The following is a 54,701-nucleotide window of genomic DNA, read 5'->3' as shown; positions in this document are numbered from 1 at the left end:
CACTGGACCACCAGGGAATTCCCTGTAGTTTTCATTGTAGAAGTCTTTCACCTCCTTGGTTAATTCCTAAGTATTTCTTTTTGATGCTATTCTAAGTGGAATTATTTTCTTAATTTCCTTTTCAAATTGTTTAATGTATAGAAATACAACGGATTTTTGTGTGTTGCTTTTGTGTCTTGTTGCGTTGCTAAATTCATTTATTAGTTCTAATACTTTTTTGGTGTGAAATCTTTAGGGTTTTCTACATACAGGATGTCATCTACAAACATGATTTTACTTCTTTCAAATTGGGATAAGCTTATTTATTTATTTAATTGCTTTGGCTATAACTTCCAACACTATGTTGAATAGAAGTGCAAAAAGTGGGCATTGAGACTTTCACCATTAACTATGCATGATGTTAACTGTGGGTTTTTCATATATGGTCTCTGTTATGTAGTTTACTTCTATTCCGTGTTATGTTGAGTGTTTTATTCCGATTTGAGTGTTTTTTTTAATCATGAAAGGGTTTTCAATTTTGTGAAATGCTTTTTCTACATCAATTAAGTTGATCATCTGAGATTTTAATGTGGCATATTACATTGATTTTTGTATTTTGGACCATCCTCACATTCTGGGAATGAATCGCACTTGGTCATGGTGTATAATCCTTTTAACATGCTGCTGATTTCAGTTTGCTAGTATTTTGTTGAGGGTATTTGCATCAATATTCAAAGAGATATTGGTCTGTAGTTTTGTTTTCTTGTAGCATCTTTGTCTGGCTTGGGTGTCAGGGTAATGTTGGCCTTACAGAATGAGTTAAGAAGTGCTCCCTCCTCTTCAGTTTTTTGGAATAATGTGAGAAGAATTGGTGTTAGTTCTTCTTTGAATGTTTGGTAGAATTCATCACTGAAGCCATCAGGTCTCAGGCTTTTCTTTTTGTTGGGAGGGTTTTGATTACTCCGTCAGTCTCCTTACTAGTTATAGGTCTATTCAGATTTTCTATTTCTTTGTGACTCAGTCTTTTTTTCTTTCTTTCTTTTTTTTTTTTTTGCGGTACGCCGGCCTCTCACTGCTGTGGCCTCTCCCGTTGCGGAGCACAGGCTCCGGACGCACAGGCTCAGCGGCCATGGCTCACGGGCCCAGCCACTCCACGGCATGTGGGATCTTCCCAGACCAGGGCACGAACCCGTGTCCCCTGCATCGGCAGGCGGACTCTCAACCACTGCGCCACCAGGGAAGCCCGTGACTCAGTCTTTTTTAAATAAATTTATTTTATTTACTTATTTTTGCCTGCCTTGGGTCTTCGTTGCTGTGCGTGGGCTTTCTCTAGTTGCGGTGTGCGGGGGTGCATGGGCTTCTCATTGCAGTGGATTCTCTTGTTGTGGAGCACGGGCTCTAGGCGTGTGGGCTTCAGTAGTTGTGGCACGCAGTCTCAGTAGTTGTGGCACACGAGCTTAGTTGCTCCGTGGCATGTGGGATCTTCCCTGATCAGGGCTCGAACCCACTTCCCCCGCATTGTCAGGCGGATTCTTAACAACTGCGCCACCAGGGAAGCCCCTGTGACTCAGACTTGATAGGTTTTGTATTTCTAGGTATTTGTCCATTTCATCTAGGGTATCCAATTTGTTGGCATACAATTATGTTGGTTCGCAACCTCAGGAGTTCCCCGGGTAAAATTTAAAACTGTCCCCTGCTCTCGGAGGGCAAGAAGAGACCAAAGAAAGAAGCAGCCACTCCAGATTGGCAGGTGGCAGTTTTAATAAAAGGACTTACATAGGAAGCTTGTCTTGGGCGGCTGCAAGATGAGTAGATCTCTGCCACCTGCCTGTCAGAATCTTAAGAGTTTACACAGACGCCTTAATGGGGTTCAGTCACTAATACAGTCCAGATGGGCTCAATAACACACCACTCTCTCAAGGCTGCATCACCGATGTCGTTCCTAATGTAGGAACAGTGGGCAGAATGGACATTCCAAGGACACGGAAGAGGGTAAGAGCCTCCAATTGCCCAGGTCCAGCTCATAGCTCATCAGTGCCTTTAAATCCAATCGAATTAGAGAATTCCAGGAATCCTAGAACCAACACAGAAGACTCATCCTTGAGATTCTGTTCCTCTAGAAACAGTTCCAATACCAGAACCTGTATCAGTCAGGGTCCACCAAGGAAAGAGAAACAAGAGAATTCCCTGGTGGTCCAGTGGTTAGGACTCTGAGCTTCCACTGCCGAGGGCGCGGGTTCAGTCCCTGGTTAGGGAACTAAGATCCTGCAAGCCTTGAGGCATGGCCAAAAGAAAAAAGAAAAAAAGAAGCAGAAATGGTAGGATACATATTAAGGAATTCATTGCAAGGAATTGATTTCAGTGACTGTGGGGTCTGGATGGACAAGCCTGAAACCTGGAGAGCAGGCTGTCAGGAAGGGCAGACTGGAATGCTCGGGCCTGGGATGAGGCTGCTCTACACACGCGAATCCCTTCCTCATCCGGGAACCTCAGCCCTGCTCTCAGGGCCTTTTGACAGATTAAATCAGGCCTACCCAGATTATCTAGGATAATCTCACTTGCTTGGTTAACTGGCTATGGGCTTTAATCACATTGACTAAATACCTTCACAGCAACACCCAGATTAGCGTCTGATTGAATAAGTGGAGACTATAGCCAAGATGACTCTTCCAATGACTTTCTCCCTGCTGGCAGCCACCAGGCGCCTCAGTGACTCTGGTCAGCCTCACCTCCCTCTAGCGCATACACTCCCACGCTGACCCTCGAATTGCTGTCAGTCTAAACAGAGAAGCGGAGAAACTCAGGACTGGGGCCTCCCACCTGTGTAACTTCAAACCAACCCACACAATGGGTGCCTGAGAATGTCTTGATTTATTTTTTTAAATATTTATTTATTTATTTATTTAGGCTGTGCCGGGTCTTCGTTGTGGCACGTGGGATCTTTTTAGTTGCAGCATGCGGGCCTCTTAGTTGTAGCATGCATGTGGGATCTAGTTCCCTGAGCAGGGAGCGAACCCAGGCCCCCTGCATTGGGAGTCTTAGCCACAGGACCACCAGGGAAGTCCCTGGGGTTGTTTTTTTTTTTTTTTTTTTGCGGTACGCGGGCCTCTCATTGTTGTGGCCTCTCCCGTTGCGGAGCACAGGCTCTGGACGCACAGGCTCAGCGGCCATGGCTCACGGGCCTAGCCGCTCTGCGGCATGTGGGATCTTCCCGGACTGGGGCACGAACCTGTGTCCCCTGCATCGGCAGGCGGACTCTCAACCACTGCGCCACCAGGGAGGCCCCCTGGGATTGTTTTTAATTGAATTTCTAAAATTCACTTAACAAAGTTTAATCATTTCAAAGTGAACAATTCAGTGGATTTGGTACATTCACAATGTTGTGTAGCCATCACCTCTATCCAGTCCCAAAACATTTTCATCACCACAGAAGGAAACCTGGTACTCATTCGACCCTCCCCACCCAGGCACTTTAAAACCAATCTGGGCAGCAGATGCCAATCAGGGCATCAAGGAGAATTTGGACACTAGAGCCCGGAGCCCTGGCTGATCTGCTGTGGGCAGAGGTGCCCTCCTTGGTGGGCAGCAGCTGAAGCCTGCTACTCTTTCACAATCTTGGGGCTGTAGTTGGGTTGGATAGCTTCGGCAAGCTCCCGTGCATACATCTCGTATCTGCCTGTCATCTGAAAGCGAAACACAGACTTTAGAGGTTCCCGTTTCATAACCGCCCTCATTTGCTCACCACCACCTACTGCCACTGGAGGGCAGCCATGGGACAGATATGCGTTAGGAAGACTGGTTGACAGGACAGTCTCAGAGTATAATATAGAGGCACAACCCCCGTGTAACCTTTTGGCAACGATTCCGGAGCTGTGGCGAAGATCACGGATGCCGGTGATGACTCACACTCCCTAGCCCCTCCTGCTGAAAGACCTCTGTGATCTTCCGCCAGGTGTGGTGGCTCCAAGGCAGGAGGGAGGAGGGCTTGACCTGTCACGAGCCAGGAGTGGAGTTGCTGGGATTCGCACCCTGGTCCCCTGGCTCTGGAGGCCCATCCATTCCACATGGCATCTCATCATGGACACAGACAGAGGCTGGGAGAGGCTGGGGGTGGGGCCGGAAAGCCCACCCAGGGTGCTCACACCCCAGCATTCCCTCCCTCCCTCCTTTCTAAAGCCTTGACGGGAACTCATGCCCAGCATAGCTTGGGAAGGCTTCCGCTTTCAAAAAGTTACTGATGAGGGCTTCCCTGGTGGCGCAGTGGTTGAGAGTCAGCCTGCCGATGCAGGGGACACGGGTTCGTGTCCCGGTCCGGGAAGATCCCACATGCCTCGGAGCGGCTGGGCCTGTGAGCCATGGCCGCTGAGCCTGCGCATCCGGAGCCTGTGCTCCGCAACAGGAGAGGCCACAACAGTGAGAGGCCCACGTACAGGAAAAAAAAAAAAAAAAAAAAAAAGTTACTAATGAGAAACCATTCTGTTTATTGGTTCCCACTTCTAATTTGTGTGGAATCCTGCATTTATCTAAGCTTCCGGAGGAGGAGAGATAGGCCAGGAGACTTTCATGTGGGCAGTGCCTTCTCTGTCCAATGAGAACCTGGGACTCAGGAAACATGCCCAAGGACCCACCCTCACGTAACAGGGGAGTCAGGCCTAAAGCCCACATCTGGCTGGATCCGAAGTCCTGGTCCCTTCCAGACATGCTGGGCAAAGTCATTCCGTCCTGACAATGCGATGTTCATTTGTGTGTATGATTTTCTTTCTTTCTTTTTTTAAATTTTTTTTATACAGTATGTTCTTACTAGTTATCTATTTTATACATATTAGTGTATATATGTCAATCCCAATCTCCCAGTTCATCCCACCCCCGCCCACCCCCCGCCACTTTCCCACCTTGGTGTGCATACGTTTGTTCTCTACATCTGATGATTTTCTTATAAGTGGGTGCAGAGTTGGTGGAAATACTGCTAGACACTAACACAGCAAACTCCATCTGTGTCCTTGATGAGATGCCACATTTTGGGGGGGTCCCAGGCTGCAAGCACCCTATCCTAGGAGGTGGGCACTTACACTCCTGTGGTGTCACAGGGTATTGGTCTCCAAGGCCACCTGGGGCCTTCGAGTTCAGCCTCTTGTTTTACAAATGGGAGTACTAAGGCCGGGAGCAGAAGGGGCTTGCAAGGCAGTGGCAGAGCCAGGCCTGGATCCCATTTCTCTGCTTGACCCACTTCCCTCCATTGTCAAGGCCTAGACTTGGGGCCTGGCCACAGGCAGAGCCAGACATGCATATTTACCTTGTGACAAGTGCAAATGCCTGGAAAGGAAAAAAGGATTAGCGAGGCCAATCCACTCTATTCTCTGGACAAATGAAATTGCGATTAATTTGCTTGAAGGTGCCCAGAATCTAAATCAGATGAGCAGAGAATTTATTGAGGCCGGCTGCCTGGGTATCGTTTGACCCAGTGGCTCCTCCCCTGAGCACCGGCCCTGGCCTTCAAGGAGGCAGACACCGGACCTTCTGCTCAACTCGTAGCCTCACGCGGCTGTCCCTGAGGCCCCCAGCAGCCGCAGTTCCCAGGACTGGGGGCAGGAAGGGCCCACGCAGAGGAGCAGGGGACTCAGGACCCACCTTGAAGCCCCAGATGTCATTCACCTGCCGGCAGAGGTTGAGGTCGAGCTCGGTGACCAGCAGCCCATCCCGGTTGCGGGAGAGCCCGGGGGTGCGGCTGCCATCAGGGGCCGCCACGTAGCTTGAGCCATAAAAGTAGCCGAAGTCCCGGTGAGCTGTGAAGGAGCAAAGGCAAGGCCCCCGTGAGCTCAGGCAGACATGGGTGGACTCTGCAGGGGGACGGGTGCACCAAGAGACTCCCAGGACAAAGGGTCCCCACCTCCCTTCCCAGTGGTGGCCAAGGTCCCAAGGACCTGCCTCCCTCCTTGGGCCTGGAGGCCCAGCAAGTGGCTGCATGTCAACCTCAGCACCCTCACCTCTGCCCCGGGAACCTTTTACAGGTCACCCTAGTAGAGGTATTGGCCTCCGGCTCCAGCATCAGCCACTATAGCCCAAGGGATTTGCATGGCTCTGCAGGGCTTCCTGTGGTGGCCCCGCAAGGTGAGCTCTGCCCTCGCCAGCCGTGCCAGCTGTGTCACCCGCCCCTCCCTCCAGGCCTCGGTCCCCTCACCAGTAAAGCAGGGTAACAGCCACCCTGAAGGTGTGTAGGGAGCATGTGGGCACAGTGCAGGGCCCAGCTGGCTTCACTTTCCTGCAGGGAGCTAAGTGGCACTCAGGAGGTCTCCAAGGCCTCACGTTGTGGGGGATGTGGAGCCCTTTCAGGAAATGCTTTTCTGGGAGACAGACCCCCTCAGCGCCCCCTGCTTCCCAGGGCGGGAACCATGAGCGAGTTCAGACACCTCCTTGGTGAGGGGGCAGCCCCCCTCCCACATTCCAGGCTAGAGAGGTGAGGCGGGGAGTGGGGGGCAGATTCCTAGCAGAGGTGAGGTGAGACCTGCCCTCAGATCAAAGCAAGCTGTGGATTCTAGGAACCCAAGGCAGCCATGCCGGGCTCTGGGGCATTTGTACAGCTGGGGACTGAGGGGTGTGGACGAGGACAAAGGAAGCGGGGAGTGAGGTCTGCGGGGTGGATGATGCACCCCTATTTCAGGGCGCTCACAAAGGGCTCCCCCACACCTCAGTCCATCTTCACCCTAGTCCCGGGGGATGGATGGAGTCTGATCTCTACTCCATCCTCATCTGGGGAATGAGGTGGTCACAGGGCCAGGAATGCCGATCCACATGGGAACACAGCTGTGCAGACACAGTCTGTGGGGTAGACCCTGCCTGGAAGCGGCAGACGGGGAAGGAACAGTGAGGCCCACCCCTCATATGCGGTCCCACGGAAAGTCACGGGACATACCTTTCTTGCCATCCCCAGAGGTGAACTCGTTCGGAAAGAACTCCTGGGAAATAAAACCAAGGTAAGACACACCTATAGGGGGCGCTGCTGGGTTGTTCATCAACGTCAGGCTGGGGTGAGGGAGTTAGGAGTTAAAGTGATGTGGACCAGCCTGAACTTAACCGTCCCTGCTGAGTCCTAGCCCCAGGCCAGCAGGCAGCCAGCGGGGCATCTGACCAGCCAGGGGAAGACCCGGATTTTGCCATCTGCTGGGAGAAGAGAAAGTCATTGCAGAGAGTGGTTCCCAGGGCCGTGGAGGGCGTCTGAGGCTCGTCTGCTGGAGTCATAAAGCCCAGCCTGGGGTCTGCGAAGGCAGCAGCGGGGGTGTCTGCTCGTGGCTCTCAATATCTTCCAGAAGCCTAATGGAAACTGTGCATCCAGCAGGGACAGGGATAGGCGGGCTAATTAAAACACCGAGTTTCTTTACGTTGTCAGAAATTAGACCGACTTAGTGTTCTCTCAGACTGATCAGATAATCTGATTAGAGTTTGACATCTGATTAGTAAGAATGAGGAAGAGGATTTGTTTTGCAATAAATACATGGTGTTTGTAGTCAGAATCCTTTGGTGCATGAGGTCAAGGGTGGGTGGGGAGAAACTGGGTACTGAGGTGAGAGCCTTTCAAAATGGTTTCAGCTAAAGACAAAACAGACAAAAACAGGGGAGGGACAGTGCTTTCTTTCAAAGTGACAGAAGCCGGTCTGCCCCCTGCTGGGACCCTACCATGTGGGGCGTGCCTGCATGCAGAGAGGAGGTGTAACACCAGGTGTCCCCAGCAGGGCCACAGCAACAGCAGTTCTTTCCCTTGTGGCTTTTGCTGCTCTGAAGAGCCTGGGCCCCGCTGGCAGGCAGGTTTCGCAGCAGCTGCAGGAGGGCTTCCTGGAGGCCAGGCCTCGGGCACTTACCTCGCCTACCCGGTTGATGGCGCAGGTGAAGCAGTGATTGGCGATGGCTGCGTTTCTGGCCTCGATTGGCCACAGGGACTCACTGTGAGAGCGGAAGGAGAGGAACCAGGTTGCCGACTTCCCAGCCAAGCTCAGAGGATGCTCGGCCCCGAGCTGCAGCCCGGGTGCCAGCCTTCCAGGCCGGCGGTGGGGATGGCCAGGGAGACTCACTGCGTCCGTGGGTGACCCCAAACCCACAAACAGGCCAGCTCGTCCCCGGCTCAAGCCAAAGCGGCCTTTTGGAGAGGGCCCAACGCAGCAGAAGCAGCCCTGGATCAAAGCCTCACCCTGACTCAGTTTCCTTTTCTGAAACTTCCTCAGAGACCATGCAGATGAAGCTTCTGGGGGCGGGGTGGGGGTGGGAGGCTGTTGCAGGAACCCCTTAACTGCTGCTTCTCACTCGTTCCCTCCTCCCAGGTGGGGGTCAGGAACCCACCTCCCAGGCTGGTAAATGTCAGAAGGGAGCTGGGGCCCTGGTGGCTTGTGTGTAACGTGTCCCCCAATCCCTACCCTGCTGTGCTGCCTTGCAAAGCAGTCTCTACAGGGGGAGATTTCAGGCCTAGCAAACAGAGTACACCTGAAAGGAATTTAGGTTGTACGTGGGCATCGCCTTCCCTGTGCTGGCCCCCATTTCCCAGTGCCCCCCACATCTCCCTTTTCTGAACCCTGAGTCTCGCAGCCGAGGCCCCCTGGTTCTTCTATGGGCCCGGAAAGGAGTCATCCCACAGGCACAGCTGAGCTGCAGGCCTCCCTCAGTCCAGCACCTGCGAAGGGGGGACAGGGTGGGAAACTTTGCCCCAACCAGACAGGTCCTTCCCCAGCCCACCAAAGAAAATGTGCCGTGGGATTCAGTGGGCCTCCTTGTCACTAATTATCTGTCTGAGGAGCAAGGTGATTAGGATTCTGAACTGACAGATGTAATGCCCACTTAGAAACGCTGAGTGACTGGGAGCGGGATGCCCTGGAATCTTCCTTCCTGTCAGCATGCACCTGGTTTAAACCAGAGAGTAGGTGGAAGGGGTGGGTGGGTGCTTGTCACAAGCCTAATTCTCAGGAGGATTCACGAGTCTGGAAGAAAAAAAATCACAGGCTTGATTGAGGGGACTCATTTTGCCGCTTTTCTCCCCACTCCAGCTGCTAAGCCGAGCTGACAAAACTTTTAAGAAAGGATTTTTACAGAAACACACCCGTCAATGACATTTTCGGGAATTAAACAGACAGTTGCAGAGCGAATGCCATAAAACATCGTTCTTGCAGTTCTCCAGGGAGGGTGCGGAGTGCAGGACTCAAAACCACAGCTGGCAATAAAACGGAGGCTCGCAAAGCAAGCAAGGGAAAGGAAGCCGGAGGTTCGTGAGAGCCGGGGCACGCGGGAATCGTGGAGAGCCCGGCGGGGGTATGGGGACATCTGCCACTTTCCCAGCACGGTGTACACAAGCCCCTAAAAATAATCACAGTGGGAAGGGGAAAGGCATCGAGGGGTGGGGATGGCGGCTTTCCTATTAACACACATACGTGGTAGAAATCCTTGACCACACGGGCTGCACGGTTTGTCAGGATGACTCAGTTCATCAAAAAGCACTTTGCCTCCATTGGGTGCTTGGAACTGTGGGACCCACAAATGAGGATACCCTTCCAATCTGTGCATGTGCGTGTGTGTGTGTGTGTGTGTGTGTGTGTGTGTGTGTCTGGGGGGGCTCTGATACAGGAGGTGGCAGATGACGGAGAAGGGGATGGATGCTTCCAGAAGCTGTAAGCCGATGCTTGTGCACAGCTGGTGGGGATCTGCCTGGCATCGTGCTTGCCATCAATTCTACAAATAATCATTCAGTATTTTAAGAAACTCAGAGTTGCACCATCCTAGTGAACCACCTGTTGTAATTTTCTCACACTCTACGACCATCTTCAGTCTTTGCAGAGTTCTGATCCCAGCCTGGAAACATCTTTTTGCTCACAGGCTTTCATCATGATGCTGCAGTACCTCCATGAAGATCTGTTTTAGTGGCTGTACGATAACCCATGGAAAAGGTGGGCTGGCGTTGACCTGACTCTGACCTCTCTCTCCCTTCCAGCTTTTCTTGTAATCAATCATGCTGCCATAAGCATCTTCAGGCAGGCAGCCTTCCCCTCCTCTCTCAGATGCGTCCTCAGGCTAAGGTTCTCAGACTATAATTATCTGGTCAAGGTGTGGACGCTGTGGGAACTTGTGAGACATACTGCTTCTGAAAGACCTGTCAGAGTTATAACAGCCAGCAGAACCACGTCCTTGGAGGGCACCAGTTGGACCACTGTTGGCCAAGGAAGGAAGATCGATAACTTTTAATAAGCCAAGGACACCTGTGTATTACGTTAAGGTGCTTCTGTTCGCTTAACTGGGGCTGATAAAAGCCTGGGGGCACTTGGTTGGAGACGTGACCATCTGATTCCAGGCCACAGCTGTGCCCAGCCTGGCCTGACAGCAGCTGTACCCGGTGGGGCACTGGCTTCAGGATCCTCCAGGGACCCTTTTGGGGAGATGGAGCTTGCTGGATGTCTTACACATGGCCGGCAGGAGGCGCTGCTCTAGGGCCCAGAGGTTCTGCCCAGGCTTGGTGGCCCGACGACCAGGAATCACCCTTTGTCGCAACTGCCGACGGACCGTTGTCATAGTGGCCACGCTGCCAGGAGGCCCCCAGAGATTCTCTGAGGGGAGATCCAAGACTCGAGTGTCCCCTTCTGCCCGACAGTGCCCCCCTAGACTCAGACAAGATGGGGTGCATGGATGGGGCGGCAGGTCTGGGGTAGCAGAGAGGGGTCTGCGTTCTTTGAGGGACCTGCTGTGCAGATCAGAACACTGAGAGAAGTCATGCTGTGGAGGGGGCATCACGCTCAAGAAAAAGGTAAAGTGAATGTCACATCCAGACTTTTAGAAGAAATTAGACTGAAATTTCATGGAGAGCGAGGACAAGAATGAGAGGGGTGGGCTGACAGGGAACTCAAGGCTGCCCCCCAGAACTCCCCCAGCTGACCCCACGTGGGGACTGGGACTCCCCCTCCCGGCCCTGCCCCATGACAGAGAGTGAAAGCCAGCACCTCCCGACCCAGGAATGCTGCTTTGGAGGAAGTGAGCTGGGGAGAGAGGTATTTGCACACAAATTCCTAGAGCTTTGGTACTTGTTGATGATGCAAAGCTGGAAATCACCCAGAAGCTCAGCCGTTGGGGAGGGAGAAGCAGCGGAAGTGCAGTCGTGCTGGGTCATCTCAGCCGCCTGCTCTTATTCAGTGAGGGGCCCCGGGCTTGCCCAGGAGCTCAGGGCTGCCAGGCCCACCCTCTACCCTGGTCACAACAGCTTTATCTACTCAGAGGTGAGGTTAACACCCAAACACGGGTTCTGTGTTATCAGAAGGAAACACTTGGTTCGCTAAAAACAGGTTTCAGAGCCACCTGACTGATGTCTTAAGGACCCTCTCAGCTCCGACCCATCATCTGCTCCTTCTCTCGTCGGGGTGTCTGCCCTCCCTGCTCCGGACTCTGCAGACAGGAGACTGAGGACTCCTCATTCGTCACCCCACCTCCCAACCCCCCAGGAGCACAGCAGTGACAGGAGGGGGAGCTGAAGCTGGCCAGATACCTCCGATGCTCCAGACCCCTTAGAAGGGGAGCTTTTCTGAGTCCTGTCAGCGATGGGGGAGATTATAATTACCTGAGACACCATCGTAGCCAAGGATGGTATTTTACAGTACAGCACAGCTCTTTAGGAGGGATCGTAATTGACACTTGGAGGATTTTTTTCACGGAAAAGTTGGCACCATCCCAGGGTTCAGATGACCTGGTGGTCGCACCTGCCTGCTGTTTCCCAAACCTGCCTCCGTGCCCTGCAGCCTGCCCCCAGAGCCCTCCCAAGTCCCTTGTGCCAAGTGACCTGAGCTCTCCGGTGGTGGCCGAGGGGTTGAAGATGACCTCAGCACCGTTGATGCTATACATGAGCCAGTTGAGGGGGTGGTGCCGCCCGTAGCAAATGTTCACGGCGATCCTCCCGAACTGAGTCTGGAACACGGGGTGGCCCAGGTTTCCCTCCATGTAGTATGTGGACTGGAAGACAAAGGGTCATGTATGGATGCCTCTGAGCTGTCAAGTTTCCCTTTCCTTAAACTTGACAGAAAAATGAAATGTCACCCATACTCCAAAAGGGATGCTCCTGGTATGACTCTACTTTAAGTTCCAAAATTTCAATCCACTTAAAAAAAATCCCCAAATCTGAAAACCTAGACACAATAACAGCAAGCTGACCCAAGGGGGAATCACCGTGGCTTGAGCACTTACCCACAGTTTCTTTTGTGGCATGTTAAAAAGTCCCCAAAGCAACTTCCCACAGTATTTCAAAGATAAACTTGGTGAGGTTTCAATCATGGTACAACTAGAGGCTGAGGTGTGTGGTCAGTGTTAACACAAGTTGGTCAATGTCCTCACCAACCACCCGTTCCCATCAGAAGGTTAGAACTGAAGGGATGGGGGCTCGTCCAGAGCAGCTCTTACCCTGCTTGGGGGCACACCGTAGCCCAATGGACACAGGACCTGCCCAGCTAACGAAGGCCAACATGAGACTAGGATCCCACTCTGAAAGTCCTCTTCTCCACAAAGCTCCCTGGGCACCCTGCCTGGGGTCAAGGATGTCCCTGCGTGGCAGGCAGGTGGGACACAGTCCTGCCAACCCTGCCTCTCCGCCTGCCCCCTTGGGGTGCTGGTCAGGGTCTCACACAGATCTGCTTCCTGCCTTTTGCCTCCTCCCATTAATTTCAAAATTCGTCAGAGTCGGGCAGCAGCCAGGATGCTCACACAGGGTGGACGCCAGAGCAGATCCTGGCGTGTTGAGAAAAGCCCGTCACTATCTGTGGGGAGCTAAAGATTAATCCCAGGGTAAACAGGTGAGGGGCACGTCTTCCCGCCCTCGCCTCCTGCTGTCACTGGGGAATGCTGGCTTCTTCTTTCTCCCCAGAGGGCCTTGGCTATCTCTGCACATCCTTTCTCGTCTGCCTGACCAGTCTGAGAGTGGCTGGGATCCCCACAATCAGGGAGGGTGGCAAAGGATGGGGATATCACATCCCGAACAACTGTACTTACTGCAGATCAAGTTCAGACTTCATATCTTAGGCATTAGGTGGAGTTCATTTCCCTCCTTCAAACATCCACCTCCTTCCACCTACACACCCATGATGGGCATTAACTGACCAGAACAGCTTCCCTGACTTACAGCCTGATTATGGGCACCAAGCCCCAGCTAACACACCTGTGCACAGACACACATTCCTCGCTGTCACCTGACACGTGGACATGGCTGGCTCAGACCCCACGGGAGCCATGGACAAGGACCTCTCCCCACCAAACAAGAACTAGACTGTGACGGATGAGGAGCTCAGGGCCTGAACGGGGCCACGGGAATCATTTCACGCTTGTGCACTATTGATTTTGGTTTTAATTTGTATACGACTTACTTCAAAGAAAAATTCCAGGAAGCCAAATCAGGTTATATTTTTTAAAAAATAGCCCTCTGCACTAAAGGCGTTTGGGACTCACCGGGAATCCCACTGCATCCCATCCACCTGTGTTATGCAGTGCAGTGCAGGGAGGCCCCCAGTGCTGTTGCCACACCGTGCTGCAGCTGCGCTGGTCATCCGAGGGGCAGCTCACCTCATTGAAGTCGCCCACTCTGGGGATGTGGTTTTTCCTCGTCTTGCCCAGGACGGCTCCAGAGTTGGAGATCACCACGGCTGTGTTCCACAAGATGTCCCCATGCTCCGTGTCTCGCTCCAGGATGGGGGACACCACCACCATGTCATGCTTCCTCGCCAGCTGGAAAAATGAGCACGGCACAGTCCTATTTTCAAATCAAGTGTCATACATTTTTATGGAAGGATCTAATGGTCCTCCTAGAGAGCTAGACGGGGTTCTGAGCTCTCCCTGCATCTACTCCTTGAAGACTAAATGCCAGCGTTGTCCTGACGCCCAAGCTTAGCTAGATAGGAACCAGCATCGTCCTTGTGCACTGTTGGTGGGAGTGTAAAAACCGTACAGCTGCTGTGGAAAACAGTAAGGCGATTCCTCAAAAATTAAAAACAGAACTACTGTATGACTCCATAATGCCAGTTCTGGGTATATACCCAAAATAACTGAAATTAGTCTTTTTTCTCTTTCTGATACAAGTGAGAATAATAATTATTTATTCATTCACTTTACCGTTTACTATATGCCACGTTTGTGCTAACAGGTGAAATGCATTCTCTATTCTTAAGCAGTCTAAACTTAAATAATTCTAGTCAGAATTAAATCACTTGAAATTTCAATTAGCCTAGCAACCCTAATGAGAGGGTGTATGGGTTATATCAGGATTTCTGAAATATTGAAAATAGCCCTGGGGACCTTTTTAGTGTGGGTAAGGCTGATTTCCTAATTCTAAAGGGTGCACAGAGAGCTAAGTCTTTTGTTTTCCAATGCTGTGAGCCCTGTACAAAGATCACAGACCCTACAGTACAAATAAAATAAAAGCAAGACTTAATGCCACTTCCCATAGACCTTCAGATCCAGAGGCAATAACAAGACAAAACAAAAAAGAAGGTAACAAGCGTTGACAAGGATGTGGGGAAACAGGAACCTTCATAAACCACCAGCGGGAATGTAAATGATGCCGCATTCCTGGCGGAGTTAAACACAGTTACCATAGGACCAGCAACCGTGCAGAAAAGTAGACTTTCACACCGATGTTCTGAGCAGCACTATTCACGACAGCCAAAAGGTGGAAGCAACACAAGCATCTAAATAAATCGTGGTGTATACATGCAATGGAGTATTATTCAGCCTTAAAAAGGAAGGAAATCCTGGCCTATGGATGACATGGCTGTCATCCCTGACATGGATGAACCTGACAACGTTATGCCAAGTGAAATCAGCCAGGCGCAAAAGGACAAACACTGCAGGAGTGCACTCATGTGAGGCATCTAAGCTAGGCAAATTCATAGAAACAAAGTGGAACGTCAGGCACCAGCAGCTGGGGATGGAGGGGGTCATTCCATGGGTGGAGGGTTTCAGATTTACAAGATGACAAAGTTCTAGAGGTTTGCTTCACAACACTGTGAAGATACTTAACATGACTGACCTGTACACTTAAAAATGGTTAAGATGATTAATTTTATGTTATGTGTTTTTTACCATAATAACAAAGAAAAAAGGGATTTCCCTGGTGGTCCAGTGGTTAAGACTGCGCTTCCATGGCAGGGGGTGTGGGTTTGATCCCTGGTTGGGGAACTAGGATCCCACATGCCACGTGGCACAGCCAAAATAAATAAAATAAAATAAAATAAAATAAATCATATGTCTCATCTATACAAAAAACCCCCAGAACCAAACCAAACATAACTCTTGACACCAAATTCCTTTTGTCTCAAATAAGAAGTTCAGGATCTGGTGACCAGGATGAGCAGCCCCAGCTGGTCATTTGTCATCAGCTCTTACCAGCCCGTTGCTACTTCTGACCTTAATGACAGAACAGAGGGATGGCATAGCGGGCAGAAGGGGATGCTACGAGCCACGTGGGGGCAGCTGTGGTCCCGGGGCCCTCGATGCAGACAGGGGTCCCCTGGAACCAGCTCATCCCCATCCTCCCTTTGCTCTTCCTTCCTCCCACCCTGGTTCAGGCACGCCATCTGCAGTCACTTCCTGCCTCGTAGCACAGAATCAACAGTCTGGTGGCTGAGAACAGGGATGTTTGGAATCACAACTCAGTATTGATAGAATCACTATGATTACAGTTCTGCTCCAAAAGCCCCTAAGTATATGTAGAAAGTCTGAAATGGGACATTGGAGAAATGAAAGGAGTTATTTTTTTCAAGGTGAGAATAAGCATAAGTCATCATTCGTAACCTCTTGGAATGTCATTGGGGTTTTCTGGATGACCGCTTTATTAAGATACAATTCACGGAGCATAAAGTCCATTCTTTCAAAGTGTGCCATTCAGTGGTTTTCAGTACATTCAGAGTTGTGCAACCAACACCACAAACTAATTTTAGAACATTTTCAACACCCCGAGTGGAAACCCTGTCCCCATGAGCAGTCACTCCCCATCCCCTCTCCCCGCCCAGCCCCTGGCAACCACTAATCTGCCTTCTGCCTCCAAGCATTTGCCTATCCAGGACATTTCATATAAATGGGATCATAGAACATGTATTATGAGGTTTTAATAAAGAAAAAGGAAGCCCAGTTTCTACACTGATGAGACGGGCCATGCAGAGATGCTTCCATAACTCAGGCGAACAGCAAGTGGCGTAGCAGAGCTCTGGACACAGACTCGACTTTGACCTCAGTCCCCGAGTGCCAGCGCCGCACTTGCCAGCTGCAGACCCTACTACGGGAGTCATCTCCAGGACACCCTCCGTGGGCTGCAGCCCCCTCACTTAAAAAGCCATTAAGGGCCCTTCTGGCTCTGAAACTCTGATTTTAAGTGAAAGTACACTAGGTACTTCCCTGGTGGTGCAGTGGTTAAGAGTCCACTTGCCAGTGCAGGGGACATGGGTTCAAGCCCTGGTCTGGGAAGGTCCCACATGCCGCAGAGCAACTAAGCCCGTGCGCCACAACTACTGAGTCTGCGCTCTAGAGCCCACGAGCCACAGCTACTGAAGCCCAGGTTCCTAGAGCCCGTTCTCCGCAACAAGAGAAGCCACCGCAACGAGAAGCCTGTGCACCTCAACAAAGAGTAGCCCCCGCTCGCCACAACTAGAAAAATTCTACGCGCAGCAACAAAGACCCAACACTACCAAAAATAAATACATAAATAAATAAATTTATTTAAAAAAAAAAGAAAGTACACTAAAAAAGGGGGGGGAGGGGCAGTAAATAGTCTTATCTATTCTCACCCAGGAAAGCAAGAGCCAAATGGGTGTGTTTTCCATGGAGAAGGGCCACCCCTGGCAGCTGCGGCCTCTCTTTGTGACCTGTCCGTGTTTGGTCGCTGCCAGAGGTTAGTTAACAGTTAAAGGTAGGTTAACATCCTACCTCTTGACAGAACTTGGTGGTGGGCCCGTCCTCTGCTGACTCGGCAAATTCCGTCCATGGAAGCTTCTCTCTCGTACAGAAAGCAAAGGGCATAGCTGTGGAGAGGAGAAAGGTCAGAATCACATCCAAGCTCATGGTCTCTGAGGGGGGGTCCTTGGCCTGGTGGGGGAGGGTTTCCACAGGAGACCCCAGCCCCAAGAGCCTTGGTCTGCCTTCTGAGGCCCATCCCTGGCTGTGGGGACGCCTCCCCTTTAGGCTTCATGGCAGAATAAGAGGCGAGGCCAAATGTCCTTCCTATGGTCTTAAAAACACTTGCAGCAGAAATCTGAACAGATACATGCACACCCACGTTCACAGCAGCATGATTCACAACAGCCAAAAGATGGAAATGACCCAAGTGTCCACCAGTGGACAAATGGATTAACAAAATGTGGTCCATCCATTAGATGGAATATTATTCAGCCTTAAAAAGGAAGGAAAGTTTGACACTTGCTACAACATGGGTGAACCTTGAAGACATTACGCGCATTGAAATAAGCCAGACACAGAAGGACGAGTGCTATATGGTTCCACTTACATGGGGGACCTAGTATAGGCACGTTCACAGAGACAGAAATTAGATGGTGGGTGCCAGGGGCTGGGGGAGGGGAGAATGGGGAGATGTTGTTTAAGGGGGACAGAGTGTCAGTTTGGGAAGATGCAAAGGTTCTGGAGATGGATAGTGGTGATGGTTACACAATAATGTGAATGTACTTAATGCTACAGAACTGTGCACTTGAAAACGGTTAAAACGGTAAATTTTACATTATGTCTATTTTACCACAATTTTAACAATACATATATATGTTAAAAATTTTTTGCAAAAGGTATAGCCAGAAACTGTTCCCAACCAGCAGATCCCGAGCTGCTGGCCAATCTGCTGGTTGGTTAAGAGAACAACAAAGGCTCCTTGGGGACAGTGTCAGAGGGCCACCGAGGATGGCGCTGGGATCCTCACACATCACCACAGGAATGTTCATCCTCCCAGGGACTGAGCCTTGCTCAGGAACAAGAAAAGCCATTCATTTAATGACACCATCAGAAGTTTGGGAACCACTGGGTAGGCTGAGCACTCCCCAAGGATAAAAGCATTATTTCTGTGACCTCTGGCTAGATGCCACCATCTAGGGGGCTAATTCGATAGGAAATGTCATTAACTCACTGATTTTTGTTTGCTTAAAAAAAAAAAGCAGGTACATATACATGCAGTAACAATTCAAAGAACGCCATGCACACCAGATTCTCAACGGCAGTTTCCTTTGTGGGGTGGAGGGGGCTGCGATGGGGGTAGGCACCAGGTACCTCTGGCTGAGTGTGTCCCACTGCTCGACAGCCTCGGCCACGTGCATCCACACCCGCCAGTCTGATGCTGTGAGCTGGGATCTCATTGGGATTAGACATGCGTTTCCCGTGTCACCAGTGAGGTGGAGTACCTGGCCACATGGTTGCTGGCCTTTCTGGATTCATCCTCCAGATGATCTTGTCCGTACCCTTTGTCCACTTCCTGCTGAGCTGTTTGTCTTTTCTTTTTGATTTAGAGTACTGAATTCCTTGTTTGGACCAATTCCGCATACAGTTGGCCCTCTGCATCTGCAGGTTCTCCCAACAGCAGGCGGAAAATATTTGAAAAAAAGATTCCACAGAGTTCCGAAAAGCAGAACTTGAATTTGCCACACACGGGCAACTATTTAATTGGCATTTACACTGTATTATGTATTACAAGTAACCTCCAGATGATTTAAAGATTTAAAGTATACGGGAGGATGTGCGTTAAGTAACATGCAAATACTACACTATTTTATATAAAGGACTTGAGCATCCCTGGATTTTGATCTCTGCAGGGTTGGGGGTCCTGGAACCAATCTCTGTAGATACCGAGGGATGACTGTACTCTTTAGATCTTCCTCCTCCCAATAACCCAAGTCCATTTCTTTTAGGAGGATTAGCCTAACGGATGTTTCCAGATGCTTGCTACTGTTCTGGTCACTCTGAAACTCAGAGTGCAGGGAAGGTTTGTAGGAAGCTGTGTGATGTGGCTGGCGAGGACTACCTGGTTGCTGCATGGGTTGTGTGGCCTGTTTGGGGGTAATAATTGCAACCAACCTTTTCCAAACACGGGCCATGTGCCCAGCATGGTGCCAGGCCTGGTAATAGGCAGCATGTCCCCAATACCCCTGCGAAGTTGGTGTGACTCCTCATTTCACAGAGAAGAGAAGCATCAGCCTCCAGATTCCTTCCAGTCCCTGGAAGCCTGGGGCTATGATGGCACCACCACCATCTCAGCTGCCAGGGCGGTAGCCCATGGAGGCAGCTAAGTGGGCAGCAGCCTCTGCCAGCACCAGCCCAGGGGGCCTTGGCACCAAGATCAAGACTCCCCAGGCACCATCGGTGAAGATGGATGAGCTATTTTAAGGACGCCAACAAGAAAGCTGTTGATAACAAAGAACAATCCTTAATGACCGTTGTTCACTCTCAGCTTTCAGAGCATTAGGAGAGACTCAAATGCCCCAAGAGAATAAAACCTCCCTTTCCGATTTCATTTCAGCTTGCTAAGCGCTCCAAATTTCTCCATTTCCATTTTAATGGCTTCTTTTCCTGTTTTCACAACTGCTGTAATGTAAACAAACTTTCAAAAGAAGCATGTGGAAGGGAGGTTGGGGGAGGTCGGCTGTGAAGTTCCAACTACAGTTTCCAAATTAGAGGGGAAGGGGGTTCCACATTCACTGAACCAATACTCCATGAGGCAGGCTCAGGCTTGGACCAGGCCCTGCCCTCAGGAGCTGCCAGCCAAGATGGGAGCTGAAAGGGAACCTGTGTAGGGGAGTCCCCAGGGCCCCCCCAAAGGAGGGGGTATCCGTGCTAGGCCTTGATGGATGTGCAGGAGTTTTCCTGATCCAAGAAAGAGAAGAAGTTGGTTAAACCATCCAATAAATATTTTTCAGTGTTTGTCATGTACCAAGGATTATTCAAGCCACTAAAGATAAAATCTGGGTAGGGGAAAGAATAAGCAGAATGTGGTCCATCCAAACAATGGAATATTATTCAGCCATAAAAAGGAAGGACACTCTGACACATGCAACAACACAGACGGACCTTGAAACCATGATGCTCAGTGAAATACGCCAGACACAAAAGGCCAAATACTGTAGGATTCCACTTACATGAGGCCCCTAGAGTAGTCAAATTCATAGAGACAGAAAGTAGAATAGAGGTTATCAGGGGTGGAAGAGGAAGGGGAGTACAGAGTTTTGGCTGGAGATGATGAAAAGGTCTGGGTATAGATTGTGATGACAGTTACATAATTTTGCAAATGTATTTAATGTCGCTGAATTGTACACTTATCAATAGTAATAGTATGCATATTTTACAATTAAATTTTTTTAATGTTAAAAAAATAGAGGTGGGGATTGGGGTGGGAAAAATAAATACCACCGAGGCACTGATCACATGGAGATTATAGTCTAATGGAAGAGGCAGACAAATCAAAAGCATCACACAAGAGTATACGTATAATGAGAAATGTGAAGAACGTGATGAACTTCTGGGTACAGGTGGCAGATGGGACGCACTCCTTTGCTCTTTCCTGAAACCCCATTAAATGAGAGTAAAGGGTTTTTTGTGTACAGGTATAAACCCACAGGGATGGGGCATGAGCCAGGAACAAAAACAACAAAACATGGGAGGCTGGAGAGCTGAGGGAGGCGGGAGATATCTTAGTGAATCTGAGAATACTGAGTCCCCTCCGCAGTGGAGGAGGCCAGGAAGCACCCCACTCTCCATCACAGACCCCTTGAAAGCTCAGGAGCCAGAGGCACCATGCAGCTCTGAAGGTGGGGACGCAGGGAGGGGGCGACAAATAAGTAGGATTGGTCAAAAGTCTACTTAAGAAGCAGTTAGATCCCTTCTCCACTCCAAGAGGCTGGGTTGAGCCTCTCCCACCCCAGCTAGAGGCTCACTCTCCAGAGACAGTTAAACAGAGGATCTCTGGCCTTGGGGAATCCAGGACAAAGGTGAGTGGAGTGATAAAAACAAAGGGATTAACTAAACATAAGCATACTGGACTCCTGTCCTTTCCTCTTGGCAGGAGATTAGATGAATTTTCTCTGGGGAATCTGACCAGCCTGAAAAGAATGACCCAAAGATACTACCATAGGCGATTTCCTAACAAACAGCTAAACCCAGTCATCCTATAATGAAACTCAGTGGAGGAGCCCCTCCCACAAACTCAGAGCTTGCAATCAGCTTTTTAATCCCCAATTCTTAAAATATAAGTAATGGGGCAGCAGTGGGGAGACCAACTTGGAGTAACTAGGAACCATGCAGGGAGAAAAAAAAATATTACTTAATATCCTTAGAGATAAGAGAAGATATTGTAACTATAAAACGAGAACAGGATGTGATAAAATAGAAAATTTCAGACCAAAAGAACTCTCATAAATTCAAAATATGACAGCAAAAACAAAAGACTAACTAGAAGTCTGAATGACAAATTAGATAAAATCTACCAGAAAATTGAACAAAAAGACAAAGAGATGAAAAATAGGCACAAATACAAAAGAAAATGAGGGATCCAGTCCAGAGTTCCAACATTCTAACAGCAAGGAGTATCAAAAAAAAGAGGAGAGAAAAAAGGGGAGAAAATCACGAATGAAACAATCTAAGAACATCTCCTAGATCTGAAAGACTCAAGTTTCTAGACTGTTAGAACTCACTGAAGTGTCTAGAAGGATGGATTAAAATAGATACACTCCATGGCACATCATTATGAAATTTCAAAGTACTGGAGAAGAAGAGATCCTACAACCTTCTAGGGGAAAACAGGCCATATACAATGGGGCATAAATCAAAATAGTCTTAGACTAGTCAACAACACCCAAAGCCAGAAGACATGGAGCAAAGTGTTCAAATTTCTGAAGGAAAATTGTTTCTAACCCAGAATTCTATACCCAACCAAACTATCCAGCAATATTTTCAGATGTGCAAGGTCTCAAACAGTCTACTCAACCAAAATGAGGGGGAAAAGCAAGAAAGAGGAAGCTGTGAGATAGGAGAAACACAAAAGCAAGGCAGAGGGACCCCCCCTGGATGATGGTGAAGGGAGTCCTGGGATGGCAGAGAGGGGGAAACCAATTCAGAGAAGAGCAGCCAGAAGGCTCTGTGACAGATTCCTGTGAGGAGATGAAACCAATAGACTACTTCATGTGTCTAAACCTCTTAGAGGGATTTAGGAAACCAGCAGAAAGTTTGGGGTAGACTTTGTGGTAAGCATGTAGTAAACAAAGCAAACTGCAGGGAAAACAGAAAGCTATTCAGGGAAAGAAATCAAAGCGATTTCCTTTGAATCTTGGTAGCAAATGGACTGGGGACAGACCAGGAAGGGTACATGTGCGTAGAGGGGGCAGGAGAGGGCAAAGGACTACACTGTCTCCTTCCATCATGGGAAGTCAATAAATGATGCAAAACTGAAAAATTAGGAAGCAGCAACCCAAGCAAAGGTAAATTCCAAAAGAACCAGCTCAGAGAAGAAGTAGCTGCCTGTGGGGAAAAGGATAGCTATTTTTTGGTAACAGACCTTGTAGACCCATTTAAATCTAAACCATGAACGTGTATAACTATGACAAAAAATAAAAATAAAATAAAGAGGTACAAGGTAGCAGGAGTATTTAATAGGGATGCAGCTTTACACAGGGAGGCAGGCTCTGAGCTGAGATCCGAAGGTCGAGCAGGGTTACAGGCCAGGGGAGAGGAATGCTCCAGCTCCAGCTCTGGCTCTGGGTGGAGGGAACAGCAGGCGCAGTGGCCTTGGGGGAGGGGAGTAAAGTATCAGAAGGTCAGGGCAGAGCCCGGCAGAGATGGGGAGGAACAGATGATGCAGTGCAGAGTTTTCATACAGATCTTTCCTAGAAGGTGTGGGCAGCCAGTTAGAAGGGGCCAGAGTGGAGGAGACCAGCTGGAGGCGATTACAGAAGCTGAGGAGATGCTGACATGCCTTGGATCAGGGCAGAGGTAAGGAGGTGAGAGGAAGGAGTAAACGGATTCAAGTTTGGGAGGAAGGCCGAGGCTCAGATGAGATACTGAGGCACGCAAGAAGGAGGAAGTCTGGGGTTCTGGGGTTGCTGGTGTTGTTGACAAAGAACCTTTCTATGGATGAGAAAAGAAAGGAGATTTTAAGAAATCAAGCAGCAGACACTCTCGGCAACATGGAGATAAGACAGCACTGAAGGCAGCAGAGAAAGCACCCCGAGAGAGACTTACTCCATGCTTCCTGGAAACAGATAATGTTGACTCCACACATGGCAGCCACCTCTACGATGGCCTCGATGCGTCTGTGCAGGGCAGTGACCTGGCAATTTAAACAGTGAGGATTAGTTGGTTGAGACCATCTTTAGAACTCAACCCCCACGTGGCCGGCTACAAGAAGACGAGGAGGGTGGGAGGTTCTGGTATGTTGGACTGTCCTTGGGTCCAAGTCTGCAGTCAAAGGTGGCGGTGCGGAGGCTCTGGGGTCCCACACACACTCAATGCTGCCTCACTCAGCCTCGGTTTCCTTGACTGGAGAATGGGGAGAACGCTGCCCACCTCGTGGGGTTGCTAAGAGGAGGATGTGAGGATGTGAGTGCTTACTGTGAGAGGGGCCACACTCAGTGGGCCCACCACACACCACAAGCATCCCCTGGGTTAACTGCTCCCTCACCCCCTACCCCCCAGGACCCAGTCCACTTATGATGTCTTGCATCCACAGCTTCGGGGACGCCTTGTCCTGCCACTTCTGTTCTCCCATGTGTATGGTGTCTTCCAATGGCTCGCCTTTCCCAGCTGTGCCCTCTGCCAGAATGTGCTCCCTTTCCCCACCCAAAATTCCCTGGATGTGTTATCCACATCACGTGTTGCCCAGAGGGGTAGCTCTTCCAGCAAGGGGCCGAGAATCGGGGTACCTGCATTCTCCCCGGCCTGCGTGTGTCCCTATGGTGGCGCTGTTCCCATTGTGCTGTCACATTCCTCCACTGTCACTCCCATGACCCCATGAGCTCCTTGGGAGCAGTGTCCTCAAGTTCTCTGTGCTCAGCATGACGTCTGGCTCCCAGGAGACATTCAGAAGTGTTTGTTCAAAGACAAACCAGAGGAACCAGGCTGAAAACCCAGAGACCACAAATGCTTCCTGATGGACGCTCGGTCTCCCTCGAGGAACTGCGTGCACGGGGCCCCGCGGATGACTGCTGGGTGCCAAGCGTGCTTCTAGGCTCTGGGGGGTGGTGATGACAGCATCCCTGCCCCCCGATGACCTGACAACCTGGGCTGAGGAGACATATTCACAATCTGACCGATGTCTGGGGATCTTAGGATCCAGGCAGAGGGACACACGGTGGACAGATGGGTCCTGACTGGCGTGTGCTGGCAGGAGCCCGAGAGGCAGTTCCACGGAGAGCGCGTGAGCCACAAGGGCACCCTCCCAACTGGTAAATGGAACTTCAGCTCGATCACAGGAGAGGAAGTGGAAAGGAAGGTGGACAGAATAGTGAGGAGTGACAGGAAGGCAGAGAAAGGGTAGGAGCCAGAAGAGAAAGAAAAGCAAGAGACACGGCTGGAAGGAAGGGGGGGCCAGGGCAGAGCCGCTAGGCAACCATCCGGGGACAAGATCGAGTTCAAAACACAGAGCGGCCAGCTGCCCGTTTATGTATTTACAGTCAAAAGAGACCAAACCTGTTTCACCACAGGGGTGTCCGCAGGGAGGGGGGTTCTGTTCTGAACAAGCCCCATGCGCACGGTCCGGGGCCTCCTCTGCTGCTCCGCCACAGCCTGAAAGGCATAGCCCTGCAGCTCAAAGTCCCCTTTGGAGGCGGCTTCAAAAGCCCTGCTGGGCAGGTCGAGCTTCCTAAACAGGCAGGAAAGAGGGGACATGATCTGCCTGAGGTCTGCTGCATTTAATGATACTCCAGAGTCACTCCTCAGGCAGAGAAGAGGTGGGAGCGTCTCGGCAAGAAGGCCCAGAAGCCGGCCAGGGTCAGGGCCATGGCAACACGTGGGAAGCTGGGGCGGGGCTGGAGAATTGGGCCCAGTGGGTGGAGAACGGGCTTCCCTGGGGAGACTGGAGCTGGGAACGGCATGGTCTGGCTGGGCGGAGGAGGGCAGTGGGGAGGGGGCAGCAGGGAAACTAGTCACAAGGTTGATGCTGGAGCTGCTGAAATCGGGGGGGTGGGGGGGTGGGGGGGTGGCGGGAATTGAAGTCTCAGCAGGCAGCACAGGAAAGAGGGAACAGATTCCCAAAAATGTCTGTGGACTAGAGTCAGAGGACCATGCTGAGCCTGGGGGCTGCGGCAGGTCGTGATGAGACAAAGGAGCTGTTGAGAAGGAGTCTGGGAGCCGGCTAGGAAGACAGGCCAGGATGACAGCAGGACGGAGGGTCCCGTGGCCATTTGCCACTAAGGATTACAAGTCTTTGGTGACCACCCCCCACCCCATCCTGTCCTGCTTCCCGCCAGGGGAGAGGGCAGCTCCTTGCCCGATGCTGGGTGAGCGTGGCGGGGCCCAGATGTCCAGACCAAAGGCTGAAGGGCTCATCCCTGTTTGTGATTTATTAACAGAGGCAAGTGGATTATTTCTAAAACCTCCCACCAAAGTGACCATGGACCACATGGCCCATTTTGTGCCTGGCCCAGGGGTGAAACCCACACGGGCATGGGACAGGGCCCCCAGCCAGGAAGGCCTTACCACCTAGGGGCACAGTGGTTATGAAATACGCAGAGAATGCATCAAAAAATAACCTGACAACCATTATCTAATAATATTTCTCTCCTACTTTAAACCACTTTCTTAAAGACATTCCTTTCAAAATCACAGCCCTGTCAGCCTGAGCCCCCTGCCACCGCCCCCTGCCAGGCAGTTTCCCTGTGATGGCCCTGACAGCTCGGAGTTGGGTTCCGCCCCTGACAATCAGCCTGCTTTTCAACTAGTCAGGGTTCCGTGTGCTTCAGCAGGTTAGAAATAGCAGCAGTGCCCACACTGTGCCTCCTGTTGCCATGACTGCCTGAGACAGTCCCCCACCTGCAGGCGGACGCCCCCACTCCCCCGGACAAGTCACCATGGTGGCCAGGACAAGAAGGAGGGCCTGGGGGCCGGCTGCCCTTGGGAGTGGTCCTGGTAGGCTGTCCTCAGCCTGCACAGTCAACCAGGAAGACATCAGGTGGAAAAGCTCGCCTCAGGTTTGCAAGCCGAGCTGTAACCATCACCTGGAAGGGGTCCTTCTTCCTCTGGCTAACTCTCCCCACCCACTGACTGCAGCTGTCAGCTCTCCCCACATTTCTACCTTCAACACTCAGCCCCATCATTCCACGATGCTCGACCTCCCTGCCTCCATTCCCATCCCTGCCCACAGCTCCCTGCACACACCGGTCCCCTAGGCCATGAAGGCCAGGCCTCCACTGCCTTCTGGGCTCTTCTACGTCTCCCCAGCACCCCCCACTGTCTGGCCACTACCTGAAGGTTTCCCCGCCCTCCAGTTACCCTGGCATTCCTTCACCCAATCTTGCCTGCTTCATCCTGGAGAACCCAACTGGCCCTTGAGCCCCATTCTCTAACCATGTGCTGTGTCCACCAAAGGCTTGGCTCAAGGATGTGGTGTGGCACCGACCAGCCGTGGTGGAGACCAGCAAATGGGCCACAGCCTCACAAAGGGGGCTCCGTGCTGCCCCCAACCCTCCCTTGGTCCCCACAGTTGGCTCTTGCCCCTCTGCCCCTCATCCTGATACTAAGACCCCCACCCTGGGGGCCTCACCTACAACTTCAAGGAGGAAAGCCCATCACTTCCTGTCCTGGCTCCACACATCCCCTGGCCTTTTCCCCGGGCACCCCCCTTTCCAGCGAGGTCAAGGCAGACCTTGCCCAGGGGAGCCCAGCCCCAGCTTCTTTGGCAAGCTCTTGCTTCTAGAACTTCTCTTTCCCCTCTAATGGCTCTTTACCATCAGCATTTTAAATAATTAAACCAGAGCTTTGTTACAAAAGAAACACATGCTCATGGGGGGGAAAAATCAAACAGTGGAAAATGTAAAATGAGTTCCCCTCCATCTCAGAACCTAGAGACAATCTCCTTAACAATGTCTTATGTATCTTTCCAATATTTTTTGATATGCGTGTGTGTTACACATACAAAGGTGTCCTTCTGTATGTTCTACTCTTCCATTTACATGCCTTTATTTTTTTTTTGGCCGCGCTAAGCGGCATGTGGGATCTTAGGTCCCTGACCAGGGATCGAATCTGTGCCCCACTGCATTGAAAGCACGGAGTCTTAACCACTGGACCACCAGGGAAGTCCCTTCATGTCTTTTTCACTTAATGATATACCCACTTTGGACATCTCTCCCTGTCTCCTGCAGACCTGCCACATTCACCATGACAGCTGTTTGAGTCTCTCCCATTAAAAAACCAGGAAAAAAAAGAAAGAAGGGAAGCGTGCTCTACACAGGCCTCTCTTGTTCTGGAACCACCAGCCTACTGGTTGCTAAAGCCAGTGGACTCCCTGCTGTCCCCATCCTTACAGACCTCCTTGAGCCACCTGACACTCTGTCCCTGTCCCGATCAGCATCCTTGATACTGACCCTAGGGTCCCCCCCGCATCCTTACCTCTGGAGTCTACCACAAAATCTCCACCTCCTCTGCCCCTTTAACACTGGGACCCCCAGATTCCTACGCTGCACCCACTCCTCCACCTGGAATGACCATCTCTAGGACAATCCCAAACCCAGCCTCCCCCCACCCTGACACCCACCTCTGCAGAATCTCTGTAGTGGGCTGACCTGTGGCCCCTCCAAAAGATATGTCCACCGTCCTAATGCTCAGAACCTGTGAATGGGACCTTATTTGGAAAAAGAGTCTTTGTGGATGTAGTTAAGGGTCTCAAGATAAGATCATCCTGTATTACCCAGGTGAGCCCTAAATCCAGTGATGGGTTAAGAAACGCCCAGAGGAGAGACCCAGGGAGAAAAGAAGACCAAGTGAAGACAGAAGCAGAGATTGGAGTGATGCTGCCACAAGCCAAGGAACGCCAGAAGCCACAGAAACTAGAAAAGGCATGGCAGGATTCTCCCCCAGAACCTTTGGAAGACTGTATTCCTGCCAACATCTTGATTTTGTACTTCTGGTCTTCAGAACCATGATGTAGGACAACCACCAAAAGACAGAAAGTCCCTCGAGAGTAGGAACCGTGGCTAACTCATCCTTGTACCTCTAGTGCCCAAGTCAAAAATAAACAATAAATGTTTGTTGAATGAATAAATGTTTCTTGGTTCTGGCTGTCTTAAAACTGAGAGTTGATGTTCTCTGGGGATTTCATCTGTCTGGCACAGGCAAAGGCCCATTTAGCTCATTCACTTAGCAAACATTTACTAAGCGTCATCTTTGTGTTGGGTGCAGCAATTATTGGGGTGGGAAGCTGGTCTTGTGTGGAGCAAAGGGGGAGTCCAGGGGAGGGGCTGAGGATTCAGGTCCATCAGGCATTCATAGAGGCAGCCATGCCTGAGTCAGGCCATGAGAAGTGAACAGAAGAATTTTTAAATGACTAATTTTCTTTTCTTTTCTTTTTAATAAATTTATTTATTTATTTGTGGCTGCGTTGGGTCTGCTGCTGCGTGCGGGCCTTCTCTAGTTGCTGTGAGTGGTGGCTTCTCTTGTTGCGGAGCACTGGCTCTAGGCATGTGGGCTCAGTAGCTGTGGCTCGTGGGCTCTAGAGCGCAGGCTCAGTAGTTGTGGCACACGGGCTTGGTTGCTCTGAGGCATGTGGGATCTTCCCGGACCAGGGCTCGAACCTGTGTCCCCTGCATTGGCAGATGGATTCTTAACCACTGCGCCACCAGGGAAGTCCCTAAATGACTAATTTTCTATCTTCACTTTGCAGTCTGTTCATAGCCAAATTCCACTCAATCACAAGTACAAAGGTTTATACCCTAGAGGTGAAGCTTGGAAGGGCTCAGTTCTGGGTGGAACAGAACCAAGAAAAGGGAAAAGGAGAAAGAATGGAAAAGGGGAACCACTTACTCAGTTATTGTGAGCCAAGCCCCAGGAAGAGGCCTGGTGATCACTGATTAATGGAATTTGGCTTCCATTTTACCTCCCATTCCAATCCCTTCCCACCCTGGAGCGATCCAAATGTGCAAAGTCCCTTTTACAAGGCAGTCCTTACTCTGAGCTCTAGAATGGGTCCCAGCCAGTCCCCTACGTGGGAAACTTATTTCTATTTTCCTAAGACTCTCCCTGACACCCACGAGCTCTGTCTTTTCCCAGGGGAACATGCCCACCTCACCCTTAAACACCCTGAGACACACCCTGCTTCAGGACACCTTCTTTAGGAGCCTCAATTCTAAGAGGCTTCCCCCGTGACGAGCCTTTACACGTGCGGTGGGAAGCAGTAATCCATCATGAGCACACTGGAGGGGCCTTGAAGGTCATCCAGTCCCGGGCACCCCTCTTTGGGTACAAAGAGCCCTTTTGGACAAATTTCTGTACCATGTCCACCCCGAAAGGCAGCTGTTCTACCTTTACCATCCACTAGCTGTGAAAACACCTGAGACTCTGAGGTCTGGCCTCCCTGCAGGAACTCCACATCAGCTGGTGGCTGGGAATCTCTGATCCAATCAACACCCTCCAGTTTCAGATGAGCAGATCAGGTTCCTGCCTCAAGGTCACTGCCACAAGGGCAGGGAGTGCGCAGTCTGGTTGGATTGGGGGAGCCCACAAATGGGCAAGAAAGTGGTGGGACGTTTAGTCAGGAGTTGCATGGGGTCAGAGTTTGCATTACATTCTAAGGGCTGTGGGAATCCCTGATACAGTTTTAAGCAGGATAGCAGGATATGATTTACATCTTCTGGTTGCTTTGAGAGAAGTGGACTGAAGAGAAACAAGAGTGGAAGGGGAAGTGTCTTCCAGCTCTGTATGCCCAGTGTCCAGCAGTGCACTGCCCTCAGAAAGTCCTAGTGATGCACACAGCTGGCTGGGAGTGGAAAAAATTTGCTCTGAGCATGGGAACTAACTCCTGTGGCTTGCCAGTGGGAAAAGTTCCTTCGCCAACCAGATTCAGAGGCCTCTCCCTCCAAGGGTCCGCCAGAGGCTGGGTCACTGCAGGAAGGAGGAGCTGGGGGCTCTGACAGGAGGTAATGACGTAGACAGACACCTAGAGGACAGGCCTGGCTCTGGGGAAGAAGCTGGTCACTGGAAGCTGGGAAAGAGAGTTGGGTGGTCACAGAGAAAGCACAAAGAGTAAAAACCGTCCTTTCCCTCTGGGCTTGTAAAGTTCACTCTCAGTTGTGCAACTCTGAGCTCCCAGAGCTGTCACATCTAGACCTCCTAGGGTCTCAGCTCGCCAATTCAGTACTTCACCACCGCCCTTGTAGAGCCCTTCAGATTCTGAAGCACTCTGCCTGGTCCCCCAGACCCACACCCGCTGGCCCCAAGGTCCCCCACCTTCCCAGTCGAGGCCCCACACCTGGTCTCTTTGCCATAGAGAATGCGTTTGACCTCCTGCAGGTCTGCGAGTGGCAGATGCTTCTCCAAGCACCGCTCCAGCGACTCAAATCCAGCCCCGGCCATGGTTGAAGTCCGCACGTTTCTTTAGACGCAAACTGCCTGACGGACTTTGCCCCCAGGAAGAGGAACAGGAGGACGAGGCGGGAGCAGACAGCCAGGACTGCGCACGCGCTCTCCCCTCTACTCCAGCGACCTCGGCCCGGAGCGCTCACGTGGGGACACGCCCCCTCCTCACACATCAGCAGCGCGCCGCCAATCAGCGCCTCAGGACCTCGCGGGTGGCACCGCCCCTCGCCCTTCCCGCCTCCTTCGGCACGCGCCGGCCACGCCCCCTCCACAAGGGACGCGGCGCCTCAGCGCTGTGGCTCCCACTGGCCCGGCTTCCTGACTGGCCGTCCGTCAGTATGCCAGCCGCCCTCGGAGGCCCTCGCTCAGGTGCCCGGGCCGCGTGCTTGTCTCTCGCCCTCCTCACCTCAGGTTTCCGCCCCGAGAAACGGGGCCCGGGACGGAGGATGCGGAGAAGCGGCGAGAGTGGCCAGGATGCGGCCTGCAGGACTGCGGCGGGCCTGAGGTGAACGGACTGTTGCGGAGCCTTCCCGTCAAGCCCTCAGGCTTCGGCGCAGCGCCCGGGACGCGGATGGAGGTACAGGACGAGCTGAGCCCCGGGCCGGAGGCCTCGCTGCTGCCTTCCGGGGCCTGGTTTCTGGAGTTGGGGGGCCGGGCCGCGCGCCCCCACCCAGGGACCCTCACGCCGTCGTGGGGCCAATACCACCGAGAGCGGTGCGGTCCGCGCGGGGCGGGCGGGCGGGTGGCTAGGTGTCCGCATGGGCTCCTGGGGGGGAGGGTTGGGTCCGCTGCCCAGAGGCCAGGGTGGGCCCCCCCGGCCCCCCCGCAAGAACCCGAGGAGCCCCCGAGCCTGGCCCACCCGGCCTGACGGGGCAGGCGCCGGCAGGTTCAACCTGGTCAGACACCTGCAGGCCCTGACACCTCAGACGCGGGGCTTCTGTTGCTTCTCTGTGGACCGGAATCCCGCTGCCGAGCGGGGTTGTTTAAACATCAGATAAGATGAACACACAGGGAGCCCAGAGTAGGTGCTGTGGGGCCCAAGGCTTTAGAGACGTTACAGAAGCCTCTCACGCACAGGTTTGGGTCATTGATTTAATGCATGTTCACGGGCAGTTTCCAGTATCTGATGGGGCCGCATTTAAAGAATGCAGACTTTGAAGGCTTGCTGTGTCTAAGGCTCCGAGATAAGGGCATTGCACAGACCAGCAAGACCTAGTACCTTTCCTCTGTGATTTAAGGTAGGGACAAACTTTGTAATTACTGCAGATTTAAATAATTCGGTGTGGAAACGCTATATTAGGTGCCGTGGAGCTCAGAGGATGGGGTGATTTCTGGCTTAGAAGGGGAAATCGTTTAAGGCCTCAAAGGAGAGGATTCATTGCCGACTCAAAATGCCTCAGAGGGAATTTGAACCCCCCTTCTTCCGCCGTGCTCTTGTCTTCTGTATGGTATTTCCTAGTTTAGTTAATGGCCTTGTTGCCCACTCATTTGCTAAGCCTTTGGGAATCATCCCCAACTCCTCCATGTTCTTTTTTTCCCCCTGCAATCAAGTTCTGCTAAATTTATCTTCTGACTTTTGCTAAAATCCTTCCTTCTCCCACCTCATGCCTGCAATATGTCATCTTTTGCTTGAATTGCTGCCAGTCTTCTAACTTTACTCCCTACCTCTGATGTCTATCCTTAGTTGTCCCTCTAAAACTAACATTTTTTTTTTTTTTTTTTTTGCGGTTGCGGTATGTGGGCCTCTCACTGTTGTGGCCTCTCCCGTTGCGGAGCATAGGCTCCGGACGCGCAGGCTCAGCGGCCATGGCTCACGGGCCTAGCCGCTCCGCGGCATGTGGGACCTTCCCGGACCAGGGCTCGAATCCATGTCCCCTGCATTGGCAGGCGGATTCTTAACCATTGCGCCACCAGGGAAGTCCAAGGTGTTACTTTTAAATTCACAGTGTACGTTAATTTTAATCTTTAGGGAAGGTACTTAAGTTGCTGTGGACTCCGCTCATCAACATTTGGAAGATTTGAACGATTTTATGATAGTTGTTTGTGAGCTGTCCTTGCAAGGGCCATGACATGGAGACCCCATCTTCCTCTTTTCTCCTATGAACCAGAGGGGCTGCTTATGACCTCATTTAGCTTTACAGCACACAAAAGCTTTTGCCTCTTTTTGTCCCATTTGATTCTCGCAGTAATACTGTGAACTATGGGGCAGAAGTTCTTGGTATTTGTCAGATTTCCAAGTTAAACATTATATTTACTGGAAATGAAAATACAGGCGCCAATATTTCACTTATAGTCAAGGGTGAAAAGATCTTAAGTGACCCGATTTCTAGGAAACTTTCTAAAGGTCCAATGTCTGGGTTAACTTGTCCCTATATGGTGTTCCTTAGCTCAGAAGTCATAGTTCTTCTTTCTTTGCTAGGGTGTATTTTATTGTTTATATTATTATCCTTGTGTAGACTTTAAGTGGCTCACGTGAAAGAGTTTCAGAATAATGCACTCAAGCTGCCTGAAAATGGATTTTGTAGCAGGGCAGGGCCAGCCCAGCCAAAATGGTGACATGGAATTTCATTGTCTCCTTTTGAGCAGTCTGAACTTTTGTCCCTTGTTTTTGCTTTGAGTCCCTTGCTTCTCCCCTAATGACTAATCCTGCCCATCCCTGCAAGGCCTTCTTTACTCCCAGTAAACTTTCATAGCCCATCTCTTTTTGTTTTTTTTTTTGGCCGTGTGGCAATGTGGGATCTTAGTTCCCCGACCAGGGATTGAACTCGTGCGCCCCTGCATTGGAAGCGTGGAGTCTTAACCACTGGACCGCCAGGGAAGTCCCTCATAATCCATCTTTTTTTTTTTTTTTTTGCGTTACGCGGGCCTCTCACTGTTGTGGCCTCTCCTGTTGCGGAGCACAGACTCCGGACGAGCAGGCTCGGCGGCCATGGCTCACGGGCCCAGCCGCTCCGCGGCATGTGGGATCTTCCCAGACTGGGGCACGAACCCGTGTCCCCTGCATCAGCAGGCAGACTCTCAACCACTGCGCCACCAGGGAAGCCCCCTCATAATCCATCTTAATGTTAGCTGAGCAACAATAAAATGCAGTGATCACCTCCATTTTAGTGGGGGGGATCCTACAGAAGGAACCTCTGATGATGAAAGTGTCAAGCATGAGAAAAAGCCCTGAGAGAAATATTTAAGTCAGGAGACCCCACCCCTCAGAAAACATTCAATGGCCTCATTTTTTCTGGAATAAGACCTATCTGATATATCGTATACATTCCTATTGCTACTTATACATCCGTGTACAGGCTCTCACCATTTAAATTACTTCAACCAACTCATGATCAGTCTTCCTGCCTCCCAACTTCAGATTCCTCCTCAGCCTTGGCTCCCAGGGTGATCTGTTCTTCAGTGGCACTTCATTAGTTTAGGCCGAAGTCCTAGAGGGCATGGCATCAGGCCTCATCTCATGCTATAACTCTTCCCTGCCCATACTTTGGGCTCCAGCACTGTCAGACTGTTTCTAGTTGCACAAACCCTCCATACCATTTCATGCCTATGTCTTTGCTCGGCGGCTTTTTCACCTAGAAAATTCTCACCCAAACCTTAAGAATCATCAGGTGTCTCCTCTTCAATAAATCCTTTCCTGGCTCCTCAGGCTTGCTTGAGTTCTCACCTGTGTTTCCATAATATCGAATCTGTTAAGTTTCTTGAGGATAGAAGTATGACATGTCTTTAGACAAATGATTGTTGAAGCAAATTGAACACCACATCAATATTTATAAATGTTCAGATAGTCATTTACTGGGTCCTTTTGTAGCTATATATTTAGCCTGCTTTTTAAAAAAAATTAATTTGGCTGTGCCAGGTTTTGATGTGGCACGTGGGACCTTTTAGTTGCGGCATGCGAACTCTTTAGTTGCGGCATGCATGCAGGATCTAGTTCCCTGACCTGGGATCGAACCCACGCCCCCTGCATTGGGAGCATGGAGTCTTACCCACTGGATCACCAGGGAAGTCCCTTAGCCTGCTTTTTAAAAAGACCATCCTTAGCTGCGGCAGATGCATAATCCTCTCCTTTCAGTAAGACTCTCAGCTGTCTTTAAACCCTGGTCATCTAGGACACAAGTAGTCTAAGTCCTTGAGTGGGTTCCAATACCAGTATTGCTGTTGGTGGAAAGAAGTCCACCCTCAGGGGCTACTTCATATAGCATAGCTCTGTTTACTCGGAAGTTGCCAGTTCAGTATGTCATGATTCATCCCTCTCTGATTATCTCCTGGCCCATAGTCACTTGGATTAGGAGTTTGGCAGGATCTTTAGCCATCACATTCTTGAGTTGTAGATAACATACATCAGACCTCATTTTCAGAAATGTCCTAGCTATAGGTAACAGAGGGCTGCCTACATGTATTTTGAGAAACAATATAGTATAACAGAAAGAACATTGAATTGGGTATATAAATAAGTTCTGGGGCCTCCCTGGTGGCGCAGTGGTTGAGAGTCCGCCTGCCGATGCAGGGGATACGGGTTCGTGCCCCGGTCTGGGAGGATCCCATATGCCGCGGAGCGGCTGGGCCCGTGAGCCATGGCCGCTGGGCCTGCGCATCCGGAGCCTGTGCTCCGCAACGGGAGAGGCCACAACAGTGAGAGGCCCACATACCGCAAAAAGAAAAAAAAAAAAAAAAATAAGTTCTAGTCCTGGTTTTGGTATTAGGTAACTGCAGCTTTAGATAAATTACTTGATATCTCTTCCTAATCTATAAAATTAAAGGTATTGGACTAATTCTCATAAATTTTATAATTGCTAGAGTTTGGCATCTCTTAAGTGTTGTAACAACTTTTTATCTTTTCACTGGGACCTTTTTTTATCTGTATGGCAAGGGCAAGTAGAGCACATGTGGCTAACAGCTAATGGAGAACTCCTTGGATATTAGTGCCTTAAGGCCAGGACTGGGCCACCCTTGTGTTATCGAGTGCCATGGGTACAGTGGGAATTGCACTGGACTAGAAATCCAAGGACTTGGGGTTCACTCCTGGTTCTACGCCAGGACAAGTCATGACCTTTCTGGGTCTGTTTCTCCATCTATAAATGAGGATGATAATACCCATTCTACTTTCTTTGAACTGAAATAATCCAATAAGCTAAGTGGAAATATCTTTGAAAATCTATATTTCTACAAGGTATTTTTAATCAGGGAAAAGGTATTTAGATATAATATTCCCATGGAAAATCATAAATATACCATCCTTAAAGTACTGGATGCTTATCTTTGGGGTATTTTTTCCAGTGGTGGTAATGCCTTTGCATTGAATCATTTATACTCTTTCCACCAGTTCTTCTGGTAATAAATAGCATACATTTGAAAGATGAGTAATTTTGAAGAAGGCTGCATTCTGAGGGAAGCCATGAAATAAATCAAAGCTGACTAGCCTAAGCTGAAATCTAGTCCATGACCCATCATTAGTTTGTCTAATCATTTGGGCTAGCAAACTAAGTAAGCACAGGCTGGTGTATCATTAGGAATGTAAAATCCCAGGTTGAATTTTTGGGACCCAGATTTCATGAAGTTTCAACGTGGTAAATGGACCTTCCTCTCTACTTCCTGCTCTCCCTAAAACAGTTGTATACATATGCAATGGGGTTAGTAGCAATATGTGTGGCATTTAGGGGTATTTGGCAGATTATAAGCTTAGTGTGAGTCAGCAGTGTGTTGTAGCTGCAAAAAAGATGATATAGTCTTAGGTTGCATTATGAGAGTTATAGTGTCCAGAACACACCTGTAATCTGTCTTGCTCTGGGCTAGATACGAGGCATGTAGATCATCTTGAATACATCCAGAAAAGAAAGAGATGATGTTGGTGAGACCATCTAACAGCAACAAATTTTTGAAGGCACTAGCAAAACAAAGCAGACAAACTCAGGAAGGATACTGTCACTTTATTCAGATATCTGAAGGGGGCCATGTATAAGAGGTTTATATTTGTTCCATATGGCCCTAAGGAGAGGAGCTGGAGTCAAAGGATAGAAACTCAGGGAGGCATATTTCAGCCCCAGTTACTTCCAGCAGGTGATTCAAAGGTGAAATTGGCTGCCTCTGCAGACAGTGAGTTCTCATTCATTCTGAGTGTTCAAGTACAGTCCCCATGACCACTTGGTGGGAGTGTTGTAGAAGAAAGTCAGTCATCAGATGGGTAGTTGAACCAGATGGTCCATGATTTGTATGTATTGCTTTGACATAAACCAAAAAAAACTTAGGGATATTAAATCCAAAGAGCCACAAACAGACCATAGACCAATACAAGATAGTTTGGTATCTGAAGAAGTGAAAGTCAAGAAGAGTGCTCTTACTGAAGAACCAGGTGATGGGAAGATTGTACTAGTAGTAGTAGTACTAGTAGTAGTAGTGTTTATTGTAGTGTATTTGTTTGGTTTGGTTGGTTTTAATGGAAAAGGACCAATTTTTTAAAAATTAATTAATTAATTTTTGGCTGCATTGGGTCTTCGTTGCTGTGTTTGGGCTTTCTCTAGTTGTGGTGAGTGGGGGCTACTCTTCGTTGTGGTGTGCAGGCTTCTCATTGTGGTGGCTTCTCTTGTTGCGGAGCACGGGCTCTAGGTGCGCAGGCTTCAATAGTTGTGACTCGCAGGCTCTAGAGCGCAGGCTCAGTAGTTGTGGCGCATGGGCTTAGTTGCTCTGTGGCATGTGGGATCTTCCCGGACCAGGGCTTGAACACATGTCCCCTGCATTGGCAGGCGGATTCTTAATCACTGCGCCACCAGGGAAGTCCAAGGACCACTTTTATCACTGGTAGTGTGGACCTAGATTCTGGGACCTAATAGTGACAGAAGTTTTGGTCCCAGAATCAGAGGATGAAACAACTATCTTGTGGTAGTAAAGAGTAATTTCAACTTGGAAGTGGTTGTATCTGGGGATCAGTTAGGGGAGAAACACTGTAGTGGGATTAAGAGACTAGGCAGGTACAGCCCAGGGGTGAAACAAGTGTATAGAAAGAATTAGATATTTGTTAAGCCAGACCAAACAGATTTGTGTTTGGTACTCTACCATCTATAGATAACTGGTGTCTCAAAATCCTTAGCACTGAAGCCAACTGGAATTTGTGCTCTGAGAGACTGTACTGTGTGCTAATTATCCATTGTGGAGGGTTTGCAGTATCATAGTAAGGTGCTGGGTTCTCTGCCCCACCAACAACCTTACCACTAACAAGTCCTGTCCTTAGTCCCAGAATCTGAGTCCCACTTCAGATTTCAACTTTGCTGCTAGCCCTGCCTGAATAATTAATGCCCCAAATCAAATAACTAGTCTGCCATGTTTGCAGCATTAAACCTGTTTGCACTATAGTTCAGTAACTGAATCTGGGTTTTGTTTCCTTAAATCCAGGTCTCTCTCTGGCATCCCAGTGCACTGCCCCTTTTAAACTTAGCACTGCCAAAGACTTGAATCTGGATTTTGAGTCTCATTCTGCTCACTGGGCCCTGCTAGCTGTTGCCAGATTCCAACACAGACTACTTCCTGCCACTGCCAAATCCCAGGGCCCCAGGGACTCACCTTTGGGTCTCTGTGGGTGCTGCAGATATAGGCTTCCATTCTCTAAGAATAAGTTACCCCCTTCATCATCAGGAGCCTTTCCTACAGTCCCAAATTTCTCCCTGATCAAGGGAGTTGGTCTGACCATGCCATCTACATGTGGGAGCCACACTGATCCTGGCCTGTGCTCAGAGCAGTCCACAGGAGGCTGTCGTCTATAATCAACCTCTGCACTCACTAGCCAACAAGAGCTTTCTGAACGTGGTACCATGCATCCTCCTGGACCTCTAGGTGGTGCTTCCATGCTCCCCAGCCCCATCTCTGTTTACTTAACTGGGTACTCTTCCTGTCTAGACTCTGAAGAGTTAGTTTTAGCAGTCCATGGCAAGCTGCACAGCTTGTCTCAGAAGGCTCGTATAGCCATTTAACATTTATTCTCTTCATTGGTTAGTTTTATAAATATGTATTGAGTGAGCCAGACACTGTACCAGGCACTGGGGTCAAACATGAATAAGTCACATGGTGCTTGTTCTCATAATCATAATAATGGCTCCTATTTCTTGAGCACCTGCTGTGTGCAAGACACTGCTAGGCCTCTAAGTGACAGACTTCCTAGGGGATGGGAGGTGTGTTGTGAGCAGGTAGGAGGAAAAGATGGGTAGTTTGTATTACAGACATAAGACTCCAGGGGCAGCACATGGTTAGTGCTTAATAAACAGTAGCTGTGTTTACAATGTTAGGTGATAACATTACCAAAAGTGCCACACAGGTCCAGAGGTGGGAGAACAAGCATCTGAGCCAGAAGGATGTGTGGAGGACACAGGAAGGTCAATCCAAGAAGGAGGAAAAGCAAGATTGCAAGCAGAAAAAGGTGACCGTTGTAGAGTAGCCAGTCTGTCTGGGGCACCAGAGTAGATAAATGGTCGCACTGTACCAGTGTACAGGAAGATAGCTCGAGTTCTAGAGACGTGTGCTAAAGAAAGATTCTAGCCATGAAACCTTTTACTGTAGTCACAGGAGAAAATGATTGCATGAAGTTGTAAAAACCGGAAGGGTGAGACAAGCCTGAAAATTATCTAATTAAAGGAAGGAAGATTGCAGTCGACTGCTTAGTCACCTGAAGAGAGAGAGTAGACCTTACAAAATGAGAGGAGATGATTACATCACTTAAGTGAACATTGATCAACGTGTTTGGCAGGACAAGTGGAAATGTTTTTCTCTTAAATAATTCAAGCCTGCAGGCTTCCAACCCAGCTTAAGATAGTATAATCATCTGCTGTATATAAATGTGGATGGTGTTCCAGTGGTGAAGGAGTAGAATTTAAAGGAGGAATAAGTAAAACTTACTGTCTGTATTCAACAGAGGGTGTGTGAATAAAGCCCTGATGGCAAATACACGAGAGCCTTCAGTTGAACACATTATCTGAGGAGAAGGAATTACTATTTGCTTGTTGACCTGGATTGTAACATACTTAAACCTTATGATATAATCAGGGGAGTCAGGCCTGATGATTTAAAGACATTTCTATTTCTAATGTTCTGTGTTTCTATAAGGTAGACTTAATTCAATATCTATGACAAGTTTTCATGGCTGGTTGTTCATATTTTCCTAAATTAGTAGATACAGAAAGTGGTGGGGAAAAAAATTAAAGGAGTATTAAAATCATGGCCATATGAGATAAGATTATATAATAATGATACAGTTTAATAATGTTCCCATACATTGAGTTATTTTATCAAAAGCAACGTGATACAGTGGTAAAATCATAAGTTTTAAATTTTCCAACTCTGCTATGTATTTTATAACCCTGAGCAAGTTGCTTAACTTTTCTGGACCTTCTTTTACTCTTCTTTAACATAAGATGATAATACTTGCTTCTATGGCTTCTTCAAGGATTAAATGAAAAGTGGGTCTGTGAAATAATTAGCAGTATGATGCCCCACTCTTGGTAGGGGCATCCCTTCCCTGCAGTGATGTAGCCAGTACTCAGAATATTTGGAAAGCCTCTCTGGAAGTTGCCTACAGTCTGTGGCACAGCTTCTGGAACAGCCTTACTGCTGCTAAGCATTTGTTTTTGTTTTTGTTTTTTTGAGGGTAGATTTTATTTTTGAAAAAACAAGAGCTAAATTATTGAGTGATGAGGTTGGAGGTGTTAACAGAGTGTGATGGTAAAGTTTGGATTGTAGATTGACCCTGAAAGCAACTCCAACAGAGAAGTTCCAGAGAAGTGTTGAGCAAAAACAGCATTTTTGGAATCAGTTTTGTACAGATAAGTTCTTGTGTGTTTAAACTTCAGTTTTGCTATGTTATAATCACACTTCATTTCTGTTGAAAGGATGAGGCAAGACAGAATTGACAATAGAGACTAGGAGAATGTGAGGAGAAAATAAAACCACAGGAAATACGTAGAGGCCAACCTAATGGCACAGAGTTCATTAAAATATTTTAAAATTCTTTCATTATGTACAACTCAAGGCTGGGTGCTAACAATGTAAAAAGTCTAATTTCTAAATCTGACTATATTAAGGCCTATTACATTCTCCCAGAGCTGAATGGTCCTACTTTGTCTTCAACACAGTATACCTTCAAATGAATTTATCTTTCTCTTACTAATGTCCTTCTCTCAGTTTCCCAGACTTAAAAATGTGTCTGATTCTCTTTTTCTTACATTAAACTTTTTCTGCTTTAGAATAGTTTGCATTCTGCCTCTTTTCCAGTCTTACTGCATCCACCATCATCACCTCACTTGCTGGATCTTGCCTGAATCACTGTATTAGCTAGGAAGCTAATTTCTCCAATTTCAGTGTTTTTGTCTCCTGTAGAGCATTTACTTTTAACCTAATACTTTTAGATTAATTTTCCTAAAATAACTTTCCCATCTTGTGTATATATTTGTTACATTACCTAACACATTGATGTATAAGTAATTGTTTATGAGGTAATCATTTGTGCCCCTGTCTCTGGATCTTGAGATCTTTGAAAGCAGGAGTTATTTTCTTTATCTTTGCCTGTAGCGCTTAGGGGCTTGCACACAGCTGTGTGGCCCCAAGCAAATTATTTATGGCTCTGTGTCTCATTTTCCTCATCTGCAAAATGGGGATAATAGTGTCTGTCAAAGGATTGCTGCATTAAAAGAGTGTGTTTGCGTGTATATCAAAAGTAGCTTTTGTATTATTATAGTTTTTGCATATGACAGTTTTTTATTGTTAGAGCACTCAAAAAAGTTACTGCTTTCTTACTCTGGGCAAACTCCTTTTTCCTTGACCTTTGAGGGCCTCTTTTTTTAAAAAATTAATTAATTAATTAATTTATTTTTGGCCGTGTTGGGTTTTTGTTGCTGCGCACGGGCTTTCTCTAGTTGCGGTGAGCGGGGACTACTCTTCATTGCGGTGTGCGGGCTTCTCATTGCAGTGGCTTCTCTTGTTGTAGAGCACAGGCTCCAGGGCGTGGGCTTCAGTAGTTGTGGCATACAGGCTTAGTAGCTGTGGTGCACGGGCTTAGTTGCTCTGCGGCACGTGGGATCTTCCCGGACCAGGGCTCAAACCCATGTCCCCTGCATTGGCAGGCGGATTCTTAACCACTGTGCCACGAGGGAAGTCCCGAGGGCCTCTGTTTTCTGACCCACGTATTCTCTCCAGGTTAGTCTCATTGGTCCCCAGCATAATTTCCCATTCTCATTAGGCCCATCCTTTCAGATCCTCGGGAAACCTCTTCTCTGTGAAGTCTTCACCAGAAGTTCCACCTTATACTGACCTGTCTCTTTTCTGAGCTCCTTTGGCATTTAGAGTTTGTATCTCAGTTTAGGTACTTAATAGTTTCTCGTGTTTGTTTTGTCTCTTTAAAAAGAGTATAAGCTCCTAGAGGACAGGGACCACATCATATTTCTTTCATATTCTCTACATGCCATGATTCTGGGTTTATATTCATGTAATAAGCTTTCTTGATGCATATTTAATGTACTCTACTAGGCAATGGTATACAGTAATTAATAAGAGGTGCCTTCATTCTAATGGGGAGCTAGAGATATAAATATTCAGGATTTCACCTGGTCACGGCTATGGAAGGTTTTAGAGAAGATGATTAATATGCTCAGATTTATTAATTAGATAAATCACGGATCGTGCAGAGGGTGAGCAGGGTGAGTAACTGGAAGTAAGGGCTTCCAATTTGCAGTATAAGCTGAGACATGACAAAGCCCTGATCTAAGTAAGGCAGTGGAAGTGGAGAGGGTGAGTTCAGGAGATACTGTGGAAATAAAAATCAAAGAGATTTGTGACCACTCAAACACAGAGTATGGTGTATGGAAGATAGGGACGTTCAAGATGAGTCAGGCTTCTTTCTTGAGCATTGGCTTAGTGGTGGAGCCATTTAGGAAACAGGAGCCATAAGTGAAAAAGCAAATTTGGAGATTTAGGTGCTCATGAAACCTCCAAAGAGAGATCCCTGTGGACAGTTGGGAACTCAGGTCTAGGGCCTAAGGATTGAAATTTGAACTAGAGAGAACGAGAGTTGGAAATCTAAGCAAATAGTGATTGTTGAATCCATGGGAAGAGATCACCCAGAGACAGGACGCAGAAAGATGAGAGGTAGAAAGTGGTGAGACAGAAAGTTCAGAGGACTTGGAGGAGATGCAGAAATGAGCAGGTCGCCCGAGGTCAGAGTGCTGGGCAGCAGTTAATGCTGCGGTGGCATCAGTTCACAAGTGTGTATTGAATTCAGAGTTTGGGGAAGTATTGAAATGGGCTGAGCTGATCCCTAGTAGGGTTCAATATATAGTGGCCAAAATGAATTGAATAGGGGGAAGGAAGGGCCAACAGTGAGGATAAACTGTGAATATGGTTGGAATGACAGGAAGGAGAAAGAACAGTTCATTGTTTGAGGATGAGTTAGGGCTTTTTGAAAAACGAAGGTCTTTGAACATTTTTTTGTGAAAAGGGAAGGAACCAGAGGAGAGTAAGAAGGCAGTGTCAGTTGTGTGCTAGGTGGTCTGTTAACCCCTTTACATATTCTCTCTTTCCATTCTCATAATCACCTTGAAGTGGGGTCTCCTATCCACTTGACATATGGGGCTCAGCTCAGTCAACAAACTTGACCAGAAAGATGAAGATTTGTTTGACTACAAAGACCAAACTCTTCCTACCACATGTTGCTCTTTCTAGGCTCTTACCCACCTCTTTATAATCTGTTGGTCTGGATAAAGAAGGGAGTGGAAAGGAATGGGGCCAAGGTCTTTGTGTCGAGACTGCCTGGGGTGCAGTGTGGACACCCTCTCCATGACTGGGGTGCAGTGTGGACACCCTCTCCATGACTGGGGTGCAGTGTGGACACCTTCTCCATGACAGGAGGCAGGATGTGAGGAAGAACCTGTGCAGAGCAGGAACTGAAGATGGACACACGGGAGCTGAGGGGACATAACGAGCCTTAGTGGTCATCTCTTAAGACGGAGAGGCAGGGAAGGATAGTGAGGAGATCAAAAGCACTTACTGGATGATTGACAATTAGAAATCATAGCTGAATAGCAGTGTTTAAAATGCTTTGGTAAAAGAAGGGAAACTTGGTTAAAAGATTTCAAAGATTAAAAAAAAATACTGTCTGAAACTGCTTTCACTTTCTTGGGATTTAAAAAAAAGGAGAAGGCAAAAAGGAGCCAAGTTAAAGAAAAAAAGTCCCTAAAAAAGGGTAGGAAGAATTGAGGGATCAATATTTTATAGAAAAAGTCTGTGAAAGTATTTTTATGTTTATATATAGTTCCAATCCCTAAAAAATAAGGAATAAGATAGCAAAGAACTCCACGTCCTTAAGATGAATCAGAGAACCTGAGGCCTGATACAGCAGAGAGAGCATTGAACCCTGGAGTAGAGAGACCAGCCTCGAATCCTGGCTCTGTCACTAGGCAATTCCCATCATCTCACTAGGTCTGTTTTCTCAGCTGCAGAATTTGGAGGTTGGTCTGTGATACCTAAAGTGCTTTTGAGTTCGGAATATCTGTACTGGTCTTGGATACAGTATGACATAGTGGTTAGGAACACAGACTCTGGAGTCAGAATGCTTACATTAAATCTCAGCACCTGGGCTTCCCTGGTGGCGCAGTGGTTGAGAGTCCGCCTGCCGATGCAGGGGACATGGGTTCATGCCCTGGTCCGGGAAGATCCCACATGCCGCGGAGCGGCTGGGCCCATGAGCCATGGCTGCTGAGCCTGTGCGTCTGGAGCCTGTGCTCCACAACAGAAGAGGCCACAATAGTGAGAGGCCTGCATACGGCAAAAAAAAATCTCAGCACCTCACACCCAAGCTTTGTGACCAAGGGCAAGTTATTAGCCTCTCTGGGCTGCAGTTTTCTCATTTGTAAACTAGGGATACTAATAGTAAATACCCCACTGGGTAGTTGTGAAGATTCAATGAAAAAAATCTATAAAAAGCGCCTAACAACGGTAAGTACTAGATAAATATAAACTATTGTAATTGTAGATTGTAGATGCTGTTATTCCGATACCCTTTTGCCACCGGTGAGAGCACACTACTCTGCACCTACATCTTGCAAGGAACAGAAGGTAAATGGAATTAACCAATTGGAGTTTGCCAGGTTCCCCTTTGGGAAAGGAATGAAAGGAATCTTCAAGGATTTGAGTAGTCAGGACCTCTGGGTTATGATTCAGCTGCAGTCAACTGTCAAATTTTCCCACAGCTCAGTGGAAAGTCACTGAAGGCTCCGTGAAAGCAGTGCCACCCCTCCTTCAGTGTTTCTCTTCTAGGACGCACCGCCAACCCTGGAGGTCTGAGTCTGTTGGTATCCCAGCAGGGAGAGGATCTAAGCAGATCTGGTAGACTCACCATCCAAAGTACTCATGTCTGCCATTGCCTCTGCTTTATCAACAATGCTGAAAAGACTCAAGCCTGTGAGAGTTTGTTATCAACCCAACTGTGGAGCATCAAAGAAGAAAAGTTTGGGGTCCAGATTATTTTCCTAGGCAGGAACAGTGATGTAGTAACTGTCAGGTTATTTTGGAATTCAGAATCTCATGTCTCCATCATCCATGCTATTCCCTGCCTCTGTGTGGGTAAAGTTAAGATTATGGATGCCACCTCATAAGATAACATACGTTAGTGATAGTCACAAAGATTTTCACGTTTTCTCAAATTACCCCAACAGAAGCTTCGTCTCTATGTAACTGGCCATAGTTCCACAGAAGTGGAAGCATCTACATATTTGCTTATAGTTCTGACATCTTTTGAAATCTTCTCAGATCACTTTCCCAAATTTGAGTTCAGTGTCCCTTTTATGAATTGAATGTTTCTCAAGCCTCCTGCTTTTACCCGTGCAGAGGAAACTTTAGTTAGCCCTAACATGATGTTCATCATGATATTCAAGTAACAGTTGGTGATCTGGGCCAAAGCTCCTTTTATTTCTTATGGTTCCCTTTTCAAGAGCAGACAGGGTAGGTCCAAATCTAGCCTGGATTTTCCCTTGCATTGAGGTCTACTCAGTATAAGAATAGAATTCGAAACCTAGGTCTCTTGTCGAAGTGTGAACTCCCTTTATGGCTAACCTCAAACTTGACACTGGGTGCCATTCATCAACATTGTTATGACATTGTTCATCATAACATACTTCTTGATAGCATTTTAGTGGTTCTAGCACCTCCAATCTGAAAATTTCTGCCTTTGGCCTCACTACTTCCCTGTATACTCCTTTGTCTTTAGGTAGATCATTGGGGTCCCTGCCCTTTGCAGAATAATCTACTCCATGGTGCTTGAAATGCCATATAATTTACAACATTTTTTAGGTAAAGAAATTGAGGCCCAGAAAAATTGATTTGCCCAGGTTCATATAAGCATTCATCAACAGAGGTCAAGCCCAGAATGCTGACTTCTCTAAATCCTGCTCCATACTGACTGTGTTAAACAAGCAGGCATCTTCTTTTAAAGGAGAGGTTAGGATGAGCGGAGGGGATAAGACTCTCCATGAAGAAAGGACAGGGCTGAAGGAGATTAGAACCCAGGCAGGGGTAGGGCACTGTGTAGGCAGAAGGCCCAGGGAAGCTGTGGGTGCCTGGTTGTAGGGGGAGCAGAGGTGCCACTGGGTGAGAAAAGGGCACAGAGAGTTAGGAGACCACCACCACACACTTGGCCTGCTTGAAAAATCTCACCCGGCCAAACAGATACAACTGCCTGTCCGGTTCTTATTATTTCTACAGCTGTGATTTAGCTGCTGCTTATCTTTCCTCTAGGAGATTCCTTGGAATGAAACCAATGGGAGATTAGGGTTTGGGAGAGTCTCATCAGAGCAGATGGGCCAGCAGCAGCCAGAAAGCTTGTTGCCTTTGGCTGAGAGCACCATCCTGGATCTGAACGTCTTGTGAGTACACCCCAGCAGGCTCAGCCTTAGGCCCGAGTGAAATTGTACTGCTTCTCCTTAAAGAAGGACCTTGTGTACTCCCACATCTTCCCTCCCCTCTTGCTGATGTTGAAAATCACGTTCTCAGAGAACTCTTCAACCTAAAATCATGGTGCCGTTAGCAGCCCTGGGTGGATGGCTTCTTAGTGCTTTAGGTCCCTGGGTATATTTGGAAGTAATACTGCAGGGAAGGTCAGGAGACCTGGGTTCTGATTCTTACCCAGCCACTAATTTTCCTTGGGACCTTAGGCAAATTATTCCTCCCTAGGGCACAGTTTCCTCACCTGTAAGGTTGTTTATAATAATATTAGCTCAATTTATGAAATGTCCACTATTATCTACCAGACATAACCTCATTGAATTCTTTCAATAGTCCTATGAGATAGGTACTGTTATTGTCCCATTTTACACATAAGGAAACTGAGGCTTAGAATTCTCATACCCTGCCATCCTATTTCAATTGCCAATCCCCACCCCTGACCAACACTCCTTTCTCTGCTTTATTTTAGCCATAGCATTTATTACCACCTGAAATATTACATATTTTACTTTTTTGTTTGCCCTCTCCCCCTACAAGACTGTAAGCTCCATTAGGGAATGGATTTTGTCTTGTCGTTGTTGTTGTTGTCATCCATTTGCTGTGTTCCCAGGGCCTAGAATAGTGCCTGGCACACAACAGGCATTCCAATATTGGTTGAATGAAAAAAATGAATGAATGAATTCTTGATAGGAGTATATATTGGTAGACTCTAGAGAAATGGATTTAGCAATGTTAATATTTAACATGCATTAACCTTTTGAACCTATAATACCAGAACTAGGAATTTATTCTGTTGATGATATATTCATGCCTGTGTTTAAAGCCATAAGTGCAAGGATGTTTCCTGCAATACTGTTTGCCGTAGAAAAATGCTAGAAACAATCAAACCGTCATCAATGAGGGAACTCATTAAGTAAATTGGGATAGCTCCCTATAGTGGAATTCTGTGCAGAAGCAGAAAAGAATGAAGTAGATTTGTGTGTGCTGATATGCAACAACCTGAAATATGTTAGTAAGTGAAATTAAGCAGAATCCAGAGCAGAACATCACTTCCCCCATTTGCGCTAAAAGAAAAAGAAATGATAGATTTCAAAATATACTTGTTTATGTCTGGACTGTTTCTAGAAGGAGAAACAAGAAATAGTTGCCTCTGGGGAGGGGACCAGATCCTGGCTTGGATTAGAGTATTTTCTCCAGTCTCGCACCCTTGTAGTATACTCTTTTTTAAAGTTTTTTTTTTTAGCAGTTTTATTGAAATACAATTCACCCATTTAAAGTGTATAATTCAGTGAGTTTTGTAATATTACATTATTAATTTTTTAAATTGTGGTAAATATATATAACATAAAATTTGCCATTTTAACCATTTTAAGGTATACAATTCAGTGGTATTAACTACATTCACAGTACTGTGCAACCATCACCACTATTTCCACAGCTTTTTTAGCCCTCAAATAGGAACTCTGTAACCTTTATAGCATAGTCTTTTTTTTTTTTTTTTTCCTGTGTTGGGTCTTTGTTGCTGCGTGCAGGCTTTCTCTAGTTGCGGCGAGCAGGGACTATTTGTTGTGGTGCATGGGCTTCTCATTGCGGTGGCTTTGGCTTCTCGTTGCAGAGCACAGGCTCTAGGCGTGTGGGCTTCAGCGGTTGCAGCATGCGGGCTCAGTAGTTGTGGCTTGCAGGCCCTAGAGTGCGTGGGCTTCAGTAGTTGTGGCACATGGGCTCAATAGTTGTGGCATGCAGGCTCTAGGGTGAATGGGCTTCAGTAGTTGTGGCATGCAGGCTCAGTAGTTGTGGCATACGGGCATAGTTGCTCTGTGGCATGTGGGATCTTCCTGGACCAGGGATTGAACCTGTGTCCCTTGCGTTGCCAGGCAGATTCTTAACCACTGCGCCACCTAGGGAAGTCCCTGTTATATACACTTCTTTATTTTTCAGACTTCACATATAAGTGATAACAAAGAGATTTATCTTTTTCTGTCTGAACTATTTTTTTTTTTGTGGTACGTGGGCCTCATGTGGGCCTCTCACTGTTATGGCCTCTCCCGTTGCGGAGCGCAGGCTCCGGACGCACAGGCTCAGCGGCCATGGCTCACGGGCCCAGCCTCTCCACGGCATGTGGTACCTTCCCGGACCGGAGCACGAACCCGTGTCCCCTGCATCGGCAGGCGGACTCTCAACCACTGCCACCAGGGAAGCCCTCTGTATGAGTTATTTCACCAAGCATAATGCTCTCTAGGTTCGTATACATTGTTGCAAATGGCAGAATTTCATTCTTTTTATGGATGAATAATATTCCGTTTTATACACACACACACACACACACACACACACACACACACACACACACACACACACACACATATCTTCTTTATCCATTCATCTGTTGATGGACACTTTTGTTGTTTCCATATCTTGGCTGTTGTAAATAATGCTGCTATGAACATTGGGGTGCATGTATCTTTTCAAGAGTGTTTTCATTCTCTTCATATATATACCCAGGAGTGGAATTGCTGGATCATATGGTACTTCTATTTTTAGTTTTTTGAGGAACCTCCATACTATTTTTCATAGTGGCTTCACCAAGCTACATTCCCCAAAAAATGGTGTATAAGGGCTCGCTTTTCTCTATGTCCTTGCCAACATTTGTTATTTGTGGTCTTTTTGGTGATAGCCATTCTGACAGGTATGAGGTGATATTTCATTATGGCTTTGATTTGCATTTCTCTGATGATTAGTGATGTTGAACATCTTTTCATGTGCCTGTTGACCTCTATATGTCCTTTTTGGAACAATGTCTATTCAGGTCTTCTGCCCATTTCTTTTTTTCTTTTTTTAAAAAAATTTATTTGTTTTATTTATTTATTTTTTGGCTGTGTTGGGCCTTTGTTGCTGTGCGTGGGATTTCTCTAGTTGCGGTGAGCGGGGGCTACTCTTCGTTGTGGTGCATGAGCTTCCTTTGCAGTGGCTTCTCTTGTTGCAGAGCATGGGCTCTAGGCGCTGGGGCTTTAGGAGTTGTGGCTCCTGGGCTCTGGAACGCAGGCTCAGTAGTTGTGGTGCATGGGCTTAGTTGTTCTGCAACATGTGGGATCTTCCTGGAGCAGGACTTGAACCCGTGTCCCCTGCATTGGCAGGTGGATTCTTAACCACTGTGCCACCAGGGAAGCCCCTTCTGCCCATTTCTTAATCGAGTTGTTTGTTTTTTGATATTGAATTGTATGAAGTGTTTATGTGTTTTGGATAAATAACCCCAACTGGTCATATAATTTGCAAATATTTTCTCCCGTTTAGTAAGTTGTCTTTTCATTTTGTCAGTGGTTTCCTTTGCTGTGCAAAAGCTCTTAAGTTTAATTAGGTGTCATTTATTTTCAATTTTATTCCTTTTGCCTTAGGAGACAGGTCCAAAGAAATATTGCCATGATTTATGTCAAAGTGTTCTGCCTATGTTCTCTTTTAGGACTTTTATGGTTTCAGATCTTATATTTAGGTCTTTAATCCATTTTGAGTTTATTTTTGTATATGATGTGAGGAAATGTTCTATACTCATTCTTTTACATGTAGCTGTCCAGTTTTCCCAGCACCACTTATTGAAAAGACTGTCTTTTTCCCTATTATATATTTTTGCCTCCTCTGCTGTAGATTAATTGACCATAATTGTGTGGGTTTATTTCTGGGCTCTCTATTCTGTTCTCTTGATTCATGTGTATGTTTTTGTGCCATTACCATGCTGTTTTGATTACTGTAGCTTTGTAGTATAGTCTGAAGTCAGGGAGTGTTACATCCAGCTTTGTTCTTTTTTCTCTCACTAGTAGTGAAATCGAATTTGTAATTAAAAACAACTCCCAGCAAACAAAAGCACAGGACTGTACAGCTTTACAGGGGAGTTCTACCAAACATATAAAGAAGAGTTAATACCTATCCTTCTCAAATTATTCCGAAAAATTGGAGAGGATGGAATACTGCCGAATTCATTGTACAAGGTCACCATTATCCTGATACCAAAACCAGAAAAAGACAACACAAAAAAGGAAAATTATAGGCCCAAATCCCTGATGAACATAGATGCAAAAATCCTCAACAAAATATCAGCAAACTGAATTCAGTAAAATACAGAAAGGATCATACACCATAATCAGGTGGGATTTACCCCAGGGACCTAAGGATGGTTTCGTCGTATGCAAATCAATCAGTGTGATACAGCACATTAACAAAAGGAAAGATAGAAATCACCTGATCATCTCAGTAGATGCAGAAAAACCATTTGATAAAATTCAACATCCATTCATGATAAAAACTCTCATCAGAGTTGGTATAGAGGGAACATATCTCAACATAATAAAGGCCATTTATGACAAACCTACAGCTAACATCATACTCAACAGTGAAAAGCTGAAAGCATTTCCTGTAAAATCAGGAATAAGACAAGGATGCCCACTCTCGCCACTGCTACTTAACATTGTCCTGGATGTCCTAGCCAGAGTAATCAGACAAGAAAAAGAAATAAAGGGCATCCAAATTGGAAGGGAAGAAGTAAAACTATCACTATTTGCAGATGACATGATACTATATATAGAAAATCTTAGTCTCCACCAGAAAATTATTAGAACTAATAAATGAATTCAGTAAAGTTGCAGGATACAAGATTAATATACAGAAATCTGTTGCTTTTCTATACATTAATAATGAACTATCAGAAAGAGAAAGCAAGAAAATAATTCTGTTTAAAATTACATCAAAAGAATAAAATACCTAGGAATAAACTTAACCAAGGAGATGAAAGATCTATACTCAGAAAACTATAAAACATTGATGAAGGAATTTGAAAATGATACAAAGAAATGGAAAGATATCCCATGTTCTTGGATTGGAAGAATTATTATAGTTTAAATGTCTGTACTCATTAAAACTATCTATAGATTTAATGCAGTCCCTATCAGAATATTCATGACATTTTTCATAAAACCAGAACAAATAATCCTAAAATTTATATGGAACTACAAAAGACCCCAAATTGCCAAAGCAATCTTGAGAAAAAAGAACGTAATATTTGATTGTTTAAAATCATGTGCATGGGCTTCCCTGGTTGCGCAGTGGTTAAAAATCTGCCTGCCAATGCAGGGGACATGGGTTCGAGCCCTGGTCCGGGAAGATCCCACATGCCGCAGAGCAGCTAAGCCCATGCGCCACAACTACTGAGCCTGCGCTCTAGAGCCCACAAGCCACAACTACTGAAGCTCATGTGCCTAGAGCCCGTGCTCCACAACAAGAGAAGCCACCACAATGAGAAGACTGTGCACCACAACGAAGAGTAGCTCCCGCTCACTACAACTAGAGAAAGCCTGCGTGCAGCAACGAAGACCCAACGTAGCCAAAAATAAATAAATAAAATAAATAAATTTATTTAAAAAAATCATGTGCATGTATCACCTTTTAATTCTAAAAACTAATGTAAAAAAAGAAGTAAATCATGTTTAGAAAACTTAGTAACATGTCTAAGATCCCACAACTCCTACTCCATGGCAGCAACTACCAGTTTTATTACAAAATAATAAAAATACTTACAAAGAATCAAATTTTAGCCATCTTTCTGGGTGCTCTAAGAGATGTTGGATATCATCCAACCCCTTCATTTTACAAATGAGATAACAGACTCACAGAGGTAGGTGGCCACCCCAAGTCAGGCAGCTCATCTGTAGCAGTCCTCCCAATCCAAGGGACAATATTCAGAGTAGGTCACGGAAGAGGTCTCTTGCTCCTTGACAAAAAGGAGGACTTGTATCCCTCCTGCCCCAAAGGGAATTAAGGAATCTCCCACTTGAGATCTCTCTTGTATGTCCCATGTACCTTTTCTGTCTAGTAGTAGGGAATGGGGCCATTGCACCCTGATAAGAGTGTTTCTGTTTATCTAAAATTATGCAACAAACCTTCAGGGCCTACCTCAATTTCTACTTCTAAGAAAATGTCTCTGATTGCCCTAGCACATCCAAATCCCCACTTGATTCTTAATTCTTATAAACATTATTATTTAAAGCATATAATTAGCAGTCAGAATGGTGTGAGAAATTTTGTAGCTGTGTCAGTTCATGATTTATTCTGCCCACTAGTGTAAGCTCCAGGAAGCCAGGAATTGGTGGTTGATTCCCTGTCATATGTACCCAGTAGATGAGTGATGGTTGATTGGGTTAATTGAGCTGTGCTGTTCTGGAAAAAAAAAAAGCTATGGTATGAGATGTGAGTTCATCAAAGGGTTTCTCTTTGCTGCCCAGCAGAGACGCCTGTTGGATCACAGAACACTGGAATTGATGGAGGTTGCAAGTGTCCCTCAGTCACCAAAACCAAGTATGATCCTTCCTTTATCATACTTACCTTGGCATTAATGACACCCTCATTTACATGACTGATTACAGTTCATCTTTTCCTCTTTTCCACTGCCACCAATAGACTTGAAATTCCATGAGAACATGGACCACGTCTGTCTAGGTTCACCATCATATCTCTAACACCAAGCCTGGTAACGTAGTAGGTGCTCAAAAAGTATTTGTTGAAGGAATGGATGAATGAATATATCACCTTGTTTTATAGATGAAGAAGCAGAGGCCCAAAGAGGTTGGGCTTCTTAGTGACAAGGCTGGGACAAGAAGTCAGGTCTCCTGCGTCCCAAGTGGGTTAGCATCCTTTCTCTTGGGTTGGCCAAAAAGTTCGTTCGGGTTTTTCTGTAACATCTGATGGGAAAACCCAAATGAACTTTTTAGCTGACCTAATATTTTCCTTTGCGTTCTGTCAGTATTGGAGTCTAGTCCAGCCCTTTTGTTTCCAAATGGGAAACTGAGGCCCAGAGAGGGGAAGGACTCACCCAAGGTCACAGAAGAAGGCACCGGCAGAGCCAGGCCTAGAACTCAGTTCTCCTGACTCCTAAGCTAGTGCTCTTTCTTTGTAAAGGCGTAGAAAAAACAAAGCTGGATCGGGCTTATTGCCAAGACCCTGTAGGAGGTCACATAGCCGAGCAGCTCTCAGAGTTCCTTGTCTATTCTTAGCCTGAACTTTTAGTGACTCTGGTCTTCAGCAGCCTTTTCCCCCGTTTTCCTTTGCATTTGGTTTTTTGTGTATACGTGGTATGTGTTTTAAATAAATGTGCTACGTGTAGGAAATGGGCTTCAGCACCGTCCTGCTACAGAGGCCCTGAAAAGGATAAACGTGAGAGAGGGGACCTGAGAAAACAATTAGCTTCCCTCTTCTGAAGTGACCCCAGTGCCCCAGAGCCACCCTCTCTGTTGCCTCTCACAACTGCCAACATAAGGCTAAGCTCCTCACACAATAAGAAGGAAATTGCCAGAAAGAATTTTCAAGGAGGACTGACTGTTAGTATTAGCCGCTGATGCATCACATAGGTGAAGTCCAAAAATTAGCTCTTCCCAAGCTATAGTCCCTTTTCTAACTTCCATGTCAGTTTCCCACCTCCAAGTCATTTATCCGTCAGCCACCAGATATGAACTAAAAGCCCATTTCTGCACAAAATTCTAGCCTCTCAAAACCTCTTTCTCTACTTTGCCAAATACTTGCTCTGAACAGGGACACACAAGAAATTTAAGCAGCTAGTGATCTTGGGTTACTTGGAATGGACCAGAAACACAGAGGATAGAAGGTAAGTAATGTTGCAAAGGTATAAAATGACCAATGAGAGCAGCTCTACAAGTTCAAAGGAGGTAGAAGTTGCTTTGGGCTAGGCTAGGTGAAAGAAACCTCAGGGGGTAGTTTGAACCAGGTCTGTGTGTTAGTTGTCTGTTGCTGTGTAACAAATTACCTCAAAACTTAGTGGCTTAGAGCAAAAACATATATTATCTCACAGTTTCTGTGGGTTAAGGATTGGGTCCAGCTTAGCAGGGCGACTCTGGCTCAAGGTCTTTTGTGAGGTTGTGGTCCAGCTCCCAGCCTAAAGTCTCAACAGGACATAGAGGGGAACCCAGTTTCAAGCCCACTGAATTGGTCGTTGGCAGGCCTCAGTCCCTTGTGACACAGCCTCTCCACACGCTTCTTCAAGCCTTGGTGCTGGCTTCCCCCAGGGTGAGAGATTTAAGAGAGAGCAAGAGTGACCAAGATAGACACCACAGCCCTTTTGTAACCTAATCTCAGAAGTGATGTCCCATCACTTTTGCTCACTCAGTGGACGCAAGTCACTAGGTTCAGCCCACATACAAGGGTGTGAATACCAAGAGGCAGAGGTC

At 47.7% G+C, this 54,701-nt stretch overlaps 1 protein-coding gene across 1 annotated transcript; it reads right to left on the bottom strand.

Annotated features, from left to right (window-relative positions):
- Window positions 1-3,578: 3,578 nt before the first annotated feature.
- UPB1 (beta-ureidopropionase 1) lies at window positions 3,579-30,507 on the bottom strand. Its single transcript, XM_060119345.1, has 10 exons — window positions 30,404-30,507; window positions 24,634-24,805; window positions 23,188-23,275; window positions 16,894-16,988; window positions 13,540-13,701; window positions 11,774-11,943; window positions 7,833-7,914; window positions 6,890-6,932; window positions 5,608-5,762; window positions 3,579-3,662 (listed from the first exon to the last, which is right to left on the bottom strand). The coding sequence occupies exons 1-10, from the start codon at window positions 30,505-30,507 to the stop codon at window positions 3,579-3,581; spliced, it is 1,155 nt and encodes a 384-aa protein (XP_059975328.1).
- Window positions 30,508-54,701: the final 24,194 nt, after the last annotated feature.

This window comes from Mesoplodon densirostris, chromosome 15 (assembly GCF_025265405.1).
Source record: "Mesoplodon densirostris isolate mMesDen1 chromosome 15, mMesDen1 primary haplotype, whole genome shotgun sequence".
In the NCBI taxonomy this organism is placed as follows: Eukaryota; Metazoa; Chordata; class Mammalia; order Artiodactyla; family Ziphiidae; genus Mesoplodon; species Mesoplodon densirostris.
Note: the sequence above shows the minus strand (reverse complement) of the source record. Positions and strands in the feature narration are given on the sequence as shown.

What these genes read in the sequence shown, in the direction of transcription:
- UPB1 (XM_060119345.1), bottom strand. Translation starts at nt 30,507, where the DNA reads ATGGCCGGGGCTGGATTTGAGTCGCTGGAGCGGTGCTTGGAGAAGCAT. An exon ending in CTGTTTCCAGGAAGCATGGA is followed by an intron (nt 16,989 to 23,187) that starts GTAAGTCTCTCT and finishes TCCTCTCCACAG; the next exon opens with CTATGCCCTTTGCTTTCTGT. An exon ending in GCCACCACCGGAGAGCTCAG is followed by an intron (nt 7,915 to 11,773) that starts GTCACTTGGCAC and finishes CCGCTCTCACAG; the next exon opens with TGAGTCCCTGTGGCCAATCG.